The sequence below is a fragment of the Cricetulus griseus genome, chromosome 8 (assembly GCF_003668045.3).
Source record: "Cricetulus griseus strain 17A/GY chromosome 8, alternate assembly CriGri-PICRH-1.0, whole genome shotgun sequence".
NCBI lineage: Eukaryota > Metazoa > Chordata > Mammalia > Rodentia > Cricetidae > Cricetulus > Cricetulus griseus.
Window position 1 is genome coordinate 43,097,618 of NC_048601.1, and position 57,006 is coordinate 43,154,623.

The window sequence follows — 57,006 nt, forward strand, 5'->3', positions numbered from 1 at the left end:
GCTGAAGATGTCATTCCCATTTTGGGAACCACACACTGGACAGGGGACCACAGGGCCTGCCGTGTGTGTTCCACTTTAATCAAAGGAGGAAATTGCAAACAGAAGAGAGATCGGTCTAAGAGTTCCCAGGGTTGGCTATGCCTCAGAATGCCATGCGTCCTGCTAGTTAGAAGCCAAGTTCCCAGCGGGGTGGTGGTAGCTCACTCCTTTAATCCCAGCACTCAGGAGGCAGAGGCAGGCAGATCTCTGTGAGTTCGAGGCCAGCCTAGGTTGCACAGTAAGACCCTATCTTAAAAACTGAAGAGGGTCTCGGACACAGTAAAAGGCCAAGTGGCCACTCAGCTTAAAAAGCTGCTCAAGCAGCTTGGAGGTTCCGGGCATTCTCTGGCTGAAGGGACACTAGTCCACTGGAGCACTTGGCTCTGCCAGGCCTTGCCCTTCTCCCCCACCCCCTCTGCCTTGCTAAAAGCCGTTAGATTACGTTCCTGAAGCTAGCCATCAAGGTCTATTCCCTTATTTGGCCACATCCTCCTGAGGCTGACCACCAAAGTCCAGCTATGAAAGGCTGCCCTTTGCTTTACCTAATTAACATGCCCCATTAAAATTAAACACCTCATCCTAACACGGGGATTCCCTCTTTACCTTTATAAACCACCATTTTCCTATGAGCCATGTCTGTCTCCTCTCTTTCCAGAGACAGCCCTTGTCCCTCTGGGACTAAGCCCCCTGCCGCCTTTCCTTTGTCCCCCTTCCCCTTCTCTCTTCTTTATCTCCTTCACCACCACACCCTAGCCCATTCACACACAGACCTCCCCTTCTTCTGCACTTAAGAATGAGACCTGCAAGGTCACTGGCTGCTGTTTTTCTGCCTGCGTCAGAAAGCAGCCACTTTAACTTTTCTTCCCCAATTATTAAAGGGTCTCTCTGTGAAAACAGGTGCTTGGGTGTGGTTTGTGCCTTCCAGGGTCTAGAAGGGAGTCCGTCCCACCCCACCCCACCCCCACGGTTCTGGAGTCCCCTTCTTTGGCTGCTCTTCCTGATACCTAGGTTCAGTTCCCAGCACCCACACAATAGCTCACAACAGTCTATTAACTCACTTATAGAGAACACTGCACCCTCTTCTGGTGACCGTGGGCACTGCATTCATGTGGTGTACATTAATCATGTAGGCAAAACACCTGGTTTTGGTGGTGGTGGAGGTGGTGGTGGTGGTGGTGGTTTTCCAAGAGTGGGTTTCTCTGTGTAGCCCTGGATTTCCTAGAACTCACTCTGTAGACCAGGCTGGCCTTGAACTCACAGAGATCTGCCTGCCTCTACCTCCTGAGTGCTGAGATTGAAAGCGTGGGCTGCCACCACCTGGTAATACACATAAAAATAAAGAAACAAATATTTAAAGATCTGCTTAAATGTTAAGCAAAACCAGGACTTCCCCCGGAGTGAGACAGAAAAAGATTTCCAAAAGCAATTACTCAATCCTGGCCACTGCAGGTTACTCATGAGAGTCTCTGGGACTTCCCCAGGTGAATGTTCTAATCCAGTTACTCCTAGAAGGTCTCTCTCTATCTCCCACACGTAGCCCTTGCATGGTTTCTGCATCTGCCGCCTAGTGCCCACAGCAAGCACACACCCCACCACTCCCTACCCCCCTCCGTTCCCCTCTACGCCCCCCCCCCCCGCACCAGCTTCATGGGTACTTACGGTGCTGAGTCAAGTCCACACTAACAACCCACCGGGTGTGTCACTCCACCAGCATGAGAAAGCACTCTTCAATGGGGAAACTGAAGCTTGGAACAAGCGGCCGAGCAAGGGAACTCTGACTGTGAGGCACAAGTACTCAAGGCTGGTTCTGACAGCCCAGGCTGGCCTGGAATTCAGCTGTACTCCAGCCTCAGGCTCTGCCTCGTCCTGCTCCAGAGTGCCACGGTGTAAGAACACCGCTTTGTGCTCCGTATGGGAATCAGCACCTATGGGAGTAAGGCTTCAGACCCAGCCTACACACACACACACACACACACACACACACACACACACAAGAGCATGTCCAGTCACTGCTAGAGCAAATGCAAATGCGAGTTGTTGATGGGCCCACAAACAGCTTCAAGCTCACGTGACTCTCGAGGGACACCATCACCCCCACTTGACACTATACAAGCAATTTAGCAGCTATTAGCCTTATCTGGGCAAGGCCGAGTGAAGACGTTTTCCCTCTAGTTGAGCTCTCCAGACCTTCTTCTGGTCTAAAAGCTGGAATCTCACTCCTGATGTATCCAGATCTGGAGTCACCCACCCTGCTCCACCTGCTACGGGTGAAATCCCTGAAGGTGCCAATTGCTGACAAAGCGTGTTCTGCCACTGTGGGGACAGTCATGAGCAGGTGTGTGTGGAGCCAATGGCCAAAGGAACCTGGACAGGAGCTGTGTCCCCCCCCCTCCACACCCGGTCTGCCGCTCAGACTCCTGGGAAGCCGCCCCTGTGCCCAGATGTGTCAGCCGAGGCTGTGAGAAATCGTGAGGCATAGTGACACAGCAGGCAGGGAAAACTCATCCACAGAGCTTCAGAAAACCTCAAGCAGGCACGGCACAGGTCCATGCCTGGAAGCTTCTCCCTCACACAGTCCAGCTAGGGTGGCCTGACGGATACACCCTCCCTCTCGTACCTGTACACACTATATTGCGGGGAATTCAAATTTTCATATGGATAAGAAGTTTTAAATAATATTTTAATTAATTCTTTGAGAATGTCATACAATGTATTTTTTAAAGATTTGTTTGCTTTTAATTTATATGTATGGGTGTTTTGTCTTCATGCATGTCTGTGCACCATATGGATGCAGTGCCCGAAGAGGCCACAAGAGGGCGACAGATCCTTTGGAACTAGGGTTATAGGCGCTTGTGAGCCACCCTGTGGGTGCTGGTAACTGAACCCAATTCTTTCGCTTTTAACCACTGAGCCATCTCTCCGGCCCCTATGTTATTTTGATCAAGTTCGCCTCTCTTCCCCCAACTTTTCCAAGATCCACACTCTATTTTACCTCCCTAAACTCAATATCTAGTTTTCTTTCCTTTTATTGAGTCCAGTTTGTGTTGCCCAAGTACTCTTGGGAATGAGAACTTCCCTGGGATGTTGTCACCCTACCAGGGGTAACAACTTTTTTTTTAAATGTGTAACCCAGGCTGGCCTTGAACTCATGATCCTCCTGCCTCTGCCTCCTTCAGCAAATCCTACCAGTGTGCCACAACCCACCAGGGTTAGCAACTTTAGAGAAAACTGACTCTCCTTCTCCCCGAAGCTATCATTGCCGCGATAGTTCCTCAGCTAGTGGTGGGATTTCCACCTCCCAGTGCCGGTCCATGCTGACTTGAGCTTGGAAAGGGCTTGTACATGCTGTCACAACTGCTTCAAGTTATATGCCCAGCTTCCCTGCTGTGTCTGGCAAGCACTGATTTATAGAGGTTGTCCACCACCTCTGCTTCTTACAGTCTTCCCTTGAGGATCACTGAGCCTTGGATATAGGGATGTGATATGTACTATTTAGTACTTAGTACTATTTAGTCCATTTAGGATTAAGCACCCTTGGATATAGGGGTGTGATATGTACTCCCCATTTAGGACTAAGCACCCCACAGTCTCTTATTATCTGCACCTGGACCAGAGTCTTAGGGTCATTTGCCATCTACTGCAGGAAAAAGCTTCTCTGATGATGGCTGAGGGATGCACCAAGTCGTTAGGAGTTGTTTCCACGCTGTGTCCATTTAGCAGAATAATAAATAGTCTTAGGTTCTCTCCCAGGGTCTGTGACATATCTAAGCACAGGTTCTTGACCCTGCTAACAGTGCCAAGTATGGGTTCCATTTCATGAGGTGGTCCCTAGATCCAAACAGAAGTGGTTGGTCACTTCCATAACATTGGTGCTACTATTGCATCAGTGAGTGTAGCTTGCAGGGTTCACAGCTGGCTGAGAGTGATGGATTTCCTTTCTCCTCCAGAGGCTCCAGAGGCATGCACAGTACGGTAGAGCAGGGATGGAGCTTCCGTGTGAGTGCCACTCTGATTTCTCCATGTTTTATAATATGGGCTTTTTGTGACAGTGGCTTTAGATTTAAGATTCCCTTCATAACTTGCTCTGCAATGACAAATGGCACGTGGCTATTAATAAAGAAAGACCTCAGTTTTTTTTATTTTTTATTTTTTTAAATGGTGTGTGTGTGTGCGTGTGTGTGTGTGTGTGTGTGTGTGTGTGTGTGTGTGTGTGTGTGTGTGTTCAGGTGTGAGTGCCACAGCACACATATGGAGGTCAGAGAACAAGTTCTGGGAGTCAGTTCTGGGAGTCAGTTCTCTCTTTCTACCATGTTTCTAAAATGGAACTCAGTTCCTCACGGTTGTGTGTCGAATACCTGCCCTGCGCCATTTCACCAGCCCCTGGGTCTTCTCTAACTCTACAGTGAGGATCTACACAGGCTCTTAACAAAGCTCACAGGTGAAGGTGTTGAAACTACCTTCCCAGTGCCTTTCTCTCCACATCTGTGTCTCAGCCTCACACTGTGATGGTGAATGTGAGGGTTGAACACATTATACACATTGTCTGGCTTATTCTCTTAGCAATCGCTCCAGTTATTCCACTGTTCCTGTCCCAGGGAACCAACCTAAACTCATTGGCAAAAATGTCTCTTAACCAAGTTCATGGTGTGTGTGCATGTGTGCATGCATGTGTTAGTGCAAGGGTGTGTGTGTGTGTGTGTGTGTGTGTGTGTGTGTGTGTGTGTGTGTGTTTGTCTACTGAGATCCCTGCCCTGGAGGCCTAAAGCAGGATTTAGCTTTGTAAAAGTTTGATTCCTCCTCAGGGACCCTATCTTGGGACCCCAAGGAGTCAAGGGTGGCATTTCAGAGGTATGAGATGGAGGCCCAATTGGGCTCATGCCTGCACTCAGGAGTGGATCCTATCCTCTCTCTGGTACTCCTTTTCCTTGTCCAGAATCCAACTTACAGGGAGGCCATAAGAAACCGGATATTCACGCCCCATCATTCTGGGGGCATAGATACAGTTACTAAGATAACAACGTGGCCCCAGATGGCTCAGAGCATGAGGTCCCAGCATGTTCCTGTTGTCTTCTAGTCAACAGGTCCCCTCAGTTCCACCATGTTACCCTCCCTTTCTGCAAAAAGCTCCAGGCATCCAGGAACATGACACACACTTTCCTTCTAGGATGGCCCAGCCTGGGAGCAAGGAAATCCAAGCCACAGTCATTCCCTGTTTTGCCTTAGAATAGTTCCTGCCCCCACCCCAGACCCCTGGAGGTGTAAACAGGTGAGCCCTGTGTCAGGAAAAGCGCTGACATCAGGAACTCTCCTGTTTATCACCTCACCAATCCTGTCAATCAACCACATGTGCACAGGCCTGGTATATCCCTCCCCACACCTAACTTGGCAAGGTGGCCTCACTTAAAGTCCTTCGAATCCCAGTGCTCAGTTGCTCAAATCAAAACTCTTAGGGTCAGGGCTAGAGAGATGGCTCAGTGGTTAGGAGCACTTGCTACTCTTGCAGAGGACCTAGGTTTGGTTCCCACTGCCCACAAGGCTGCTTACAACTGTCTATAACTCTGGGGGATAAAATACCCTTTTCTGGCCTCCTCAGGCACCAGGCTAGAACAAGGTACATATACATATATTCAGGCAAACAATCATGTGCATACATTTTTCCTTAATTTAAAGTAAGTCTTAGTTACAGTAATGGCTGGGGTATGACTCTGTTGGTTGAGAGCTTGTCCAGCATGCAGGAAGCCCCGGATCCACTCTCCTGCACTGGATAAGTCAGACATGCCTCCACATACCTGTAACCTCAGCACTTGGGAGAGAAAGAGGTTAAGGAGTTTGGACTCATCCTAGAATACATAGCTAGTTGGAAGCCATCCTGGGCTACATGAGACCCAAAACAACAACAAAAACATGGGGCCACCTTGATTTGTTGTTTCCTCGTGATCCATCTGCAGGGGGCTTGAATGGAGCCACCTCCCTGCTGCAGAGAGAGACCTCTCCTCTCCCTATCTGCCCATCAGTAACTCCACCCATCATCTCCACCTCAGAGTTCCCTATCCTCTCCACAGCACATTCCTTTCTGAAACTGTCATTATTCTGTGTGTTTTGCTTACTTGTGTCCCTCTGCCTTTGAAACCTGGTCCTGTGATAGCTGATGCCCGTGCACGTCGTGTGCGCAGATGAGCCAAGGAAGGAGCCTCGAGTTTTGTAAAGCTCACAGGGAGCTCAGCTTCCAGCCGTCTCCACCTCTCCCCTGGCTTTCTGGGTCTAGACTCTAATTCTCACACATGTGCACGTGACTCACCCAGCTTCCCTTCCCTGGCTCATTGTTGTCATTCAAAATGTTTTGGCATCTCTCACTGTCAGGCCGCTGGAGAACACTCAGGAATGTGTCCACATTTTATTACAGCGGTTACTTTAAAGTTCGATGAGTTGTATTGTTTTGATGGGACTGTCACATCTTAAAATATGCTGACTGAAAGCATATTTTGCCTTTTCTTCCTTCCTTCCTTCCTCCCTCCCTCCCTCCCTCCCCTTCCTTTCAGAAAACTCGACACCACCGGCTTGCAGATACACTCATGACCACAAGGGGACACCATGAGGCCATGCGTCTGCTCCATCTATACGCTAGCTAGCATGGTCTGGGACACTGGCAAACAGATGATTTTTCCTGGTTCTCTGATCTTCCACATTCTTATCCCAATATTTGACTCCTGATTTTTTTTATTAAGATTAATTAATGCTTCATTGTGCTGTACCTGCCTCTCTCATGTACTCATCAATGTAGTTAGACTTGCCTTGACTTAAGACTTTCTATGATCTATACAACTATAAAACTCATGAACTTGCTTCCATGTTGGAACATGGAATTTGGGATAATCTAAAAATCTGTGTTCACAGGGTCATGGCCACTCAAAATGGCTCCAGAATAAACTATCTCTTGTTCCCTGTGGTTTTCGACCACACTTTAGTCAGCAAGACTCCATATATTGCACTAGAGCCCTGGACCAGCCTCCGTCTTCAGCTCATTGCCCGTTGCGGCTGGTTCTTATTCTGTCTCTTAAACAGAATGTCATAGTGTTATTTATGAATAAGCATATGTTTCTCTGGGCCTTTTGTTTTGTTTCTTAGAAGCCAAGCCCCTTGGTGAAGGACGATCGCACACTGCTTAGTGCATCAATTCAGAAGCATCCTACAGAAGGGCACACTCCCTATCTGCTCTGCCCCTGCCAATGAGGTTCAAGCACTTGCAAACATTTCATATTTTTTGATCTCCTTCAGCTTCCAGTAACCGCTGCATCCCCAGGGGGGCCATCATAAGCCCCTCAATATGTAGTTATTAACAAATGAGTGTGTCTCACACTGACTGCTGGCTCTTCCAGATGAGCTGGAGACGTTCGTAAGAGTATCTTGAAGGCAAATGGCCACCTTCAGCAGACAGCTTCTACTCTTACTGTGATGGCTAGTCTTACCAACTTGGCATACCTGAGAAGAGAGACCCATAACTAAAGAACTACCTCCATTTTACTGGCCTGTGAACATGTATATCTGTGGAGCACTTGTAACAATTGCTAATTGCTGTAGAAGGGCCCAGTCCACTGTGGGCAATGTCAACCCTAGGCAGTTGGGCCCAAGCTAAGAAAGTTAGCTGAGCAGGCTGGGACTGGGGGAGCCAGTCGGCAGTGTTCCTTCCTGGTCTCTGCTTCAGTTCCTGCCTTGACTTCCCTTGATGATGGGCTGTAACCTGGAAGCAGGATAAACCCTCCCCTCCCACAAGCTACTTTTAGCCAGTGTTTTATCACAGCAATAGAGAAGCAAACTAGGGCATATACTTTACTCCTAAGTACTGGTGTACATAAGACGACTTGAAATATAACATGGGTTTACCATCCAGTCCTGCCCTCCCTCCCTCCACCATGGACCCAGGGACAAGTATCACGCCTTGTCTAACCATTCTTTAAGTAATAAAGTTTAATGGTTTGTTCAGTTTTCCAGGGAATGAGGGAGGGGACTGGTTTGAAGTGTTCAGCTGCTTGAACTGGCAAGCTGAAATACCACCAAGCCACTTATAGGACACTAAATTAAGTCATGGTTCATGTGTATACGAGGAAGCTAAAGGGCAGCTTAAATGATGGGGGAGGCAGCTTTTAAGGTACCAATTCAGAAGTTTCACAAAGATCTGCTCAGTAAATGGGGCGGGGGAGGGGGGAGAAGGGGAGGGGCGGTATCTCAGTATGTGAGCCATTCACTATGAGAGTCCAGGCAGGCAACGATGAGTACCTTGTGTTTGCAAAGGTGAGACTTTATCTGTGGACCCAGGACAGGGCCTGACCTCATGCGCACTTAGCAACTGACACCTGCCAGAGCCTGTTGTGCTTCCTAACAGGTTGTCCTCTGGTTTGGGGATTACCATGGCAACAAGTGGCAGGAGTCAAACCCAGGGGATCAAGACTTTTGCTGGGGTGCTGGGCTCCATGGGAGAGCACCGGCTGGAGGGGAGGGGTGGGACTGAGGGAGATGGAGACAAGAGCAGTGGGACAGAAACAGCAACCGGATTTACCTGTGCCGTTACTGGATGTAAATGACCTCCCCCCCCCCCACTCTCACCCCCGACTTTGGGGTGTACACTACTCAGAAACTGGAGGGTGAGAGGGGCTTGAGAGGACCACACCACACATCTGACGGGCTTGGCAGGGCAGGTCTTCCAGACCTCGATGCCAAAGATTCAAATATCTCATTTCTAATTATCTTTTTGTGTGTATAGATGTTTTGTGTGATTGCGTGTTAGTCTACCACATGCTTGCAGAACTCGAGAAGCCCAGAGGAGGATATCAGAACCCCTGGGAATGCAGTTACAACCACCATGTGGCCGCTGCAAATCGAACCCAGGATTAAATTTAATCATAAAACATTCAAAAGTATACTTCACTACTCACTCACTTCTGAGTAGTGACGAACCCAAAGACCATAAACTCTAAAACTAAAGCCGGTTTCACTATCTTCACCTTACACAGGAAAGTAGCCAGAGAACGACCGGTTCCTGCTAGTACACTTAACTCCACTTAAATTACTAGTCCTCGATTCCGTACTGGCTGCATCACTTAGCAGCTAACTTTTAATGGAGACTAGTCACAAGGTCGACCAGGAATGAGAAGCAGGAAACCCTGACTCACACATCCTATCCATAACACTTTGTGTAAAGCCACAAAGGAACTGTAAACCCCCTCTCCAGACAATCACTTACCATGCAGGTGCCTCAAGGTGGGGTTTCTCAAATGATTACCAACACACATATCAATGCATGTAAACTATCTCCAAGTCATGCCAACAGAGAATCTGCACACGCCTAGCAAGACCCCCACTGTCCATGCAACTCTGCATTCTCCCTGCTGGCACCCTCACTTAGGTCAAGCATTAAGCTTCCTCCCTGCTGACCCTCAACTGAGGGAAAATGGGGAGAGGCAGGTGTGCTAGAATAGTAAATAAAGTAATTCCACACATGAAGACATTCTTCTATTTTACATTTTATTGCATTATGAAAATAATACATTTATTTGGCAAAGTGATCTAGGCTCCAGGTTGAAATAGAGAATTCTGGTGTCCGGATTATTTTTTAAATGTGAAATATATGTACTCTAGCCAATACATACTAGCATCCTTGTTAGGCCAACAACCCAGTCAAACTAATTTTCATAATTCCATATGAAATTACAAGGTCTTTTTTGCATCCATTCATCTCATGATTAGCACAAAACTCAAGAACTGACCTTCATTTTGTAAGAAACTCCTGCTCAAAAAGACAATTTGAAACACTACTCAAAATAATTTGCTTTGGCTCTGCAGGTACATTTCCCGTCCTCTCATTACAGTTTTCACATTCAAACATCGCAGCAGCTTTAGGCTCTGCCCAAGTACCGTTAAGTAAACTAGTACATTACATACATTATTTGAAAAATTGATTTTACAAATGCATAAATACATGCCTATCTACACTGTCAAAATAAAACACTGGGACCTCAATGCTCTAACAGGCCAGCCAGACTTTCCAACCCAAGACTTCTGGGATAGGTTTCCAAAGCCACAAGTTACAGCTCCCTGACTAACTCCAATGCTCTGACCACACATGGGCAAGGCTGTAGTTGTGACAAACAGTAAGTGGATTAAACTTAATCAACACTCAAAATATATTCTCACTATTCATTTCTGTTCTGCCACATTCTCAGAGCTGAAAGCACATTTTTCAAAAAGGTTCACCTTTTAAAAGGGGGAAATAGCAAAAACAAGTCACATGTATACTGTTTTCTCATCAGCATCACCCTATTGCATGTCAGGGCTGGGAATGGAGAAACAGGTAAGAATCAGAGGGCCAGCTACGTCAGTCATCCAAGTCTTGATTCTCCTGGATCTTCTCATAGAACTATGCTGGGTACATTAAGGAAATGTGCCTAAAACTTGCCTTTTAAACCTACATATGACTCAGTTCATGTTAGAAATGATGCTTTCTTTGCACAACGTCTGTGGTAAGTGCACCTAACCATACTGTGGAAATGGGCTTCCAAGGGGGCAAGGCATTTACAGCCTGTTGAGCATGGTTTCACAATGTGATGAGTATTGCAGCTGCCCTAGAAACCTTCCACCAGTATCCTACATGTATCTGTATAAACAGCACAAACTTTCATCTATGATCAACATAGGAATAGCTAATAAATATTAAAACTATTAAACTACAGATTAAAATGCAGACCTCTCATAGAATTGAGTGATGTCATTTTGGTACATTCACCATTATTGTACTTTATTTAATAAAGAAATACATTTTCCCTTGCAAAGATAGCAATTGCAAGTTTACAAATAAAACCACAGACCACCATTCATGATGCTAAATCTTCAACTTTTAACCAGCAGCAAACTGATTTGTTTACAAATGGTCCATGGCACCACAAATAAAGACTATCAAAGGTCACAGGAGCTTAGAGAACAGGTTTATTGACAACAATCTCATAAATATCCTAAGGAAAACCTGTTTCTAAACCTAAAATGTTTAAAACCTGCTCTCACTAGCAATCCCTCAACAAAATAGAGTAACAGGTCCACTACATATGAATGTCACATCCAAAATTTGCTTCATTTTAACATTTTGCCAATTTTTTTTAAAAAATTACATTTGATTTTCACCCGTCTTGGGTACAGTAAATCAACGTTCAATTTTATTAGACTCATATATTGTCTGGCTGCTGTGAACCTGAAGGTCATCAGTCAGTAGTATATTACTCTATGAACAAATGGAGCCAAATATCTTGTATTTTTAGTCATAGCAATTAAGTAGTCAAAATGCAAACTTTGTGGTTCCCCTCCAAATCCCCCAAAGCTTATGATACAGTGTGAGATGCTGTTTGCATCACCTACTATAAGTCCATCTGTGTACCTCAGGTGTCTGAAACTAAAAAAAGGGATTCTTTTGTATTTTGATAAAAATGTACTCGAATATTTCATAACATTAATATTTATTGCTTTATATGAATACTGTATTGAAAGCCCAAGCATTCAGTTTACACACGAAATTATACAATTATACCGCTTCACAAAGGCAGTGAACACATTACAGTCTACAAAATCTACTTTACAGAAATTTAAAAATTCTAAATATCAAAAGGTACAGCTGAAGAAACAGGTATAAATTTGGCAGCCAGTAATTTTGACAGGGAAGTTGCAGCTTGCATGACTTTAAATATGTGAATTTGAAAATATTTAGAGTAGTAACCATTGTGCTTTGTGTTGATCTGAAAAATATAACACTGGCTGTCTAAGAAGCATGTTCAAAAATATTAATTCACTTCAAAATGTTGTACAAATCATGGTGGTCTGTGTACCCCTAAAGCTCAGGTACATTACTGAAGTAATCTACTTATTCTTCCAGTACAGTGCTCTTTCACACCAGTGCCATGTGCATACAGGATAACTCAGAAACAAAGGTGTGATGTTCACAATGTTCAGAAAAGCAAGTGAAACGTTAGGGGACCTGCAGGCTCTTCTGAGATGGTTTCCTGTCAGTCTCCTAAGCACTCCTTCTACCAAACAGTGAGCTAAAGCTCCTACGCAAATCCCAAGATAAAGCACATTTTCTCATAAATAATGAAGTTTTTTTTTCCCCCTCAGGCACCTTAGAAGTATACAAAAGAATTTTAGTTTGCACAGATCTGTTGGAATGTGTTTAACCTGGTATTTGAATAGACTTAAAGATTCCCAGGGTTTTCCAGGGCCAGATTTTATCTAAATTACTCAGAAGAGAAACAAAGTATCTTCTGAAGGAAGTGAACTCAGTCATTACCAATAAAAAAGTATCCACTGTAGTCATCTCTTATAGAAACAGAAAAATATAACATCCCCCTTAGAATAATCTATATATGTATATATGACTTAAACTTCCATTGGACAGTTGAACAATAAAATCTGAAACCACATGAAACCCTATAATTCACATGTTAACATGTTCAAACTATGACTGAAATATGGAAACCGCTAGAGACAAGACAAAAATCTCCCTTGTGTATGTATAAACCAAATGTGATCATCTTTAAAAAGTTTTCAAAATTATAATTATCTTCCAGTTTAAAAACTTTAATTCTAAAATTAAAAAAAAAATCTATACACAAACCACTGATTTGAGTACACCAGGAAAAAAACAAACAAAAACCCAAACAAAACAAGAAAATCAGCAATAACCAGGACCCAGAGGAGCCGGTATTCACAGCTCTTCGACGCACAACTCTTTCAGGGTTTATTCTTAAGTTTATTTTACAGCCTGTTTCTCTTGTAAAACTAAAGGTCCACTTTATTACTTAAAAGTTTTATACAGTGTAAAACCAGAACTGTATGTAAAATACTGCCTCTAAATGTTTCTAAGTAGTTAAGTCTTGTTCCATTGGTTCATCTGTCATTTCTGTGGTTTCATCATTTTCCATGGATGACACGGAGACACTTTCTCCCGTTTTCCTGGAAGTGGTCCCTCCTGGCTCTTCTGTCTCAGGGCAGTCAGAACCACTACTCACAGCCCCTGCAATGTCACTCCGTTCCGAGTGAGGATCTCTCTGAGCTGGAGACCCATCAGAGTCCTCCATGTGCGTACCCTCCTCTGAAGGCTCTTCATTCACAGCTAAGGCGTCATCAGATTCTTTTTCTTGATTTTTTTTCTCTGAGACCATTTCTCTCGGTGTCATAAAAGATTCTAGAAATAAGCAAAAGCTGGAATTAAATTTTATTTTCCAAACACATCCAATTGAGTTTCGTACACTGTTATCTACAGATCGTATCTACTCAAACTTGGCAACCACACACAGGTAGGACAAGAGCCCAACACCAGCACTGTGAGGAGCACCACTGAATGTACTCACGGGAACTCTCCTCTCACCTTCTTCCTCCTCTTCTTCCTCCTCCTCCTCGTCCTCCTCCTCCTCCTCGTCTGTACAGTGCTGCCTGCTTTGACTTTCCCTGTCCTTCTCCGGAGGGGAAGATGCTGCTTCAGCTTCCTCAGTGCCAGCTGAGCCTTCACTGGACACCGTGTGGCTAACTGTCTCTTGGTCTTCGTCTTCTATGTCAAAGCGCAGTCTTTTCACCTCATGCCCCTCAGCCTCCACAGTATCTTCATCCGGATGTTTATTTTTAACAGGGCTCAGTGAGGAAACTTCTGGTTCAGATGCTGGAGAGTCACTGCCGATGGTTTTTAAAGTGTTATTAATAAAATTATTTTCGTCATACTCTACATGCCCATCTGTAAGTTTAAATACTTAACAAACTGCACCATCAAATTAAACACAACTACTGGTGCCGAGAAAAACACAGAACAATCATCGAAAAGCAATCTGAACCATTTCATGGATGTTCCCACTGGAACTGACTTGGCTAGTTCTACCTTTCTGGGAAATTCTAGAAAATCTTGTCTACATTCATCTCTAGCTGTACTGACATAGTAGTCATAGCCCAGCCAGCCACATTAAGGCCTGTTCTTTCCCTCAGAACAGTAAACGGGTCACCCCACAGGACCCATGGAAGTTCCAGGACCAAAATCTGAAGACCTCGAAGTCCATATATAAAAGGTACAGTATTTGCACACAGCCTCCCTTATAATTTAAATCACTGCTAGGTGACAGAATACCTAATTCAAGTAAATAAACACTATGTGCACGGGGGACAAAGTCTATACCTGGCCAATACAAAAGCAATTGTTTTCCTAGTTACTTTTGATTTTGATCCTTTACTGGTTGAATCTACCAAACCCAGAGACGGAACCCACAAATACAGACAGTCCATGTACCTTGTGAATTGTAAATAGTGCTAAAATCCACTAACAGACATTAAATTTCTATGCACTTCTTTCTCTTCTCTTTAAATGTGAAACATACAAACCTGTGGGCTTTCTCTTCACTTGGCTGCAGATCTGACTCTTTGCTATCTGTGCTCTCAGGTAAACCATTTGTTGTCAAGGGGGCTGACAAAGAAAGTTTTGGTCGATTAAGTGGCCTGGGTGTTCCAGGCCCATTTATATTAGACCTATAATGAGATAAATGAACGTTATTTTCCATTTTTAGAAAAAATTCCAAAGTACACATCACAAGTATTTGCTCTAATTTTGGCCTTCAGATGCCATGATAAGCAAATGTAGGCTGGTATAACCTACAATGTTAGGTAGGTTATACAAGATCTTGTATCTTCCCTGTAACATGTTCAATTTAAAAAGAGTATAATGAACCTGCTAACTCAAACCTACCAGAAAACTTGGACATTCTGTATAGTTTAAAAAAAAAATAAATTCTCACCTGTCAGTATAGTTTGGTGAGTTTCCAGGAAACATAACACCATTCATTCGATTTAAACTATTAGAACTGTTGTTCTTCCTGTAATAAAAGAAAACACTTCAGCTGGGCATGATGACTTTAATTACAAAGGGGGGGGGGGGACAAGCAGAACTCTGTGAGTTCAAGGCCAGCAGGCATTATATAGCAAGTTCCAGGACAGCCAGGGCCAGAGTGAGATCTTGTCCCAAAACAAAAGAAATAAAGCAATAAAGGGAGGGCAAGAAGGAGGGAGGGGTTATGAATGGCTCACTCCTTTAATTTTGGTAAATAATTTGGTTGTAGGACAGGAAAAATGGCTCAACACACAGGTTGCTCTTCTAGAGGACCTGGGTTCTGTTCCCACAGCACCTACACAATGGCTCACATATTATCCATAATTCCAATTCTCGAAGAGCTGGTGCCCCCTTCTGAAGTCTATGGCATGCACAAGGTATCCACCATACAGGCAAGCCAAAACACATATAGGAAGCAAAATAACCACATTTTTAAAAGAGGAAAAATCTGGGTCTTTAAAAAAAAAAAAAAAAAGTCATTTTGAAACAGGGCTGTCAAATTCAAACAGACAATGGGGAATTAGCACGTATGTGTTTAAAAAAAAAAAAAAAAAACTATTAGTCAATGACACTCGCTTTCGAACCTCCTGGAATGTTCTTCAGATAGCTTTATATTCACCAAAAAAGCAAAACATTCAATTCAAAAGGAAATCAATTTGAATTTTTTGGGTTTTCTACTAAGAAGTATCAAGGGATTGTCTCAGTATCTAATTTAGCAAGACAGATGAAGTCAAGAACTCTAAAAACAAAACTGTCTAAGAAATAAATGGCACTTAAGATTAAGCTAGTGGATCTATGAAGTAGCAGCCTCTTTTCCCCACTCTTCACATGTCCCAGGGTACTCAGTCTCCTCTCCTTCTCTCACATGTGTGCTCATGTGTGTACTTACATGCTCCAGGACACCCACCCACAACAAAGAATTATACATGTGGCCTAAATACTAATGGTGCCATGGCTGAACAGATGCCTGGAACCAAGTCCTAAATTTGGTATAGAAATCCTGACAACTAGTAATACTTGTCCATGAAATATCTTATTCCAAACCTACCTGCCACCCCTAGAAAAACATCTAGGTGGCCAAAAGTATAGTAATTAACCAGTCTCAATCATATCACTCTGCTGGAAATACTTTTACAGCATTCTGGCAACATTCCACACCTCAAGGACCAGGTGGTAGATTTTTACAACGGTTAGTCACAATGTTTAGTTACACACAAAATAAACGTACAATACTTTAACAACATATTAAAATAATTAGAATATAGTAATTAATATCAAAAGCAGAAAAAATATACTTACTCTGAAGAAGGACAAACACAGCTAACAACCATCACATTCTGAAATAACAAAAATTGGTGACTCAATGAGTGAAAGAAAAGCACAGTAACACAATGTTAACAACTCCTTTGAAACTCAGAATTACCCTTTTACTCCAACTGAAAGCAACTGGTCAAAAACAAAACAACCCCCCCCCCCACAAAAAACTATGCCTTGCTTAATCATTTATATTGTATACTCTCCACCACACAGGTATCAGGATTGGCCTGGGCAATAAAGCCCTGGTTGGCCTGGAACTCACTATATAGACCACACTGGCCAATTCAAGAGATGGACTTGCCTCTGACTTCCAAATACTGGGATTAAAGGCTTGTACACTACCAGAGGTGGTTGAAGTATTTTCTTTTCTTATAGAAAGAACAATTCCAATAATTTAAAACAGATAAATAGCATATGACTCCTGAAAACTCACTAAGCAATAATGCAGGTGAGAATATTGGTTTTTTAATTTCTTTTTCCTAGTGCCTTTTTTTTTTTTTACAATTCAGACAATGTATAGTGTATCTAGAACTATAGTCCAATTTATTTTCCATTTTCCTATGCATGCACTTACACATGGAGGACCTGAACATTCTTCCCCCTCATTCAACAAGACAAGATCTCTCAATTAAACCCAGAGCTCGACAGCCAGTTTGTTCTGTGGATTCTGTCACTACCTTTCAAAGCTGGAATTCATTACACGCAAGTCAGCACATCCACCAGCACTTATGTTGGTTCTAGGGATCCCAACTCTGGTCCTCGAACTGGTGTGGCATTCCCCAACAAATGTGATGGCTTGTGTGAGCCAAATCCCAGTCTCTCTTCTAAAACTATTTTGAATTCAGATATTTAATCCAAGTGTAATGAACTTCCTTCCTTATCTATAAAGCAATACTCAACCCAAGGAGACAAAGCTCCCTCCTATGGAAACGTTAGCAGAAGAGCACTTTTAAGGTTCCCTTACAGCCCTATCACCCCAATTCCAGAGAAAGCACTTCTTTTTTTTAAAAATCCCTGGCTCACACACTGTAAAATTCACAGTACTGAGCTGGCAAACACAGGCGGTGATATCCTGCCTATTCATCAAAAAATTCCAAAACACAATTACTAAAGGACCTTGAGCCGAAGTACTGATGAACCCTGCAGCGCCCTGCCCTTCAGAATCTCATCAAATAGACAACATAAAGAATCAACCCAAGAACTACTGAAAATCCCAAAGTTAATGGTCTTAAGACTCCTGGTCCCAGAGTAAAAGAACTGATTTCAAAACAAAAACTTCTAATGTCAACTATGCCTTTAGGACCAACTACCACATAAGAATTAGGCATCTGTTCAAATTTAGTTGATCCAATTACTCCTTCCAGCACTGATTTAATGTTGTGATCTCTTAAACACTATGACACCTTTGTGTACTGTTACTTTCATTCTCCAGAATGTTCTTTCTTTAGCAGCAGTACCCTGCCACCCATAATGTGAACTGGATCTTTCTTCTCAATGTCACTAAAATTCAAGTTTCCAAGGTTGCGGTGTCTCTGAATTCCAGAATTCCAATGACATTTACAATATACTGCTAACACTCATATCTTTCTGATGGGCTTTAAAAAAAAATGCTTAACAAAGAAAGAAAACATTTGTAAAATAAAAAACAAGGCAGGTAGTGGTGGCAGATGCCTTTAATTCCAACATCTGGAGGCAGAGGCAGAACTCTAGGTTTGAGGCCACCCTGGTCTACAGAGCAAGTTCCAGGCCAGTCGGGGTTATACACAGAGAAACCCTGTCTCAGAAAACCAAAAGCAAATAATAAATTAATTAAACACTTAAAAATATAATTGAACAGCAGCTTTCCTCAAAATAATGGTTGCCTGGGACCTTTTGGGCCTTATTTCTCCCTTTGCTTATCAGTAAATAGTCATGAAACAACTCGTCATTATCTTTTCTGGGACCTATTAGGTTTCACTTTAATTCTTGTAATAGAATACATACCTTTTCTACTCCTCTGAGAAATTTGTCTGTTCCTGTATAATTTCTTCTTGGATCTGTTAGCAATTCACACAGTCGTTGAATAGTAAAAGGGATACTGCAAAAGAATAATTGTGTAGTTTGAGGTCATAAGTATAAGAAACTACAGTGTAAGTGTAAGTGACTCCACAGTGACAGCTTTGTGGAGTCCCGAGAATGAATGCAAGAGTCACTCACATCAATATAAAAGAACACTGAAAACAATGTGTCAAAACTCATTCTGGAAAAAAATTGATGCAATATTCTAAATTCTGATCCCTCAATTTGAACTTCACAACAGAGGTAACACAAATAATAACTGTCACATTAATTATAAACAATGTTTCCTCAAGCATGGCTTTTGCACTCAAAAATTTTACTGAACATCAGAAACCATTTTGTTACTGGACAGAATATGACAAATTAGCCTAATACAAAAGTATTTTAAATATGACTCTGCTCCATTACTACAACTTTATATGCAACCTATAAATTTAGTCAAACTTTATTATTTTGGTTAAGAATTTTGGGGTTAACTATACCAAACACTTTTACTAGAATGTAGTTTTCCCTTAATCACAGCAAATATAAAAGACTGAAAGTCATGGAACAATATTCATTTTACAAAGAGTTTTGAGGAAACCAGAAAGATGCCTCGGCAGTTAAGAGCACTGGCTGTTCTTCCAGAGGACTCAGGTTTGATCCCAGGACCCATATTAACATAGCAGATCACAGTTTCTGCAACTCTAATCCCAGGGGATCCAATACCTGGTCTCACTGGAACATAAATGCAGGCAAAACTACCACACATATAAAAATAAATAAAATTTTAAAAAGGGGTTGAGCTCACAAAATTATTAGCAGTCACCAGAATCACAGTTAAGTGTAATGTTTTAAGTTACTAGATGTGAAAAATGCTGAGAAAATGTTATGTCAAAAAATACATCTTTGGATTTCAGTGTTTTCATTAAAATCTACTTGTGTGGCTTATGAAGAGAATTGCAAAGCTTCAGATTCACACCCAATATTCACAGGGTCTTCATTTTCATACAACAGTCTACCCTACAGTAATGCAGCTAGTGTATGATAATGACATTTTCCCTGTACCACACACATTTGACAGAAATCATAGTAGTTTCTCATTAGATAAACTACACTTAATTGTCACTTTTGTAGACCAGGCTGACCTCAAACTCAGGTATCTGCCTCTTCTGCCTGTCCAGTTCTACAATTAAAAACATATGCCACTGCTGGGCGGTGGTGGCGCACGCCTTTAATCCCAGAACTCGGGAGGCAGAGGCAGGCAGATCTCTGTGAGTTTGAGACCAGCCTGGTCTACAAGAGCTAGTTCCAGGACAGCCTCCAAAGCCACAGAGAAACCCTTGTCTCGAAAAACCAAAAAGTGCCACCATACTCAGCAAATCTCACATTCTTAGCACAAACACTAATCTTTCATTCTTCCATCAGTATAAGATTTAGAAAATGTTTAAAGGAAATAATGTTCGTAATAAATGTTTTCTGATTTAAATCCAAGGCCCTACCTTTATTCAATCAGTAATCAAACCTAAAAGTGAAGAGTATTCTACCAAAGAATGTAAAAAAGGCACAGCATTTGCCTCACATATCTAGAAACAAAACCCACAAAACAATACAAAGTATAGCAAAGATACAACCTGAATAAAAAGCTAAGCAGAGGGCTGGAGAGATGGCTCAGAGGTTAAGAGCACTGACTGCTCTTCCAGAAGTCCTGAGTTCAATTCCCAGCAACCACATGGTGGCGCACAACCATCCATTATGAGATCCGATGCCCTCTTCTGGTGTGCAGATATATATGGAAGCAGAATGTTGCATGCATACATAATAAATAAATAAATAAATAAATAAATAAATAAATAAATAAATAAATCTAAGCAGGGGCCGGGTGGTGGTGGCGCACACCTTTAATCCCAGCACTCGGGAGGCAGAGACAGGCAGATCTCTGTGAGTTCGAGACCAGCCTGGTCTACAAGAGCTAGTTCCAGGACAGCCTCCAAAGCCACAGGGAAACCCTGTCTCAAAACAACAACAACAACAAAAAAAAGAGCTAAGCAGACATCTTATTAGAAAACACCAAATTAACAGTAACATCATATAGATCAATGGAACAAAACAATAGACCCAAATGTGTGCATATAACTAGTTGTCCCATAATTGACAAAGATGCCAAAAAAAATACACAATAAAAAGGCAACATGTAAAAGAATAAAATTAGATCCATTATCTATTACCCTGCTCAAAAAAATCAATTCCAAATGGTCATGTCTACAAGGTCTTCAGGCCAAAAATTGAAAAATGGGACCATAAAACTAAAAGGCCTCTATACAGCAAAAGACTCAATCCAGTGAAGAGGAAGCCCTAGAAGTGGTAGAGAACTATTGAAAGCTATACATCTGATGGAGAATATCAAAAATAGATTTAAAAAAAACCCAAAGGATCAAGAAAACAACCCAATTTAAAAATAGGCCACCCCCCCACCCCCCAGCAGAGTTCTCAAAAGAATTAAAAATGTTTAAGAAATATCTTTAAATGTGTTCAATATCCTTAGCAACTGGGGAAATGCAAATTAAAACAATGAGTTTTCATCTCACCCCAGTCAGAATGGCTATGGTCAAGAAAACAACTAGCCAATGCTGGCATGGATGTGGGGAAAGAGGAACCCTTATTCAATGTTGGTGGGATTGCTACTAATGTAGCCCCTGGAAATCAACGTAAAGAAATCTCAAAAAGCTAAAAGTAGATCTTCATATGATCCATTTGTCCCACTCCCCTTAGCTATGTCCAGATTATTGAACATCCTACTCCATAGACACTACATGTTCACTAAGGCTCTAGTAATAGAAGTGAGGAAATGGAAACCACCAACTGATGTCTCTCCACTGATGAATGGATTAACAAACATGTGGTAAGTACACACAATTCTCTTGGGCTGTAAAGAAAAAAATGAAAACATGACCTTTGCAGATAAATGGCACTAGAAAATACAATACTGCACCAGTTAATACAGACCAAGAAACACAAATGTCGCACGTCCTCTCTTAAGTTCTGAATGGTTAGCTGTGAGTGTAAAAACTGGAGTAATCACAGAAACCAGGAGAATAAAAGGGGACCATGTAGTGTGGTAAAAGGAGCTCTAAAGGAGCATAGTAGGACAAAGGTGATGTGAAGAAGAAAATGGGAAGAGCGGAGGTGGGTGGGACGTGACTTAAGCAGGGGAGAGGAAAGGCTACACAAAAGAAGGAATAAAAAGGGATGAGTAATACTAAGAATGCTTTAAAGAGACAAGAAATCACTTTGTTTACTTAAAATTGCATGTAATCATATAAATGTATGTGTATAATGGAGTGATAATGTTCTCCAAGAGCCATGAACTAACAAAAACCCCAGTGCTGAGCAAAGAAAATCGTCCTTCGAGTTGTTCAGGGGAGTCTCTCCAATCAATATTGCCCCTTGGTAGCCTAGCAGAATGTGAAGGTAAGATACCACTGCTGGAGCCAGGCAGTGGTGGCGCACACCCTTAGTCCCAGCACTCAGGAGGCAGAGGCAGGTGGATCTCTGTGAGTTTTGAGACCAGCCTGGTCTACAAGAGCTAGTTCCAAAGCCACAGAGAAATCCTATCTCGAAAAACAAAAACAAAAAAACAAAACAAAACAAAAAAAACGAAAACACAAGACACTACTGCTGCAGACATCACACACACTCCTGACATAGGACTTGGAAGAATAGAACCCACCTGGAAGCCGCTCTCCTGAGGACTAGTGGCATCCAAAGGTGTTACGAAAACTGCCAAGCTGTAAACCCTACAAACCACAATGTCTGGCCCAGCAAGGTATCTATCGCCAATAGTTGAATAATGGCACTTTTATCTTGGGGCTAACCAATAGCTGTGTAACTGGACTGAATGATGGATAAATAGGGAAAATTTATGCTTGTTACTATAAACTTAGTTAACTACCCACAGCTGATCCAAGGTTATGGAGCCTTGAGGAGAACCTTCTACTACCATGTTCCTAAACTGACATAATTTCTATCTGCACTTTTAAGTATTTATCTTTATACCCACAAGAAGTGTAGCTCTCACCCCTCATCGAAGAAGTCTTTCTTTCTTTCTTTCTTTCTTTCTTTCTTTCTTTCTTTCTTTCTTTCCTTTTTTACAGCAGATTGAAGTCATTACAGAAATGCACAAATATTCAAAATACAACAATCTAAGGCTCAAGAACATTGTGAAGAGGGGGGTAGAAAGATTGCATGAGCCAGAGAACCAAAAAAGCTGCTGCTGAGCAGTTGTCTTCTAGACACGAAAAGGAAACTGCATCACTAAGTCTTAAAAATATTGCTGTTCAAGCAAGACCTGTATAACATCAGTTGACGTGCCTACGTGGGTGGGGAAAATATAAGACCCTTCCCCAGATGAAGAGCCTTGGGCAAACAATGCATAGAGAGTAGGTCCCATGATTAAGAGTACTTACTGCTCTTACAGAGGACCTTGGTTTTGGCCTTAAGGCACTACTGCATGCTATAGTGCACAAACCTATACTTAAGCATATAAAATAAACAGTTAACAGTAATAAATGGATGCAAGAAGAGAAAAAACAGTATCCTCTAGGGATGAGCTCCCTGATAAATAAATCATCCGATCCCAAGTGATTAGCCCTAAACACATATACATAAAGCAAGACTGAATCAACTCAATATGCTATATATACTTACATATTCAAAGGACATGAACCTGAGAGTCGGGAGCCACAGGAAGAGAGGGAGGGGTGGAAATTATGTACTTACAGTACTTATATATGAAATTCTTTTAAAATAAAAGAGCCACCAGGCGTTGGTGGCGCACGCCTTTAGTCCCTGCACTTGGGAGGCAGAGGGAGGCGGATCTCTTTGAGTTCGAGACCAGCCTGGTCTACAAGAGCTAATTCCAGGACAGCCTCCAAAGCCACAGAGAAGGGGGGGGGGGGTTCACTTTTATGTGTAGCAATGCAGTTTATGTCTTTTCTACTCAGGCTGACAAATGGAACCTAACTTAAATATCTGTCATCAAAAACTGAAGAAAAGCTGGAAGTGGTAGGTCACAACTTTAAAATTAGCTCTTAGGAAAGATACAGATGAATTCACAAGTGCCAGACCAGACAGAGATACACAGTCAGACAGTAGTAAGATGATGTTGCATCCTTGCAAGGTCCCAGAACCTGGACTGACAGTAGTGAAAACAATGAAGAACACAGACACAGTGACACAGAAAGCTAGGATTGGATGGTCTAGGGTAGAGAACCCACAGCACCCAGGAAGCTCAGTATGTTTATTATTTACAGCTGAACAAGGAGGTGATTTTAGTCTAACCTCAGTAGGAACAGTTGGTGTAGGAGAGCCACCTTCAGGCCATAAACATCCTGAGAGGAAAACGAATTCCAGGAGATCACACCTTCTTCCAATCTCCATGGGTGCCAGGTGACCATACATTCATACACGCAGACTAAACACTTTACACATAATAATCTTAAATTTATCCAGTAATAAATGATTACCCCAATAATTAACAAAAATGCAAACAATGTTCAACTAGTAAAGGAACAGAAGCCCCAGAAGCAATAATAAAGTACCCCAGTGAGTAAAGAACAAAGTAACAAAAGGAAGGACCCATTCTTTCAGTCCCATGAAAACAACCAGAAGTTAATGATAAAGCAAACAGCAAACCTGTTTTAAATATGTAATCTACAAAGGATAAAATCCAAATAAATGCTCTTTTACAAAAGTACAAACTAGTACACAAAATGTAGACAGAAGAGATGTACATGTGCAGCACACACATAAAACCACCACTTGAGTTCTCAGTGCACATCCAAAAACCTAGCAGTCTAGATGTCTACTTCAGTCTTCTAAGAAAGTCAGTTATCTCCAGAAGCTAACCATTCAGGCAATCAAAAAAAAAAAAAAAAAAAAAAAACCTACTCAAAAAAAAAAGTAAAAAATATGATATTAATCAAAAAAGAAAGTGAATGGGCTATTTGAAGAGTTGTATGTAAACCCATTAAATATAAGCTTCTCAAATATGCACACATATGTAACTCTAAATGGAATCACCAAACAACTGGGGGGGGGGGCAATTAGGCATCTTTCCACACCAAAAGAAACCTCCAGTTCTAGAATGAGTTACATCTAATCAAGTTGCTGACCAAAGGGTCCCCATGGTGTCCCCCAAAGAGCCCAGGCTATTGGTCTTGCTCTCCATAAAATGATGCTGCTAAGACCCTATTGCTGAAGACAAAGCACTGAACACGGAAGTTGAGCCGGCACTACCTATAACCTTCACCCCTGTAGACTAGTGTTCGTGACACTAGAAAATACTCTGCACCCTACCAAGGGAGAAAGGTAAACACCGACCCAGTTACAAACCCTTCAATCTACAATGGTGACCCACCCCCAAGATACACTGGTGCAACAGTGGCACAAAGCTTGGTTGGGGGTAGTAACCAACCAATACCTGACTGGATTTAAGGCCTACTCCAAGAAATGGAACCCATACCTACTTGGAACCCTGACTCTCCTTGGGTGGCCAAGACCTGAGACCAGATAGCCCAGGTACCTAGGAGAAAACCAAATATTACTGTTCTGCTAAAGAATTGTAACAGTAACATGACCCCCAATAATATGGTACTGTACTCACTGATCAGTCAGTGCCTTGCTAAACCATCACCAGAGATTTTTTTTGTTTTTGTTTTTGTTTTGTTTTGTTTTCGAGACAGGGTTTCTCTGTAGCTTTGGAGGCTGTTCTGGAACTCACTGTGTAGACCAGGCTGGCCTCCAACTCACAACCTGCCTCTGCCTCCCAAGTGTTGAGATTAAAGGTGTGCGCCACCAATGCCTGGCCCAAACAGAGATGTTTTCTATTGCCCAGATAGGAACAAATACAGAGACCCACAGTCAGACAATGTGCAGAATGAGAGACCTAGAAAACACCAGCCCAAACTGGGATGGCTCTATCAATCAAATCTCTCCCCTCAGGGCTCAGGGAACTCTGCAGAAGAGGAAAGAGTGTAAGATGGGATTAAGGCCTTCTAAATACAGCACAAGTGGTGCACATATGATGTCATGGAGACTGTGGCACCATGCACAGGTGTGTACAAGATAGGGTGCTAGAGTGGAGAGAAGTGGACACACACCCTGATCACTAACCATAAGCTAGTTTTTTTTTTTTCTCCAGGGGAGTCTCACTGGGGAAAACAAAACAAGGGTAGAACCCTATGCCCAGCAGAAGACCAACACAAAACGAACCCAAAATCTTTGGAAGTTGTCTAATAATGTTGTATTGAGGCTTTTTTTTTTAAAAAAAAAAAAATCTTACAGGTCCTTTATGGTTTCCAGTTTTGTGTTTTCATGGGATTCCTATGTGTGAATTTTTATGTCTCTGCAGTTATGTGTTTCTTGTGATTTTCTTCTGTTTTGTCCTATTGCGATTTGGTTTTATCTTATTTTACTATTATTTCTTAGATATCAGTTTGTTTCTCAGGAGACCAAAGGAAAAAGGTATGGATAGGGATGAGAAGACATAATCAGAATATATTGTATGCAAAGAATTTTTCAATAAAAGAAAATAAAATAACAGAGAGGATAACTTGCAATTCAAAGAGCAAAAAATGACATACTAATATAATCTGTTGTCAAGCCTTTAAAAACTAAAAGCTCAGAAAAACAGTAACACAAACAACAGGGCTGGAGAGATGGCTCCGCAGTTAAGAGGACTGACTGCTGCTCTTGTAGAAGGGCTGAGTCTGAATCCTAAGCACATACATGGCAGCTCACAAACATCTGTAACTCCACTCTTGGGGATCTGACACCTCATCCTGGCATCCAAGGGCACCATGCATGCATATGGTGCACAGACACATGCGGGCAAAATGCCCACACACGAAAGAGAAAATGTTCCAAAAACTTAAGAAAAACAAAAAGCATTAACAAAAGGGCTACTAACACATGAAAAAAAATGCCATTTTACAAACTGGAACATCAAATGTAGGCAGAAGAGATATACATAAAACTGTGAAAAAATATACACAGTAATATAAAAAACTAAGTAACTATAGTTATTATACAGAGGAATAAATGGACATTCTGTGACAGGGCTAGGATGTAGCTGAGGGGTAAAATGCTAGCCAAGAATTTACAAAGGGTTCATTCCAATCTCCAGCAACAGACACAGACACAGACACAGACACACACACGAGAAAGAGAAACAACCCGAACCTGTTGAAGTGAGATATGTTCTTACCTAGAGGAACAGATCAACAGAAGATGGCCTGTATAATATGCACTACAAACAAGCATGGCTCACAGCACTGCTCCCCAACTTCATTTACCAAAAACAAAAGAGCCTGCTTACAACCGTACAGAAAGACAGAAGCTATTTATGTATTAGAAAACAAAATCACAAAAGATAGCATGTTTTTCCTTTCTTTTTTGGATTGTTAAAAAAGAACGTGTTGGGGCTGAGATGGGTTAGTGCTTAAGAGCACTGGCTGCTCTTCAGGAGGGCCTGGGTTCCATTCCTAACACCTACATGGTAGCTCACAAAACTATCTGTAACTCCAGTTCCAGGGGATCTGACACCCTCACATAGATACATATGCAAGCAAAACACCAATGCACATAGAATAAAAACGGGTATGTGTGTGTGTGTTTCCATACTTTAAGGTCACAAGTTGATGGAAGCCAGTAAGTCAAGTGTTTGCTGTGCCTGAACATAGATATATTGGAGTCATGTCATGTGATTTTACTAAAGCTTTGATAAGTAATCAGTAAGTACATGTAGTCTACTGTGGTAGCTCACTCATCTCACGTGCCACTTTTGCACTCAGGAATCTGAGACAGGATGATTTAAGAACGAGTGCAGACCAGCCTGTGCTACATTGTGAGATCTGCCTCAAAAACCCAAAAAAGAGGGGCTCAACACATGACAGATGGTCACATTTGGGAATCTTTTAAAAGATAAGATATATCACTTTTATCAAAGACAACCTATTAAAAATTAAAGAAAAAGCCGGTGTTGGTGGTGCACGCCTTTAATCCCAGCACTCGGGAGGCAGAGGCAGGTGGATCTCTGTGAGTTCAAGGCCAGCCTGGTCTCCAGAACAACTGCCAGGATAGGCTCCAAAGCTACACAGAGAAACCCTGTCTCGAGAAAAAAAAAAAGAAAGAATAATACTAACTTGGAAGACCTCAACTGATAAATAGGGCTGGGGAGATAGTTCAGTGGGTCAAGTGTTTGCTGTGCCTGAACATAAGGACCTGAATTTGAATACCAGCTCCCTTATAAAAGCTTGGATGGTAGCACACATCTGTATCCCAAATGCGGGAGGCAGAGACAAGTGGATCCCTGGGGCTTGATTACTGGCCAGCCAGTCTAGCCAATCAATGAACTCCAGGGCCAGGGATCAATACAATAAGACAGTATCACAGAACCTGTGGTGGCCACAAGCACCGCACAAATGAGCATAAACACAGGCACACAGCACACACAAAATACTATTTTTTAAAAAACTGAGAGTAAAAAGCAAAAAATATGATAAAAAAACATCAAAACCTTTATTCAGAACTTGAAAACAAAGACCATCATGTTTCAACATATCAGTATATAATTATAGACCAAAAAGGCAGATATAAAATGAAAATTCATAATGTATCACTAATTAAACTTAAAGTCTGCCTAATTAGAATAAATAACCCAACAGCCATTCTGAAAACTTGAGTTAAAATACTTATGGCTCAAAGATGAAAAACACCTTAAGAGCAATTACATTTAAGTGTGCTTAGGCATTTAATGACTATTCAAATCATCTATAGTAGATGAATACATGTTTTAACAGGTTAAGAAATCATAAATATTTTAACTTTATCTAATAACCTACTTATCTGTTATCTAGCCTAATAGAATATTTGCTCTTACTAATTTATAAATTAGCTCAATATTCAAAATGCAGTGGTATAATTCATTTTACTCCCATACATTTGGAATATCTATGCTGTGTGTGTGTGTGTGTGTGTGTGTGTGTGTGTGTGTGTGTGTGTGTGTGTGTACGTTACACAATATTCTACAAAGGAAGTCTCTTTATGCTACACAGATCCAGCTCAAGAATAAATCTTATGCAACATATAACACACATAACATGTGGCTTCTTTCTCACTGGTGCTTTTAAAGAGCCTCAACTACACTCATAATAAACAGGCATATGGTTAAATAACTAGAAGGAAACAGGGTACCTTCTGGAAAAAGTTTTAGTAATAGACCTAATGGCAGAGCTTAAGCTTCTGGTATTGCAGGCAAATTCCTAAGCTTACAATGGAAATAAGAAGCTGAGAATGGTGGTGTGCTTTTAATGCCAACAGGAATAAGGAGGCAGTGGATCTCTGTGAATTCAAGGGCTATGTTAAGACCCTGTCTCAAACTCCAGTCCCCCAAAAAAATAAGGCTATTTGTGGTATGAAAACACAATTAAAACCTCTTCTCATAACGCCTACCAATAAGCAGGATCTTATTAACAGAACCCAATTCACTGTATTTCATGCTGTTGTCACGTTTCAAATTACTAGTGCCAAATGCAATACTCAACAACTCAACTTCACAAACCCATCATTCCTTCAGTAAGTTCTAAACAAGAATTTAATGAATACTAGGAAGCACAGCAACATTTTTAAAGTATCATATTCATTTAGTGTTCCTCGTGTTTTCAGTGTTTTACAAAAGATTAAAAACATTTAGCTATTGGGAGAAAGGGTGAAGCAAACTCTAAAATAAATGAACCTCTTGAGTACAAATAAGTCTTCACCAAATATCAAGATAATACCAAGAAAACATTAAAATATTTCTTAATAAACGAAATGTTGCTATCTTGATAAATGCATGTATAAAGTATAAAGTATGAATACCCCTGAAACTCATAAAATCAGTCAATTTTTTTTCAATGATGATTATAAACATTTAAAATACTTTTGAGCCAAGCTGGGCAGTGGTGGTGCACACCTTTGATCCCAGCACTTGGGAAGCAGAGGCAGATGGATCTCTGTGAGTTTGAAGCCAGTCTTGTCTACAGATCGAGTTCCAAGACAGCCTCCAACAAACAAAAAACAAAACAACAAAAAACGGGAGGGGAGGAGATTTATGAGCCAAAATTTGGCAAACACACCTGGGTGGTGGTGGTATAGGTCTATAATCCCAGCACTTGGGAGGCAGAGGCAGGTGGATCTTTGAGTTCGAGGCCGGCCTTATCTACAAATTAAATTCCAACACAGCCAGAGCTGTTACAGAGAACCCCCCCAAAAAAACACTAGAGATACAAGAGTCAATTACCAACCAGATATAACAAAAATTAAAGAAATAACATCTATGTGGTTAAATTTAAATCTTTAAGTTGTTGTTGTTGTTGTTGTTGTTATTATTATGTGCATACCCATTATTATTATTATTATTATTATTATTATTATTATTATTATTATGTGCATACCCATTAAATCCAGTGACAATTTTCAGTATTCTTTCCTTCATTTCATCAAAGGGAATATATTCAACATTTGGATTGGGAGGACCTCTTGGTTCAGGAGCTGAAGTTCTGAAATCATCCATCACTTTCTCCAGTTTGAAAATAAAATAACCTTTAAATTGGGACCACTGAATCCTATAAAGAAAAAAAGTCAGAAAATATTAACAATTACCCTTGCAAATACTTAACACTAAATACAGACACTATAAAGATGCTCATGATTTCCATGCTATAATGCTTACACAGACTAGGAAAGTTTCCCACCATTAGAAGTATAAAATAAGCCACATCCAACACCTGAGAGATGAAGTGTCTTAGGGTTTCTATTATTGTGAAGAGACACCATGACCACAGCAACTCTTATAAAGGAAAATATTTAATTGTGGTAGCTTATTTATAGTTTAGTATATTATCATCATGGCAGGAAACAATGGTGCTGGAGAAGGAGCCCAGAGTTCTTACATCTTGGCCCACGGGCAATAGGAACTGGTCTGGGACACTGGGTATGACTTAAGCATACATAAGGCCTCAAAGCCTGTCTCCACAGTGACACACTTCCTCCAGCAAGACCACACCCAATCCAACAAGACCATTTCTCCTTATAATGCCACTTCCTATGAGCTTAAGGGAGCAAATTACATTCAATCTACCACACTAAGGCAGGAAGATCTCTGAGAGTTTAAGGTCAGTCCTGTCTACAAAGTAAGCTCTAGGCCAATCCACACAGTGGATTGGGGGGGGGGCTCCCCGCAGGACCAAACCCCGCCCCCCCCAAAAAAAACAACGAAGTTCTTTTTTTCCTGCCTTTTCAGTCACTGTCATGTGAGGTATTCACGGTACTGGTCCCAGTCTATCTGACATAGTAATAAAGTACACAAGCTACAAAGATGGCTCAATGTTTAAGGCACGCACATCTCCAGCATAAGGACAAACAAGAGTATGGATCCCCAGAATGAAGTACTAGGTAGAATCAGTGGCCTGTCTATAATTCTAGCACTTAGAAGGCAAACTGAGGCTGGGCATTGGTGGCGCACGCCTTTAATCCCAGCACTCGGGAGGCAGAGGCAGGCGAATCTCTGTTGAGTTCGAGGCCAGCTTGGTCTCCAGAGCGAGTGCCAGGATAGGCTACAAAGCAACACAGAGAAACCCTGTCTCAAAAAAAAGAAGGCAAAGATGGAAATCCCTGAAGCTGTCTGGCCAGCCAAACAAGCTGTACCAGCAAGCTCTGGGTTCAACAAAAGACTTGACCCCACTCAACAAATTATGGTGGAAAAAGAATTCCAACAGCATCCTTTGACTACAAAGATGAAAACACACACACACACACTAACATATAGACATGCACACATGAATGAGACAAAATATACAAGTAACCTATTTTTTATGTCTATTCACTGATGGGTAGTAATTTCCTCCAAAATAAAACACTAACACTGACCAGCTCACTACAACCCATCTTCCCCAAGCTCATATAAGCAGTAAGAACTGATGACTTTGTAAGTGTATAGATGTTGTCTGAAAGCTTGTATGTGAACCCCCTGGGTGCCTGCTGCCCAAGGAGGCCACAAGAGTGTGTCAGATCTCCTGAAACTGGAGTTGCAAGCAATTGTGAGGTGCCACATCGGTGCTGGGAATCAAAACCCAGGTACTCTAAAAGAACAACAGCAAGTGCTCTTAACCCCAAACACTCTTATACAAGCTGAGTAACCCAGAAGACGCCCAGATCAGCTCTGCTGCCTAAAAGATACATTCTCTGACCTGATCAGCTGGCTAAAAGTGGCAGAGTGTGTTCCATATTTCCAGGTTTTGTATCTTGCCAGGTATGCTGGGGTTGACTTTTAATGATAAAACTGCCTTAGAGTCACTTCTGCTCTTGTAATTAACACTTTATCCATACTCCTTTAAGTTAACACTAGTATAGGCTTGAATAGGAATGACCCCCATAGGCTCTGAATTTATGTGGTCATTAGGGAGTGGCATTACTTGACAGGGATTAGGAAGTGTGGATTTGTTGGAGAAGTATGTCACTGGGGGTGGGCTTTGGGGTTTCAAACACTCAAGCCAAGCCCAGTGTCTCTCTCTTCCTGCTGTCTGTGGGTCATGATATAGACGAACTCTCAGTTCCTTCTCCAGCACCCTGTCTGCCTGCTTCCTGCCAAGCTGATAATGGACTAAACCTCTAAACCATTGTAGATCAGGCTGGGTTTCGAACCCATAGAGATCTACCTGCCTCTGCCTCTAAACCAGCAGTTCTCAACCTGTGGGTTGAGACCCCTTTGGGGGAGGGGGTTCAAACAACACTTTCATAGGAATGGCCTAAGACCACTAGAGGATACAGATATTCACATTATGATTTACAACAGTAGCAAAATTAGAATTATAAAATAGCAATGAAAATAAGTTTATGGTTGGAGTGCCCACAACATGAGCACACATTAAGAAGGTTGTGAACCAGCCGGGTGGTGGTGGCGCACGCCTTTAATCCCAGCACTCAGTAGGCAGAGGCAGGCGGATCTCTGTAAGCTCAAAACAAGCCTGGTCTACAAGAGCTAGTTCCAGGACAGCCTCCAAAGCCACAGAGAAACCCTGTCTCCAAAAACCAAAAAAAGAAAAAAAAAGAAAAAAAAAAAGGTCATGAACCACTACCTAAAATGTAAGCAAGTCCTAAAATTAAAATCCTTCCTTTAAGAGTTACTGTGGTCATGGTGTCTCTTCAGAGACACTGAACATTTGACTAAAACAACCAGTAAGTATAAACTGAGCCAGTGCTCATGGAGGTGGACTTTGGTGATGTCCTTACTTTGGTCTGACAATGGTTCCTAATCAAAGGTGAGTAGAGGTTTGTTCATGTCTCTCTGGGAATAGTACCAGATCTTTTAATCCTTCCCTCACATTTTACCATTAATATAAGAAAAGATGTGAAGATGATACCTGAACAGTCTAAATTATACAAAAGTTAGGGATGACACCTATTTTCTTGTGCAGACAGTAATCTCACTAAATGTAATTACAGAAAAGAGTATTAATTTGCTACATGACTGTCTAGCATCCCTATAAACTAGGAGTATAGTTTCCAATTGTGATTCAGGAGATCAGACAATGCTGTATGGAAATGATGATAACCTAGCAGCAATCCAGAAGCTGCATCAAATCACACTAACATTACTATAAGAAATTCAGTTTTGTTTTGTTCTGTGCTTTAAATCTGGGGCTGGAGATGTAACACAGTTGGTAGAATGCTCACCTAGCATAGATGGTGTGCCCTGGGCTTGATCCCTAGCACTCTACAAATTGGGCATGGTAATGTAAAACTGTAATTAGAGCAGTTGTGAAATGGAGACAGATCATCAGAAATCCAAGATCAGCATGGGCTAACATGAGATAAAACCCTCCCCATCCTTTTCATTTTAACAACCCACAACCACCAAGGTCAAGAGCAGTTCAAAGGTCCTGAGGAAGTGCAAGTAGTGTCACAGACTGTAATTCCAGCTACTCAAGAGGCTGAGACTGGAGAATCACTTGAACCCAGTTCCAGATCAGCCTGTCTCAACATAACATTTCCTGAAGAAGTAGGAAGGTTCGTGATCAACAAAATTAGTTCATAGACTTTGGATATTAAATGGAAAATTCATGACAGATTTTTGTGCTGATACACAGAAACTACAGGATTGATGTAGGTTTAGAATTGTTGGCAGGGCAAAGAGCTTGCTGCTAAATCTGATGACCTGAGTTCAATCCCTGGAACCTACACTGTGGAGAACCAAACTCTTGCAAGTTGCCCTCTGATCTCCATGGGCCCTGTTACACATATGTCTATCACCCCACAGTTAATTTAAATTTTAAAAATGCCCCTTCATCACTGGCATGGAGGCCCTTGCCTGTAATCCTAGCAGAGGGACTCCTATCTCAAATATCTACAATGGGACTGCTTGGACCAGTCCTTCCAAAGGTCACAAAAAACCAAGAGACGATGCGGAAGCAGCCTGCACACCTGATACTGACTAAAAGTGATTTAACTATGGCTCCTACTTGCATCAGACAGAGGCATGTTTCGCCTCAAGATTGAGGTGTTAAAACAAAAGGGTGAGGAGATGTACTTGGCCTGTCTGCAGGAATGAATATACTCTAAAGGCAGTGGTTTTCAACCTTTGGGTCACAATTCCTTTGGGTGTCTGATGGCCCTTTCACAGAGATCACCTTAGATCATAGGAAAACACAGACATTTATAATTCATAACAGTAGGGCCGGGCGTGGTGTCGCACGCCTTTAATCCCAGCACTCGGGAGGCAGAGCCAGGCGGATCTCTGTGAGTTCGAGACCAGCCTGGTCTACAAGAGCTAGTTCCAGGACAGCCTCCAAAGCCACAGAGAAACCTTGTCTCAAAAAACCAAACAAACAAACAAAAATTCCTAACAGTAGCAAAATTACAGTTATGAATTAGCAACAAAATAATTTTATGGCTGGGGGTCACCACAACATAATGAACTGTATCAAAGGGTCATGGTATTAGGAAAGTTGAGAACCAGGGCTTTAAGAAGATATATATGCTCCCCTCTTTTGCTGTTCTTGGAGAGGGCCTGGGTTAGGTTTACAGCAATCACATTCCTGCTGACAACCACCTATAAACACAGTTCCACACTTGATGTTCTCTCCTGACCTCCAAGGGCCTCTCTGACTCCAGAAGCACCAAGTATGCATGTGGTGTACATATATACATATAGGCAAAACACTCGTACACATAAATATCTTGAGATGGCACCAGTAAAGGTAAAATGTGTCAGTTAACAAAGACCTCTGTTGAGCTGAACATGTACATAACAGATAATTAACTGCAGCAAGTCTTTACCCTAGAAATACTTTCACAGGCACTTTAAATATTCCTCTTAGAAAAGAAAATTTTCAGTATTACTTCCCAACTTATTTCTATTGCTTTATTTAAAAATAAAGAAAATATATCAACTGACAAATAAGTATAGAAAATAAGGTAAAAAATTATCACTTAGCTTTGTAAAACTCTAGTCAGTAAGATTAATACATGAACGTCTTTCCCCCATCACTTCCTATTTCTTTTCTAAAACTGAAGCATCGGGGGGGGGGGCGGGGGGGGGGAATGCCCAGCTACTTTCTCATATATACCTCCTGATGAACAATCTATGTGCTCATGTTCACCTACCTATGACAATGAGCAATCTTCCCTCTTATCAACTACATTCACATCTTCCTGGTAGACTGCCCCTACCTATATTATTTTCCCATCTTCATTATTTTTCATTACTCTTCCCCTTTCCTAGTTCCTACCTCATTTCTTCACTGTCCTATATAGTAAGATTCCTAGTGGTATCTCCCAGTCAGGCTTTTAGTTCTATCACTAAATCTAATTTGTCCCTATCAAGATCAGTAACCTCCATGTTGCTGTATCCAGTGGTTAACTCTCATACCTCAACTTCCCTACACTAAAAGAAGCATTCTGCAAGGTTACCATTCATTTTCAACTATTCAATGCAGCAACTCAAGTGCTCAACCTACCTCTTCTCTATGTACAATTAGTAATTTCACTCAGCGTCATTTTTACACCTTTGTATGTCAATTAGCTCTAATTTCTTAGACTCATCCTTCAACCATGTATTTCATGTTTACACTTTGCTAACTATAATCCAATAGTGAACTGATTTTTTTTCCAATCAATAGTCCCTTCCAGAATCATCTTCTCCATGAAATAAAATCTCAATCACTACTGACTCCTTTCCCCTACATCTCCTTGAAAAAAAAAATTATATATATATACACCTTTAAACCTTTAAAATATATAAAGAATAACAGGTGTAGGCATGATAGAGCACACCTTTAATCCCACCCCTAGAAAGGAGGGAGGGATTTCTGTGAGTTCAAAGACAGCCTAGCCTATGGTGAGATCCTGTTTCAAAACCAAAACAAGGAGCTGGGTGTGCTAGTATGCACCTTTAAGTCCAGGTCAGGAGATAGGCAAGGCCTCCAAGAGTTTGAGGTCTACATATCAAGTTCCAGGGTATACAGTAAGATCCTGTCTCAAAGTAAATTACTACTTATTCCAAAGCAGCACTATTTCTTAACCTGAACTAAAGTTATGCCTGAATGGGGCTACAAATATAGCTTAATGGTGGAGCTGTGCTGGGTTCAGTCATGGGTTCCAATGAAGAAAAAAAAGAACAAAAGAATAAACTGCACCCACCTCTTCCTTACAATACCCAAAATGTTTCAGCATAACCATCCATAGAACAATTCTACTGGCAATCTAACATTGTCTCTCTCTGCCTCAAACCTGGGTTTCACTAAAAGTAAAGACCAAAGTTTTCAAGAGGTTCAAAATGACCCACAGGGGGAGATAGATCTGGTTCTGTCACCTCTTCCAGCCCTTTGTCATCCATTCCAGCCCCTTCCTTGTCTTTAAAATGCTGCACACCCCTACTACTGTTTAAGTACAGGAGAACATCAACACATAACACTAAAGAACACACAGAACAGATCAAAGGGTCCAGCTAAATGGAGCTCACACTCTAACCAGAAAGTACCAGCAAAGCAAATTACACACATGAATAAGGAAGAAATCAAGCATCATAAGCACGTCTAACATGGGAATGAAGGTTTTTCAGAGGTGCATATCTTTAAAGATGGGTGCCCAGAACGGAAGAACACGAAGTCACTGTGATGAGGGACCATTATCTAACAGAGAACTAAGGAATGAAGTGAGCAGGAAAACAGAGGGCCATAACTTAATCAGATATATGCTCAGAGACTTCACAGAGCCTTAAATTCAAAATTCAGCAGTGCAGATTTTCAACATGATGTCTAAAGAGAGCAAATAAAACTACTTCAGGAAGCCATTTTTAAAAAGCCTGAGCTGAAATCCAATCCAAAGACATTGAGAATGGTATATAGATAATGTTCCCAAATGGAAAATCCAAAATTGATAATCTTATTCCCTTTAGGCACTAAATCCTCAAGTAACCACTTCTCATCTTTCTACATTTAACAATTCCATGTCTTCGATATAGTTTCTGACCCCATTTCATGACTTCCTTTGATCGCTGTAGTCCCACCCCCTTCACCTTCTTGTACAACTAGTAAAAACTGCTAATCCCTTCCTAGGCACTTTGACCTAATTTACTTACTAAAATATGCTTTTTAACTCTGTTAAAGCATCAGATACCTTGATGCTAAAACATATAAATGAGAAATGACCTTTCTTAATCCAGCTTAATGGCATACACTTTTATTCCCAGTGCTTGGAAGACAGAGAGGCAGGAGGATCTGTGAGTTCCAGGGCAGCTTGATCTACAGCCAGAACTACATGGTGAAACCCAGTCTACAAAGGAGGAATGAGGGGTAGAACACCTTTCGTTTTAGGGGGAAAGTTGTAACTGCAACCTACTACTGGAGTTTACTTAGTAACCAACTGAACAGACCACACTGCTGCCTAGTGTTATGTACAAAGGAGATGGCTTCCAACTCATTTGTACTGTTAGTTTTCTAGAAAGATTTAAAACCAGAATGGGCCTCCCCAGCTGTTTCTATTTTTTTCTGGTGAGATGGTGTCTACCAGGCCCCATTCAAAAAAGTGTATTAATCCAAGTGGATCAGTCATACACTCCCCTTCAAAAATGTAGTACAGAAACTGGAGAGGAAAGCATTGAAGCATAACTAGCCAGTCTGTTGGCAACACCCCAAGGAACACAGCTCCACCAACTACAGCGGCTTAGTCTTCAGCAGGTGCCTTATCCTACCCAAAGTCTGAGTTGCCAACTCAACATCTTACCCAAGAATGTATCTTTCCCTTCTTTTCTTGTTTCCTTTTGGATTTAAGTAACTCAACATCAGTTATACAAAAGACCTTAACTGTATTTTACTTTCTAAAATCCAAATACCCTTTTAGAATTAAATCTAGAATGCATGTTTCAAACAGAAATGAGGTGAAAAGGTCTCTTCTGAACTTCCCATTATAACTTAAATTTTTAAAAGATTTATTTAATGTACACTGGTGTTTTGACTGTACATATTTTGTGTGAGAGTGTCAGATCCCCTGGAAATGGAGTTACAGATAGTTGTGAGCTGCCATGTGGGTGTTGGGAACTGAACCTGGGTCCTCTGGAAGAGGAGCCAGTCTCTTCTGAGCCATCTCTCCAGCCCCTAGAATTTAAATTCTTATTTCTTATAGTTCAAATGTTGTGGGAGTACTACACTAACTCAAGTCTTTGAGAATACTCACAAAAGAGCCATTTAAACACCCACCCTAGCAGATTACCCAATACTTGAAGGTTCTCCTCAGCATTCAGAGAATCTGGGCTTTAATGAAGCACTCTGTACAATCTTCAACTAGTCACACACAAATTAACATGATTTTCCCCATAAACCCTACTAACCCAAAACAGTACACACATTTTGAACATCCCTAAACAATGCTCTCAAATCCAAAAATTTTAGCTCAAAGCTTCAGATTTTGGAGCATTTTGGGGTTTGGATTTACAGATTAAGGAAGCTAAACTTGTAAAGTCTAGAAAACTTACTATCCATTAAAAATTAAAATAAGCCATAGTTTAAGGCCAGGGAGATGGCTCAGCAGCAAAGGTGCTCACTCTACAAGCTTGATAACATGAGTTCAATCCCCAAGACCTACATGGTTGAACCAACTCCTGCAAGCTGCCTGTGAGGCATATGCACATGTGTGGCACACATGTGAGATGAAGTCCTGAGAGAATGTGTACTGTTGACACAGGCATGGCCAGGGCAAGGCCTTCCCCAAGTCAGGCTCACAGAAATGCCAAAGCCTTTGGCCCTTGGCTAAAAAAGCAATGTGTCCAGGCCTCCTACTGAGATTAGCTTAAACTGCCCAGCCCACTAGGGCTGTTGTCATATCCCCATCAGAGCACTCCTCCCATCTGATCCCAGCTAGCTTTTCGTTTTAGGTATGCTTGTCTGTGACTGTCCTTTCTTCACTTCCCTCGTCATCCAAGTCAGGTTCCCAGGACCTAGCTCACAGCACACACAATAAATATCCTTTAAGAGTGAATGGTCTTTTAAACTCTAGAGCTATCAACCAATAATACATCCATCTCCTAAACCTCAGTTAAGACTATTAAATCTAGGTATAAAATATAAGACTTCATTATATATAAAATATAAAACTCATATTAAGAAAAATATGTTGAGCTGGAGTGCAGCTTGGTAGGAGAGTACTATGTCTAACTTTAAGATTCTATCCCCAAGAGAGGAGGGGAAGGGACAGGAGAGGGACACTTAAGTTCCAAAGGTTTCAGTTTACACATTAAAATGAAGGGAAGGGAGCTGAAAAGAGGGTTCAGCTGTTAAGAGCACTTGCTGTAGCAGAGGAGAGTTCTGTTCCTCTGGCCTGTGCTGGCAACACACTCATGTATACATACCGAACTCTCCCATTCACAATAAAAATGATTAAAATAAACTTTTAAAATGTGGCTTTGTTGGAGAAGTGTCACCGTGGGGGTGGGCTTTGAAGTCTCTTTTGCTCAAGCTTGGCTCAGTGTGACAGACCATTTCCTGTTGTCTACATGATGAAGCCAGCACCATGTCTGCCTACATACCACCATGCTCTCTGCCATGATATAAAGGACTGCACCTTTGAACCATAAGCAGTTACTGTTATTCTTTTGTTTAAAAAGAAGAAAAGAGAAATGTTGAGACAGACATAAGATTATAAGTTTATTATAAGGCCCGGCAGAATGGGGAGACTAAGAAGAGGAACAGGGGTAAATGGCTGACCGCCACGGCCGGTCGCTATAGAGAGCGGGGAAACAGAGAGAGGGGAACAGAGCGCACAGAGAGTGGACAGAGAGCTCGTAAATGGGCAGGGGCTGATCTTTTAAAGGGGTCCTCTGCACCTGCGTGCAGACTTAGTTCCCATGGGACCTTGGGCTGACCAGGGTATTGCCTGTTTCACCAGTTAACAGGGGCAGGCCAGCATAATGCCTGAACCTTTCAGTCACCTCAATCAAATTTTTTCTCCTTTATAAGAGTTGCTATGATCATGGTGTCTGCAAGACACACCCACACTTGAATTTAACGAGTAAACCTGAGATTCACTTACAGAACAAATCTGTGGCAAGTTATCAACTCAATTTGATTTTACAATATTCATAATTTGAAACCCTAAAACTTCAATGCATTGATTTGTGGAGACAGTGCCTTTCACAGGTAATTATAGCTACATGAGGTCATCTGCATGAACCTTCTCTAAGTGTGATGAAATACTGACAAGGCAGACAAAAAAGTTACATCACCACAGGACCTTAGCAGTCCCTGTTATCTGGGGTAAACATTAGAGTGAATAGTTGTTTTTCTACCAAATACTCTTACTTGGTAGAAAACAGTGATTGGCTGTTTTCTGTGATTTTCAGGATTGTTTTTCTGAGGGGGCAATACAGTCTTTGCATGACTGGTCACAAGTAAATACTGGCACACCTAAGGCTCATGGATTATTGTGAATTTGCAAACAGTAGACAATAAAGCAGTAAAGTCATGTGGGCATAGAATCCTTTCCTTTAAAGAGACATACAGATTAGATTAGGGACACAAAAAACAACTTTGTGTAACAATCAATAAATATGCCTTTGCTCAGTGGTTTGAGGTTCAGTTCACCACAGGCTGGACCTTCCTGACCTCTTTCTTCGACTGACCCACACAACACAGAACACCCCAACAGATCATCTTAAATTTCCCAGTCTAAAAAACTGGGAGAAAAGACCTACTCACTAAGCCATGCAGCCTCTATACTATAACAGCAGCCCAAGCTGAAACAGTTAAGTCTACTATTTTTAAGGACCAATGACACAAAATGCTTAATTCCAAGTAGGTGTGACAGTGCATGCCTATAATCCCAGCATTTGAGAGACAGCAACAAAAGAGCCTGGCAGAAACATAACAGTTGCTAGGATGCTGGGGCTACAAAAATCAAGACTTAGTCCCAATAAGTACATATATAAAACAAGCCAGATGTCAGCTGGGTGGTGGCACACACCTTTAATTCCAGCAGTCAGGAGGCAGAGGTATGTGGAGTTCGAAGCCAGTCTGGTCTACAGAGCTAGATCCAGGACAGGATCCAAAGCTACACAGAGAAACCCTGTCTCAGAAAAATAAGCGAGCTAGATGTGGTTGCACAGCCCTATAATTTCAGTATTTGGAAGCAGAAGACAGACTATAGGTGCAAATAAGGACAAATTTCAAGCTCTTTCTGGGCTAATAAATTTTTTTTAAAATACAGCCAGGCGATGATGGTGGCGCACGCCTTTAATCCCAGCACTTGGGAGGCAGAGGCAGGTGGATCTCTGTGAGTTCGAGACCAGCCTGGTCTAAAAGAGCTAGTTCCAGGACAGCCTCCAAAACCACGGAGAAACCCTGTCTTGAACCCCCCTCCCTCAAAAAACAAACAAACAAAAAATACTAAGCAAGACAGTTCATGTCTTTAACCTCAGCAGCACATGACAAGCAGAGGTAAGAAGACCTCTGTTGAGTTCCAGGCCAGCCAGAACTAGAGACCCCTTTTGACTCCAAAATAATAAAAAACTAAACACACACACACACACACAGAGAGACAGATGACATGATCAGTCAACCAAATGAGCCTGGCTTGGCATTAGACCTCTTTTTAACAAAATATTCGTAAAAAAATATAAAAAGTAAGTAAAGTAAAATTTTAAAAAGCAAGATCACTGTTTTCGTTGACAATCTAAGGTCTAGGTGACAGCTAAACTGACAAAGAATGGACAGATTCTGGACATACAAACACTGAAAAGTAAACAAGACAAACTATATCCAAATATTTACATATAGTCATGGTTCATGTATTTTCTAATGTTTAGAGCACTGTCTTGGGTCTAGAGAAAAATCTAGGCATGGTATAATCCCAGTGTTGGATAGGTGAAAACGGGATTCCTAGGGCTTATGGTCAGCAACCTAACTTAAGAGAACTTGTCTTAAAAGTTAAAGTGGCCAAGTGAGATGGCACATACTCTGAATACCAACACTCTGAAGATGTCTGAGTTAGGCCAGCCTGATCTACATAGTGAGTTTCAGCCCAGGCTGAAGAGGAGACCCTCACTATACCCCACCCATCATTTATCCACCCATCCATTCATAGCTACTCAAGACCAACACTGCCCCAACTCCAACCTCTACCTATTTGTACTAGTACTAGCATGCATGTGAGCTTTTTGTTGTTGTTGTTGTAAATAAAGGAAAAGCTTTTTCTTCCATCTTTTAACCTAGCTCTCTGTGTGCCACACTGGAAAGCAAGTCAAGTTCTGCCCAATCAGCTACAACACCATGAGTAAAAGCAAATTATCAATGCATATATGAAACATGGAAGTTTCTATGGAGAAAGACAGGAAACCATGAAAAACTGCATATAAAATATTCAGTTATACACTACATAACTATATTTTAGCCATCAACAGAACACTAAGAGAATACAATGGAAATGAAAAACTCCTATTGCCTAGTATAGTGGCACAGCCATCAAAATAATGTACTACAACAAACATACTACAGTCCTTGTGAGTTTCCCAACAACCCACTGCACTGTGTATCTTAGAACAGTGCACCATATGCAGTTACTATGGTGCTTCATACTTGGTAAGAACATGTGACTCACTCACCTACATACATTTTATTGCTAGAGAACATCTAGCTAAAGCAAAATTAACTTTATTACAGCAAACTGCATGGTGCCAGCTGCAGCCTCAAACACCAAGAGGACACAGTGACTGCAGTCTCCTATGTTTGCAAAAAATGCCAACTCAACAGGTTCTCAGAAAGCACCCCCATCAAGTGATGTAGGACTGTTTAAAGAGCCCTTTCAACAGTCTTAAATGACAAACTGAAGTTACCCTATGAAGAAAAACGGAAAATATTGTCAACACACATTTTTAAATTTTTAAAAAAGACTTATTTTATCAGCATTAGTGGTTTTTGGTTGGTTGGTTCTGTTTGTTTTGGTTTTCCCAGACAGAGTTTCTCTGTGTGTTGCCCTAGTTGTCCTCCATGAAACTCACTCTATAGACCAGGCTGGCCTGCAACTCAAGAGATCCACCTGCCTCTGTCTCCTGAATTCTGGGGCTAAGGGTGTGCACCACCACAGCCAGGTGCTTTGTCTGCGTGTATGTATGTGCATCATGTCCATGCAGTACCCATGGAGGTCAGAAGAGGGTGTCAGTTCCTCTGGAACTGGAGTTACACAGACTATGTGGGTGCTGGGAAGTCTCTACAAGAATCAATTCTCTTAACCAATGAACCATCTCCCCAGCCCCATCAACAGTGTTTTTAAAGTAGCCACACTTGGGTTGTGCCAGTGATTTCCTATAGTGAACAGGACAGCAAGACCATAGACTACAGAAAATATAAGAAAGCCAAGGAACAAGGTAGTTTATGAACTACTAAATAAACAGGGGCAAAGACTAAAAAAATAAAAATAAAAATAAAAATCTTTGAATAAAGGACAACAGTTCTGGGGGCTGGAGAGATGGCTCAGCGGTTAAGAGCACCGACTCTTCTTCCAGAGGTCCTGAGTTCAATTCCCGGCAACCACATGATGGCTCACAACCACCTTAAATGAGATCTGGTGCCCTCTGCTGACCTGTAGGCAGAAGACTGTATACATAATAAATAAATAAAATCTTTAAAAAAAAAAAAAAAAAAAAGGCCAACAGTCCTGTGAACTACAACAGTCTGGGTGTCACCTACTCACTGACTCAACAGATAGCTCCAAATGTAGGGCTGGCTGTGGTGGCACAAACCTCTAATCCTAACAGTACAGTTGGAAGCAGGAGGCTCATCAGTAGTTCAAGGGCATCCTGAGCTACACAGAGAGTTCAAGATACTAGCTCTAAAAAAAAGAGAGAAAGGTCACATTCTACCCACTCAATATTGCTCCATGAAGAAACGCTGTATATAAACCCCTTAAACAATGAAACCAGACCCCATCCATGCCAAGAACCAGTAAGAGATACAGAATGCAGATCTCTGAAACTCTGTAAATCACTTTGGAAAAATCCCTAAAATACAACCAGAATAAAACAATCTAGAAAAACAAATTCCTTTTAGCATGTAAAACCTGAGACAATTTGATAATGGTTGATAAGCCTTAGTCTCAGACACTAAAATATTGTAAAACCCAAGTGACAATAAAACCTCTCATAGCCCTCAAATTTCAAATACTTCTACAATATATGCCTCCTTCATATAATAAAAATTGAAGGGGCTCTAGTGGGACCCAGCATGGCCCTATCCCCTCTTCCTAAAACCATTACATTACATTCAGTCAGCCCACAAAATCCATTCCCTTAGGAATCCATTCCATTTGGCCACTTCCTCCTCCTGAGACTGACTACCAAGGGTCAGCTATCAAAAATATCCAACAACCAAAAGTCCCCTTTAACATGCCCAATCAAATCATACCACAGCATGCTAGCCCATTCTAACAAAAATCTCCCCATTTTTTCCTCGTAAAAATTGCACCAACAAGGTCATTTGCTGCTATTTTTCTACCTGGGTCAGAAATCAGCAACTTATCTTCTTCCCTGCTTAATAAATGATCTATGCGATCTATGTTTGGGTATGGCTTGTGTCTAATCCAGGGTCCAGGAGGAAACACACTGAAGTGTAGGAGTCCCTTCAAAAATAACATGTATTAGTCTAATCAAATTTATGCCTCTACAGCCGGGCGTTGGTGGCGCACGCCTTTAATCCCAGCACTGGGGAGGCAGCCTAGTCTCCAGAGCAACTGCCAGGATAGGCTCCAAAGCTACACAGAGAAACCCTGTCTCGAAAAAAACAAAAAGAGAAAGAAAAAAAAAAATGTATGCCTCTACAAAAACTGTATTTACTCAAAGTATTTAGCCTTTGAGGTCACCAGAAATGTCCAAATGAGATGTTAAGAACACTCATGTAACCTATCTTACTGCCTTTCACTAAGGGCCTCCAAGCATTGTTCATGTATCACCACACAACCTAACACTTCTCCCATCCACAAGATTCAGACATCAGGACATGTGCTGTACCACAAAGAAAGGAGACCTGTTCAAGCACATAAGGTTAGCTTAGGTAAGCAACAATCACCTAAATAATGATGATGGAACCCCACATCCAAAAACTAAGCTTTAAATTCTATGATTGTTTTAAATAAGACTGTTGCAGTGGAGAGGAAAGATGTCACCCAAGTGCATAAAGAAATGAGCTCTAGCCGGGCATTGGTGGCGCTCGCCTTTAGTCCCAGCACTCAGAAGGCAGAGGCAGGCAGATCTCTGTGAGTTCGAGGCCAGCCTGGTCTCCAGAGGGAGTGCCAGGATGGGCTCCAAAGCTACAGAGAAACCCTGTCTCGAAAAACAAAAAAAAAGAAAAGAAATAAACTCTAATAGGACCTAAGGCACTGACCATATCCAAGGATAACTGCATCACTTACCATCTGTACACTCTTAAACTGTATAGGCCTTGCCCCATTTTAAACAGAATATATACTTCACAGAGAACAGTCACAAAGATTAAAGCAGGGTATGCATAGGAAATATTTGATGTCTTATACAAAATATGTTCATGAAATCTGTCTCTCCTGGAGTTTGATGGGAGACAGTTAACAATTCAAAGCAGAAGTTCCCATGTGGGGTAGTTGTATTCAAATGTTCAATTTCAGTACCAAGGAGTGTTGTGCAATACTATTTTCAGATGCGTTACATTAGTTTATGCTATGGAACATTTGTTTTAATGATGCAAAGATGTGTGGCATTCTTTTAACTCTGTGAAGCTGTGTTACTTTGCCTGTCTAAAAACACCTGACTGGTCTAATAAAAAGCTGAATGGTGGACAGCTGGGCAGAGAAAGGATGGGTAGGGCTACCAGACAGAATAAAGAGGGTAAGTCTAGGAAGAAAGATGGAGTGAGAGGAGGACTCCAGGGGCCAGCCACCCAACTACACAGCAAACCACAGACTAAGAAGTAAAGAAAGCTACACAGGATAAAGATAAAAGCCCAGAGGCAAAAGGTAGATGGGATAACTTAAGAAAAGCTAGCTAGCTTCCCCGATATGAGATTGATGACTATCTTACATGCCAACCTAGAGCCTTCATCCAGGAGCTGATGGAAGCAGAGGCAGACACCAACAGCTAAACACTGAGTTGAACTCCTGGAATCCAGTTGCGGAGAGGAAGGAGTGATGAGCAAAGGTGTCAAGACCAGGCTGGAGAAACAGCTGACCTGAACAAGGGGGAGCTCATGGACCCCAGATTGATAGCTGGGAAACCAGCATAGGACCGACCCAGACCCCCTAAATCGTGGTTGTCAGTTAAGAGGCCTGGGCAATCTATGGGGCCTCTGGCAGTGGATCAGTATTTATCCCTAGTATATGAATGGAATTTGGGAGCCCACTCCACATAGAGGGATACTCTTATCAGCCTAGACACACGGGGGAGGACCTAGGCCCTGCTCCACCCTCCCTGGGGAGCAGAAAGGGAATGGGATAGATAAGGAGGCTGGTGAAGGGTAGGGGAGGGAGTGGGAACTGGGATTGACATGTAAAACAATCTTGTTTCTAATTTAAATTTTAAAAAAGGAAAAAAAAAAAAAAACAAGAGGAAAAAGAAAAGCTGGCTAGAAATAAGCTAAGCAGATGTAAGCCTTGCATGTATTTATATGGGAGCTGGGTGGCTGGCCCCCCAAAGAGGAAAACCAACTAAAGCATAAAGTCCTTAGACTTAGGCAGCCTGAGTTACAGAGCAAGATTTAACCTAAAGAAATTTTTATCAGGCAGAGGTGGTGGTACATGCCTTTGATCCCAGGATTTGGGAGGCAGAGGTAGGCAGATCTCTTAAGTTTAAAGCCACCATGATCAACATAATTCCAGGCCAGCAAAGCTACATAGTGAGACCCTGCTTATATAAACTTTATACTGAAGACAGGCGTGGTGGTGCACACCTGTAATCCCAGCACGCCAGAAGCAGAAGCAGGTGGATCTCTGAGATTAGGCCAGCCTGGTCTACATATTGAGTTCCAGGACAGCCAAGCTTACAGAGAAACCCTACCCCCCCAAACACAAACACACACACCACAAAACAAACAAAAACCTCATACTGAAACCCATTATGTATTAAGTAATACATGCTAATAGGGAGATAGTTCTGAAGATAAGAGTGCTTAAGGGACATAAGTCTGAATTCTCAGCATCCACATAAAAAGCAGGGCATGGCTTTGCATGTCTGTAAGCCCAGCATTATAGGGTGGAGATGGTAGATCCTGAGGGCTCCAATCAACCTAGCTAAGCCAAAAAAGTGAGCTTCCAATTCTGCATCCACGTGTGTGTACATAGGTGTGCTCCCAAAGCTCATACACACAAACAATAACACATGTACTTAAGGGTTTATAGGTACAGACAGTGAAGTTAACTTACAAAACTACAGCTCATACAACAGATCAAGTTCCAGATTCTTTATCTTTAAAATTAAAGGGGCAATTAACAGTAGTTAGACCTGAGGAAGGGGGAAAAACAAAGTCTTTAATCTGTAGTTCCCTCCATAAAAACAAAACAAAAACTGGGGCTGGCAAGATGGCACACAACCTAACCTGAATTTGATTCTGGGGTCACATGAAGATAACAGATTCTTGCAAGGTGTCCTCTGACTTCCACACTTGTACCCATACACAAAAATAATGTGTGATTAAAAAAAATTAAGACTGAGAAATCAGTATGCCCCAACATTAAGTAATTACTAATAGATTAAAAGGGGGGAGGTAACTAAATTCACTATAGCAGGATATGGCTGACATTTTAGACACAAGTATACATCAGACAAAACAACACCCAGCCTCCTCACTCAGTACTGTGACCACCTTTAAGTTATCTAACTTTACTTCCTTCCTGAAATGTCAAGTATTTAAATACAAGGAGGGTCAGACAGAACTGCCAGCTGGAGCCAACCTAAACTATAAAGCAAATTCCAGGCTAACACGGACAACAGCTAGACCACCTCCACCACCACCACCACCACCACCACCACCACCCCAAACCCTACTGACAGGTATCATTTATTTAGCACCAAGCAATGTGCTAAGTTTTACATACTATTTTCATAGTTTGAGTATTAGTACCCTTGTTTTAAAAGGTTGTTGTATAGCAGTTTCCTCCATAATTAAAACATTCCATCCTGCAGGCTAGCTTCTTAAGCAGGGAGATAAACAATTCAAGAACTCCCTGAAGCTGACCAGATTCACTTGGCCCCTCCCTATCTGAGTAAACAAAAGCTAAGCTTCACAGAGAAAAGTGGCAAAGACAACTGGGAGACCAGACCACTGCCTAGAAGCAGCAGATACCAGCAGAGCTGCCTGGAAAAGGTTTAGACCTGTTTCCCTGTCTGCAGGATGTGTGGTGCTCCAGGTTTTACCCGATTCTGTGAGCTGTCATTCATGCTTGGGGGTTGGGGATGGGCATTTCTGATCCTGTAAATAACTCTACACCCGTAAGGAACCCCAATAAAACTCACTGGTTCACCAAATTTAATACTTTAGCATGTCGTGGAGTGAGTAGAGGAGTGTTTGCTCCCCAAGAAAAGTTTTGTCACACAACACTGATCTAGCAAAGATTTGTTTTTTTTTTTTTAATTTAAAAAAAGGAAATCAGAAAGAATAGTATTGTTGGCTTTAGTTCATTTCTCAAAGCACCGCCAGACTAAACAACAAAATAAAAAGCCCAACAAACCTCACAAAGGGTGAGGAAAAGCTGACAACCTGTACATCACTAGGACCAACCCACTCAAGAGAAAATAATACAGAGGCAAGGAAGGCCCTAAACTAAATATCATCACAAAATAAAATACTACCAAAAACCATGGCAGCCCAACTTGGGAGAAGCAGTTAAAAATTAAATGCCCTTGGCCATTCCACCAGTGGGTGAAGAGAAGATCTGAAGGGAACACTTTGTGCTCACACTGAGCTCCTGAATGTGGCACAACAGAGATCATGTCTAGAAACCAAACCCACATGAAGTGACAGCTGTGGCTACACACAGTGAGACGGAATCTCAAAATAGGAGTGGGTAGGTGAACACAACAAATAGGGTACGTTTTGTTTAAAAAAAAAAAAAAATGGCATTCTTAGGGCTGGATCTTAAAAGGCTTCAGCAGTTAAGGGCACTTATTGCTCTTCCAGAGGACCTGGATTCATTTCCAAACACCACAAAGCAGCTCACAAGTCTGTAACTTCACAGTCTTCTGATCACACACTGTCTTCTGATCCTGGAAGGCATGGCATTCACACAGTGCACAGATATATATGTGGGCAAAAACACCCATACATATTAAAAACAACATTCTTAGCCAGGTAGTGGTGCTGCACGCCTTTAATCCCAGCACTCAGGAGGCACAGGCCAGCCTGGTCTCCAGAGCAAGTGCCAGGATAGGCTCCAAAGCTACACAGAGAAACCCTGTCTCCAAAAACCAAAAAAAAGTTCATTGAAAAGCTCCACAGTATGGGAATGTAGTTCAGTGGTGAAGCACTTGCCTAGCACACAAGGGTCCGGATGTGATCTCCAGCACCAGGAAAACAGTAATCACTATCTGGTTCTGCAGTTGGGACGACTCAATGGCTGAGCATGGGACTAACATAAGCCAAGACCCAGGTTCCAGTGAAAAACAAGCAAGCAAAGGCTACACCTAGTTTGGAAAAAACTCCAAACCACAAAATATAATAAATATAAAAGCACCAATCATTTTAATACAGAATATCTAAACACACAATATCCAAATAAAGTAGTTAAGTAGAGGATTCAAAGTCTGACAGATTCTCAGGCTATCTGGTAATTCAAAGTCTGACAGATTCTCAGGCTATCTGGTAATCCAGGACAAAGGACAAGAAACACAGAATATAAAAGTTACCTTTTAGAAACTTTTAACTAGAGCAATCTTATCAAAAAGTTAAGGCAGTTTGTATAGACCAGACTGATGAGCATCACAGTCCAAGATAAACCCCTCCCCTTCTTTTTCCAAAACAGGGTTTTTCTGCATAGCCTTGGCTATCCTGGAACTTAATGCTGTAGACCAGGCTGGCCTCAAACTAAGGGATCCACCTGCCTATGCCTCCCAAGTTCTGGGATTAAAAGCATGTACAACACCACCCAACTAAGATAATCTTGTATTTCAAATAAACTTCAGGAAATAAAATGCTTTTCTTCTGACGACTCAGAAATAGCTTAGCCCAGTCAACAACTCAAGGAAGAGAGGCAATGTAAGCAATATGATATCTTAGGAACTTATTTATTTTTGAATTATGGCATCTAGTCATCTTTAGGCTTTTCTATAAGTAAAACTAATGACTTGCATCCACTTTGGGTGTTCTACCAGCAAGTATAAATGTGTATCACAATCATGTACTGTGCCCTCGGGAGGCCAGAAGAGGACATCAGATCCCCTGGAACTGGAGTTACAGAGAATTGTGAGCTTACAAGCGAGTGCAAGAAATCAGAACTGGGTACTCTAGAAGGGCAGCCAGTTATCTTAACCATTGAGCCATCTCTCCAGCCCAGTAAATGATTCTTTTCACTAGAGCATTCCCGTTTTTTTGCAGAAAGGGACTCACTGTATAGCCTCGGCTGTCCTGGAATTCATTATGTAAGGCCAGGCTACTCTCCAACTCATAGTGATCTGCCTGTCTCTGCCTTTAACCCTCTGCTGGAATTAAGGATGTATACTGCCAGGCCCAGCAAAGATTCCATTCTTAAAACTGGCATGCAAAGAAGTATTAGTCACATTAAGTTGATGGATATATATTTTCATCTTTTTGCTTATTTTAGTTTTTAAGACAGAGTTTCTCTGTGTAGCCCTGACTGTCCGGGATCTCACTCTAGACCAGGCTGGACTTGAACATAAACCTTGCCTCTGCCTCCCAAATCCTGGGATTAAAAGTGTGTGCCACCACTTCATGTCCTGAATTTATATAATTTAATAGACCACTGAAGAGACTCTCTACCAAATTATGCACTATGCCAGTTATTTTTTCTTCCTAAAAATCTAGCTACTTATTAGAAAGTACAGTCATAAACAAATCTTGCAAGAAATGAACACTTGTTAATAAAGACAGAAAGCTAAACAAGTTGGGGCTTGCATGAATCCCAGCACTACAGAGATGAAAGCAGAAAGGACCTAAATTTAAAGCCAGTGTAGGTACTTAACAGTAACTCAAATGGGGGGGTCCCAAGCCAGGGTTTGTCTGTGTATCAGTCCTAGCTGGCCTCGAACTCACTGAGATCCACCTGCCTCTGCACTGGGACTAAAGGCATGTGCCACCACATCCCACTTAACTCAAATTTTTAAGGGAGCTGAGAATGTAGCTCGGTAGCAGGACTCTTGTCTAGCACATGAGGTACTAGGTTCCAGCTCCAGTGCCAATCATAACAATAAGAACAACAATATGATGATGATGGTGATGACAACAACAACGAGGAAAGCTGATCGAGGCAGCTCACATCTATAGTCCCAATACTTGGTGGCTTCGATAGGACTGACTAAAATTTGAGGTCAGTCTGGACTATCTAATAATTTAGAGCCATCTGAGCTAGAGTGTGATCCTGTCTCAAAAAAATAAAAACTGCCTGGCATGGCTGCCCAAGACTTTTAATTTCAGCACCTGGAAGGCAGGGCCAGTAAGGACCACTGAGTTGTTCAAATCCAGTCAGGGCTACAGAATGAGACCATGTCTGAAAAATGATAATAACAGAGAAGCTATATAATCACTTGCTGAACTAAGCAGACAGCTCAGAACCCAAAATACCCTTTCCTCTCTCCTGCTCCCCACCCTACACTACTCAGTGTGTACAAAAACAGGCGGTCATGAACAAAGCAAATGAGCCAGTGTGAAACAACTTCTACCACATCAACTAGAGAACAATAAAGCAGATTTCTCCTTTTGAAATAATACAGTATAAGTTCAGATTGACAACATTTGGAAACAAGCCTAGTAAGATGTTGGGCATGTGTAATAAGTTAGCTACCCTAGAAAGTCAGAACAGTGACAACTTCAGCATCTGGAATGTGTCAAATAATCACCCCCAAATTCTCAAGGCAATAAATACAAGTTAGACTTCAAACAACATCATGGATTGGTATGACAACAAAGGGCTGGATACAGGACAGTACAAAAAAATGTCAACAACAAATCCCTAACAGTATCAAAGCTACAAAATTGTGGGACTAAACCTGTTTGCAATGATAAAGAAACACCATAATGAAACATTCTTTTCTATGGTCCTTTCAAACTAGTAGGTGCTCCCTGTGCCAAGGCAGATATGCAGAAAACTTTTGATAAATTGGTAACAATTGTTATGCAGCACACAGGAAGGCATCTTGCCTTTACTATGATCTTCAAGGCCTCTCCAATTTTTTTATTATATTTACTTCTTTATTGTTGTGTACGAGTCTGAGGACAACTTTTGGGAGTCAGTTCTCTCCTTCCATTAGGTGGGGACTCCCTATGTAGAATATCCAGACGAGAAACTCAAGTCCTGAAGCCTGGCAGCAGGCACCCTAACCTAACCTATTGGGCTATCTCACCCATCCCCAGGGTCTCCAAATTTTGACAGACCTATTATGTAAGTGTTCTGAAATCCTCTTTCCCCACTTTCCTAAACAACTCTAAAGAGAGGTAGGCCTGTGACCATGAACCCATCCACCCATGCTTCTTACTTACATCGTTTCTCCGGTCTTCGCTACATGACAGAGAAACTGATCCAGGACAGGACAAACCTCCTTTTTCCCCCTCTTCTCAAAATCTAGATTAAGGGGGGAAAAAAAGAAAGGTTATTAGTATGTCCTCTCCAAGAAAACTTTATTCAGTCTTTCTCTACGTTAGAGAACAATTAAGAAAAACAGCCTCAGCTGGCCATGGCGGTGCACACCTTTAATCCCAGCATTCAGGAGGCAGAAGCAAAAAGATCTCTGAGTTCAAGGCCAGCCTGGTCTCTAGAGTGAGCTCCAGGACTGCCAGAGGTACTCGGAGAATTCTTTTATAAAAATCCAAACAAACAAACAAACAAAAAAAAAAAAGCCAGAAAATCAGTCTCTCACCCAAATGCCCCACCGACAGCGCGAACTCTCCTAAAGGGGGCACTCCGCCTCACAAACCACCCTTCAGTGTTTCCCAAGAGTGGCGCAGGGGAGCCCCAGCATCCGATCCGAGCAAGCCCCGATCCCCGCAGCGTACATGGGACCGAACCCACCCCCAGGTCACCCCCACTAAGGCGCCATCCCCAAATGCTCCTTGGATATCCAAGGGGGCCTCTCGGAACGCCGGAACCCCAAGGTTCCAAGTTTGGGGAAGCAGGGTTCTCGAGCCTGTTGCTCGCCAAGCCTGGGTCCCGGCGTGGTGAGGGCGAGCGGGGCTCCCCGGGCCCAGAGGCCGCCACGGCCGCTCGACGAGGCGCGCCGGTGCCCGGGCGCTCCCCTCCCCCCCACGCCCGCGGCCCACACAAAGCCCGGCGCGGGGCTGCGGGGAGGCGCGGACGGCCTCCGCCCGAGCGCGCGGCGACCCCCACCTTTCAGCGCCTCCTGCAGCCTCTCGACGTCCATGGCGCCGCGGGTCCCTCGCCGCCGGCGCCTCCCTCCGCCGCCGTCCCGGGGGCTGCGGCGCCCGCCCCCCCGACGCCCGCCCCCGCCCTCGCACACACTCCGCCACACGCCGGCGACCGGGGAGGGGGGGGTCCCGAAGGGAGCCGGGGGGGAAGCGAGAGACGGAGCGAGACCGACAGAGCGAGAACCTCCCCGAGCCGCTACCACCAGCCCTCCAACATGGCGCCCGGCACGTCAGCGCGCGCACGCTCCCCCCGGCTGTCGTCCTCGCTCCCGGCCGCGCTCGCGCTCGAGCTCACGCTCGCTCGCTCGCTCGCTCGCTGGCGCGCGCGCGCCGCGCGTCCTCGCACACGCCCAAAAGTGCGCCCGGCACAGCCCAGTGCGCGTGCGCTGCGGGGGCACGACGGGCGGGCGGAGGCGCGAGTTCGGAGCCCGCGGCTGCCAGTGCGCTCTGACGACGCCTTTTCTTGTTTAAATATCTACATCTTGCCGGGCGTTGGTGGCGCACGCGTTTAATCCCAGCACTCGGGAGGCAGAGGCAGGTGGGTCTCTGTGAGTTCCAGACCAGCCTGGTCTACTACAAGAGCTAGTTCCAGGACAGCCTCCAAAGCCACAGAGAAACCCTGTCAGAAAGAAAGAAAGAAAGAAAGAAAGAAAGAAAGAAAGAAAGAAAGAAAGAAAGAAAGAAAGAAAGAAAAAGAAAGAAAGAAAGAAAGAAAGAAAGAAAGAAAGAAAGAAAGAAAGAAAGAAAGAAAGAAAGAAAGAAAGAAAGAAAGAAAGAAAGAAAGAAAGAAAGAAAGAAAGAAATCTACACCTATTTACTTATGTACTGGGGATATCAGTGGACAATATGGAGAGTTGGTTCTCTCCTTACCTCTTGTGGATTCCACGGATGAAGCACAGATCTCATGCTTCCTGGAAAATGCCTTTACCTGATGCGGCATCTCACTGGCCCCTATGCATTTTGGAAACAAAACAGACTTTCTGTGGCCTGCCTAGACCCAACTTTGGTATTTGGTGAGAAGCGATGGCTGCAACTAAGAAACCAAAAGCCTGAAAAACTACCTGCTGGATTTTTATCTCATCTCCTCCCTGTGTGACCTAGGCTACTGACCTAAACTCAAGAAATTCTCAAAGCATCCCAGAGTCCTGCACATGCTGGGTAAGGCTCTAGCTCTGAGCTAAGTCCTCAGCCCTTGAAGCCACACTGTAAGGTCGGGGAGATGGTTCAGCAGGTAAAGGCACTTGCTGCTAAGCTAGGACCTGAGTTCCCACCCTGGAGCCTCACATGGTGGAAGGAGAGAACTGACTCCCACAAGTTGTCCCCTGATCCTTACACATGCCCACTCCCACAAAGGCACAATGCAAAAAAAAAAAAAAAAAAAAAAAAGCAAGGAATGAAATGGTGGATATAAAGCATTCAACGTACTGGCTAAGATTCTGAAGGCAGCTGATGCTTTATTGTCTTGGGCATCAGTTCTTACAAGGAAGGAAAGGGCAGGAATCTGGGAGGGGCTCTTTGGCCCTGGCAAATGGAGACAAAAATATGTCCAGACAGTTGCCTGAACTCAGAACCTAACACATCTGGCTCTTGCCAGCATGAGCTGTTTTGTTTGTTTGTTTGTTTGTTTGTTTTTGGTTTTTCGAGACAGGGTTCTCTGTGTAGCTTTGGAGCTGATCCTGTCACTTGCTCTGGAGACCAGGCTGGCCTTGAACTCCCAGAGATCCGCCTGCCTCTGCCTCCAGAGTGCTGGGGTTAAAGGCATGTGCCACCAACGCCCGGCCTGTTTTATACTTTTTCTGTCTGCTTTTTAAAAAGGTAGTTCCAAACTGGGCGGTGGTGGTGCATGCCTTTAATCCCAGCACTTGGGAGGCAGAGTCAGGTGGATCTCCGTGAATTGAGACCAGCCTGGTCTATAAGGACAGGCTCCAAAACCACAGAGAAACCCTATCTAGAACCTGCCCCCCCCCAAAAAAAAAAGCTAATTCCAGCAAGATGGCTCATCAGGTTAAAGGTTTGTAGAGTCAAGAGTTTGATACATGGTACCCACAGGGTAGAAAGAAAAAGCTGACTCCTTCTGGTTGTCCTCTGACTTCCATTATGCACACACACACACACACACACACACACACACACACACACACACACACACACACACACACACACCACAAAATAAAAATTTCTAAAAAAAAAAAGAGCTATTGCCTATTCCACCTTCTTTTTCTAAAACCCACCTACTGTGTTGTCAACAAAGAAGGGAAGAAGCCTGTTGCTTGGCTTGTCTGAGACACAGAATCTGGACACAGCCATTACAAAGCTGACCTTAAATGAGCCTGCCTCTGACTCTAACCCTAGGCTGTAGATTCAAGCAAATCCTCCCATACCCAAAATACCTCTGTCAATTTTGCTGACAAGTTGTCTTCGTCTTTAGGCCACCACTGATCAGAGTACGTGTTCAACCTCAAGAAGGTTTTGGGGGAGGACAATGTCATGAAGCCATTAGCCATCACTGCTGTGCATTGGGGTCCCTCCAGCTCGGAATGGACCTACTAACTCCACAACGAAGTTTAATGTCTCCTTTCTGCTGCCCTATCTACCATGCTCTTACATCAGAGCAATCTGTGCTGCACGATCCAGCTGCCACTAGCCAAGTGCAGATATTTAAATCTGAGGAGTAAAACTAAGTGAAATTTAAAATTCAGTTCCTGGGTTCTGCAATAAAAACCTGTTCCTCGGGAACCAGCCCGTTTCAAGAGCTCAGAACCGAAAGTGGTTGGTAGTTCTTATATTCCATTGTTACAGGGTCACAGGGAGTTCTACCGGAACCTTCCACTAGATAACAAGCCAAGTTCATTCCCGTCATGCTGCTTTGTCCCTTACATCACTCTCTGCTTGGGTCAAATTGAAATTTGATTTTTATGGCTCTTCAGAATCCATGTAGCTCTTTCTTTTTTTATGTGCTGAGGATGGAACCCAAGGCATCTCACATGCTAGGCAAGTGCTGTACCTTGGAGCTCCATCCCCTCTGTTTATTCACCCGCCCCTCCCATTCCTTCCTCGTCCTGTCTCCCTTTCCCTCCTTCCTCCTCCCCTGTCCTGTCCTCTGCAGTCTTCCTCAACCTTTTTCTGTCTCCCCTTCTTTTCCTTTCTCTCCATTTCCTCTTTTCTTCCCTTCCCTCTCCCCTCCCTTCCCATCTCTTGTCTACCTTTTCTCTCCCCCTTCCTCCTCCTTTCTCTCTCCACCTTCTCCCTTTTTCCCCTCTTCCCATTTTTCCTCCTCCTCCCTCTTTTTCTCTCCCTTCTGTCCTCTCTCACCTGTCCTGTTCACTCCTCCTTCTCTCTTTTCTCCCCGAAACACATCTAATTTTTACAGACAAAAAGGCACTCTGTAGACCAGGCTGGCCTGGAATTAGCCCTGTAGCCTCTACTTACTTGTAACTCGCCACCCTCCTGCCTTCTTAGCCTCCTGAGTGTTGAGATTATAGGCATTGACCACCATGCCCAGCCACCCTGGGCCATCTCTCCAGCCTTCTCCTTTAGGGTTCTCTGTTTAAATGCTCCTCCCCTGCAGGTCCTCACATA

At 42.4% G+C, this 57,006-nt stretch overlaps 1 protein-coding gene across 1 annotated transcript; it reads right to left on the bottom strand.

The window, feature by feature from the left end:
- Window positions 1-11,003: 11,003 nt before the first annotated feature.
- On the bottom strand, window positions 11,004-53,663 carry Ppp4r2 (protein phosphatase 4 regulatory subunit 2). Its single transcript, XM_027428977.2, has 9 exons — window positions 53,390-53,663; window positions 52,546-52,627; window positions 29,788-29,958; window positions 18,239-18,332; window positions 16,238-16,275; window positions 14,847-14,924; window positions 14,437-14,580; window positions 13,442-13,740; window positions 11,004-13,258 (listed from the first exon to the last, which is right to left on the bottom strand). Exons 1-9 carry the CDS (start codon window positions 53,421-53,423, stop codon window positions 12,933-12,935), a joined length of 1,266 nt encoding a protein of 421 aa, XP_027284778.1. The 5' UTR covers window positions 53,424-53,663; the 3' UTR covers window positions 11,004-12,932.
- Window positions 53,664-57,006: the final 3,343 nt, after the last annotated feature.

Bases quoted from the DNA above. Each gene is read 5' to 3' on its own strand.
- Ppp4r2 (XM_027428977.2), bottom strand. From the start codon at position 53,423: ATGGACGTCGAGAGGCTGCAGGAGGCGCTGAAAG. The intron at 52,628-53,389 runs GTGGGGGTCGCC...CCCTTAATCTAG, and splicing joins GCTGCAGGAGGCGCTGAAAG to ATTTTGAGAAGAGGGGGAAA. The intron at 29,959-52,545 runs GTAAGTAAGAAG...TTTTCTTTATAG, and splicing joins GCGAAGACCGGAGAAACGAT to GATTCAGTGGTCCCAATTTA.